Source organism: Bidens hawaiensis, unplaced genomic scaffold (genome assembly GCF_021521415.1).
Source record: "Bidens hawaiensis isolate Kalapana, Puna unplaced genomic scaffold, B.hawaiensis_p1.1 tig00051834_1, whole genome shotgun sequence".
In the NCBI taxonomy this organism is placed as follows: Eukaryota; Viridiplantae; Streptophyta; class Magnoliopsida; order Asterales; family Asteraceae; genus Bidens; species Bidens hawaiensis.
Window position 1 is genome coordinate 1,081 of NW_027499312.1, and position 71,079 is coordinate 72,159.

The 71,079-nt window shown below is 39.4% G+C and overlaps 3 protein-coding genes across 4 annotated transcripts; 1 reads left to right on the top strand and 2 right to left on the bottom strand.

Annotated features, from left to right (window-relative positions):
• Positions 1-25,211: 25,211 nt before the first annotated feature.
• Positions 25,212-30,366, bottom strand: LOC143599317 (GDSL esterase/lipase At5g03610-like). The gene is made up of 5 exons (XM_077077306.1): positions 30,311-30,366; positions 30,012-30,224; positions 27,276-27,547; positions 25,947-26,253; positions 25,212-25,426 (listed from the first exon to the last, which is right to left on the bottom strand). Exons 1-5 carry the CDS (start codon positions 30,354-30,356, stop codon positions 25,212-25,214), a joined length of 1,053 nt encoding a protein of 350 aa, XP_076933421.1. The 5' UTR covers positions 30,357-30,366.
• A 7,104-nt stretch (positions 30,367-37,470) lies between these two features.
• LOC143599315 (kinesin-like protein KIN-10A) lies at positions 37,471-41,302 on the top strand. The gene is made up of 5 exons (XM_077077302.1): positions 37,471-38,124; positions 38,930-39,085; positions 39,158-39,265; positions 39,346-39,456; positions 40,026-41,302. Exons 1-5 carry the CDS (start codon positions 37,471-37,473, stop codon positions 41,208-41,210), a joined length of 2,214 nt encoding a protein of 737 aa, XP_076933417.1. The 3' UTR covers positions 41,211-41,302.
• Positions 41,303-41,583: 281 nt separating this feature from the next.
• LOC143599316 (GDSL esterase/lipase At5g03610-like) lies at positions 41,584-48,620 on the bottom strand. 2 transcript variants are annotated; one of them, XM_077077304.1, is made up of 5 exons: positions 48,539-48,620; positions 48,216-48,455; positions 43,470-43,741; positions 42,536-42,842; positions 41,584-41,898 (listed from the first exon to the last, which is right to left on the bottom strand). In XM_077077304.1, exons 1-5 carry the CDS (start codon positions 48,597-48,599, stop codon positions 41,684-41,686), a joined length of 1,095 nt encoding a protein of 364 aa, XP_076933419.1. In that variant the 5' UTR covers positions 48,600-48,620; the 3' UTR covers positions 41,584-41,683. The 2 variants fall into 2 exon arrangements, with proteins under 2 accessions (XP_076933419.1, XP_076933418.1); XM_077077303.1 differs by having other exon boundaries at positions 48,216-48,475; positions 48,553-48,607.
• Positions 48,621-71,079: the final 22,459 nt, after the last annotated feature.

Consider the following 71,079-nt stretch of genomic DNA (forward strand, 5'->3'; position numbering starts at 1 on the left):
ATGATTTTATATTTATATTTTATGAACTTTGCACATGGAGATGCCGGTATCCGCCGCATCAAGTGAAGAATCGTTGCGCAGGGAAGGCAGCAAAACCCGCACAAACCCAAAAGCATCAAACCTTCACGCAGGTCAGTTAAAGGGGAAAGGTTCAGCCATCCCACTATGTGAAAGTGCCGGTATATCCGCATGAATCCTGGTAGAGGAAGCTGAACACTAACCTATTAACAACCACGCGTTGAACGGTCGATTCGAACACTAATGCCGGTAGTCATCGCATCAAGAAGAGTCATTGCGTGGGGAAGGCGGCAAAACCCGCACAAACCCAAAAAACGACAGAACCTTCACGCAGGTCAGTTAAAGGGGAAAGGTTCAGCCATCCCACTATGTGAAAGTGCCGATATATCCGCATGAATCCTGGTAGAGGAAGCTGAACACTAACCCATTAACTACCGCGCGTTGAACGGTCGATTCGAACACTAATGCCGGTATTCACCGCATCAAGTGAAGAATCGTTGCGTGGGAAGGCGGCAAAACCCGCATAAACCCAGAAAATGACAAGACCTTCATGCAGGACAGTTAAAGGGGAAGAGTTCAGCCATCCCACTATGTGAAAGAGCCGGTATACCCGCATGAATCCTGGTAGCGGAAGCTGAACACTAACTCATTAACAACCGCGCGTCGAACGGTTAAAAGTCATTCTGAAAGGATAAGGAAAAACCTATGCGCAGGTCAGACATAGGTAAAGTTTAGCCATCCTACCAAGTGCAAGTGCCGATCCTATCCGCACACTCACAAAGGGGGAAGCAAAACTTCAACCTACTGTCAACCACATTCAAGGTTAACTTATTCTAAACACTTGGGAAATCGCTAATTTAAACTAAGTATGCAAGTCATATAAGGTTTATAAAGCAATGAACCCAAAGGAAATAACAGTCTTATCCACAAAAAGATTTGTATTTCACAAAGATATATTTCAAAGAGTGGCTGGGTAACTACCCGCCTACAAAACAAAATCTAGTCTATCCTAGCAGCGGGAAGGGATCTTCAGAATCAAGCTTCAGGACCACTTCCACTTGGACCCGCCCCATCAGTGGAGCGTGGCGGTTCAAGGAAAGCCTTGAGGATAGCAAGTCCATCATCAGCAGCAGCGACTTCCTTCACCTTCTCCACCACCGGATGCGGGAAGGCGGCATATTGGTTCACCGCTTGGTCATATGCAGCTTCGGTGTCCACATCGAACAAAGGGAAGTTGGAAGGCGGGACGCCTTTCTCAACGAACCCTAGACCAAGCAGGAAGCCGGCCTTTTCCCCATCCTCATGAGAAGCGTTGAGGGCTGCGCTCATGGCATCATCGTAAGTAGTCTCTGAGAAGACCCGATGCACAACCTACAAAGAAAATACAAGTGTCAAACACCTTTTCTACGAACAAAGGAAAGCGTGAAGACGTAAAGATAAACATACCTGAGACAACGCTTCTCGAAGAAGCCATTCCTTGGCAACCGGAGCTTCTTGAAGGGCGGCTTGAGCTTGGGTGCAGGCGCGTTCGGCTTCGCTTTTGTTAAGATTGGCAAGTAGCACTTCCTTTGCGGCAGCCTCTTCGACGCCCTTAAGCTTCCGCTCGGTATGGTCAAGCACGCCCCTCTGGTCCAAGATCTCCTGGAGCTTCTTGGCATCTTCCATCGCCAAGGCATCATGAGCACGTTGGAGAGCCTCTAATTTGGCCTTGAGCTCCTCATTCTCCACGCGTAAAGGCTCAGCAACGGCTTCAGCCTTGGTGGCCCTCTCGGTTGCGTTCCTCGCAGTCTCCTTAGCCAGCCGAAGCTGTTCGTTAACAGCTTAGGCAGCCTTGGAGCGGGCCTCGAGTCGCGCTTGAACCTCAACCTCGAGGGCCTTGAAGGCCTTCTCCTTCTCCGCAGCAGCTGCGGCCAACTGTTGGTTCTCCTCCCGAAGAGCCCGCGCTTGAGATACTTCCTTGGCGCGAGCTGCTTTCAACTTGTCGTTTTCACGACAAAGCAGCTCGACGCGCGGCTGCATCCGGGCCTGGAGAACCCGAAGCTCGTTGGTTAGCCTACCCTCCTGGTAGCTAGCCATGGCTTCCCCCAACGCACCATGGGGAGCAGCGTGGCGAGCCCATTCCACGCACTCCACAGGGGTACGAAGGGTTGTTCCTCGGCGGATGTTCCATCGCGGAACATACACTTCATTGGAATCCGACACTGCAAAAGAAACAAAGCAGTTAGGAAAAAGATGAAGAGATATATAAGAAAGGCCAAAAGAACCCTACGCACCTGTAGGGTCGATCACAGGCCGATAGCCACCAAACCCATCGCCTGAACCTAAGGGAAATCCATCCAAAAGGTCGGGCAGATGGGAAGGTGACAAAGATTGGCGAGAAGCCCTGCGCGTACCTGATGGGCCGGCCGTCGTTGCCGGTGGCGGAGGCATAGTAGCGGCCGCCGTGGTCGCCGCCGCAGAATCCGCAGCAATCGTAACCGCCGGCTCGGTGAAAGATGCTGTAAAAATCGCACTTACCACCGGCGGTGACGTCATCTCAGCTGGAACAGTCGGCTCAAAGGAGTGAGCAACTGATCCAGCGGAAGCAGGCGCAGGCGCCTGGGTCGACGCCTCGGGTAGGCTGACCGAGCCTACCGTCATTGGCGGAGAGGTACTCCTCTGCGCTCCACCCTGGAATGCGTCAACATCCACGCCTGCACAAGAAGATAAGTGTTTCAATAAATTTATAAAGTGATAAATCGACAAAGATAAGGATGTTTGTACTTACGGGTTTTCTTGAGCCTGAACGTACGGACGGGCGGGGACGAGCCCGATGGAGCCGGTCTCTTGATGCCGGTCACCGTCGTCGTCGTTGGTTCTCCGGAGGTAACAGTCGTAGCCTCCGGAGTAGTGGTCTTCTCACCACCGGGGTTCCCCGCCACCTCTTCACTATCTGACTCGGTGTCAGATAGAAGCACCGGATCAGCTGTGGAGGCCACCTTCTCCTTCCCTTTCCCGCCGGCAGCCCTCTTCTTCCGCACCAGCGGAGGACCATCTGCGGATTCCTCAGAAGAAAGGATGTCAGGAATTCCAGCAGCGGGTACAGCATTGAGGGGTGGAGGATAGAATAACGCCTTACTTGGCAACAGCTGTTGAAAGGACGAGTGAATTTAATTTAGCGGCCACGCGCCCAAAAAATCGCGCCCACGCGCCGTAAAAAGCGTCTGGAATGACCATATAATGTCACGTCGCCATAACTTCCAGCACGTCCTGACACAGTCAGAAGAAACCGTCGCACGACGACTGTTCTTATCCTTTCACCAACTTTTCAAATTTCAAAAATTCAAAAAGATTCGAAAAGTAAGCGGGAAAAACCCCTTACCCTGGCTATCCAGTTGACCGTAAGACGGCTGCGGGTACAGTGTTAAGGCAAAACCCTTCACATACCTAGCACCCGCGGGGAACAGAGGCCAAGAATACCCAACTATGAAGTCGGGTGCGGGTACAGTGTTAAGGCAAAACCCTTCACATACCTAGCACCCGCAGGGCACGGAAAACAGAAAAACCCAATTATGAAGCCGGGTGCGGGTACAGTGTTAAGGCAAAACCCTTCACATACCTAGCACCCGCAGGGAACGGAAACCGGAAAAACCCAATTATAAAGCCGGGTGCGGGTACAGTGTAAAGGCAAAACCCTTCACATACCTAGCACCCACAGGGAATTGAAGCCGAGAAAATCTTGGCATTCCACCCAACTACAAAACGGGCATAGGTACAGTGTTAAGGCAAAACCCTCCACATACCTAACACCCGTAAAAAGTCATACCTCGGCACCCAATTGTAAGTCGGGCGTGGGTACAGTGTAAAGGCAAAACCCTTCACATACCTAGCGCCCGCAGGGGATTAAACGCCAGGAACACCTCGGCAACCATAAGTCAGGTGCGGGTACAGTGTTAAGGCAAAACCCTTCACGCACCTAGCCCTGCAGGGATTTAACGCCAGGGATACCTTGGGAGTAAAGTAACTAATAAGACGAAGTGCGGGTACAGCGTCAAGGCAAAACCCTTCGCATACCGAGCACTCCATGGGAATTGAAACCAAGAAGGATCTTCTGGGCCATGCTTGCAGAAACGGGATTAACATCCCCGCATAGCGGGAACGTCAAGAACTAGATTGTTTGAAACTTCAGGATGGAATTGGTGGTTATAACATGATTGATCACTATGTTCAAAACCACCAAGACCTCATGGAGAATCTACACAAAAGGTTCTAAACGCTCCTGACTTGCGGGGAGGTTACAGACCTATCCGCATCATCCCAGAGATCAAGCAGAACATTGGGAAATTCTGCGTGACATTGGGAAACCCGTGGGTAAGACTTCCCGCGGAAAACCCATAAAACTAAACCCTTTTCAAAAACCCCTTGCTTAAGTCCAAAAGTTCACCTCACTTTATTAAACATTCATGAGCAGAACATTGGACTGGGGGACTTGAAGAGGTAGGTCCCAGCAGAGGTGGTTAGACCCGCAAGACTCCCTTAAAAGGAGACTTCTGCGCAGTTGAACACGCAAGACTCCTTAAACGGACGTCTGCGCAGTTGAACCCGCAGACTTCACCATAGGGACGTCTGCGCCGCGACCTACCAAACCCGCAGGACCCACCACGCTCAGAGTTGTGACGACCTCACATGCGGTACGCAAGCTGGTCCCGCAGGAAATGCCTCCCTATGGTTTCCAAGTATCCGCCTGTTCCCGCAGGTGCGGATACCCGCCATTAGGGACTGGCCACCCGCGCAGCATGGCTACACGCATAAGGCTCGGACTCATAATAATTCAGTAGTCACCTGAAGAAGGAATGAGCAAAGCCGGGAACATTCCCGCATAAAGGCGGGAGGGGGAAAACTCCCGCCTAAATGAGCCAGTCCGTATAATAATGGAGGATCTTTTGTGTGATACCTGACGAGGTATGGACAAAAGATCTGACCAACGATACGACAGCTCACTGACAGCAGCATGGCAGACAACACGCCACAGCACTGTGACCAATAGCCGCCGCCTGCTCACCAACTCCTGCCATACCACGTGCCTAGCCTGTAGTTGGTGGAAAAGGAAAAGTGAACAGCACGCCTGGTCACTGTCAGCCGCTACCTATCCACCAATTACCAGCAGAGCACGTGCGTAGGCCACAGTTGGCAGAGTAGTAGGCCGGCTAAACCTCCTTGGAAACCCACCTTCGGCTATAAAAGACATCAAATGGTAATATCATTTCATCATCTAATATCTTGTATAATTTACCTGATAACTGCTCTAGTATTAATAATATACTTTTATAGTCAAAGAGTAATATAGACTGATTCTCACGCCGGAGGGTGGTCACAAGGAGGAACCCCCCCCCCTTTCTTAGTGACGAGCTCACGGTGTCTGTTTTGCAGGTTATCGGAAGAACCATCTTGCCGGAATTAACCCCTCGTGGGAAACGTCTATCTAACCCTCAGGTTACTCGTAATCTGTCGGGGTTCGACTGGTGTTTCTTCAATACGAATTTTGATTACGATTTTTTTATTATTTTGTTCATGTTAATTTAAATGAAACAATTATAAAACTTGGTTGATGTTTTGTAAATTTTGAATTTCGGTTACAACGTCCTGTTCCAGATTAAATCCAAGGCCATTGTGACAATCCTCGATTTCGGGTTAAATTGTATTTTTATTTTATATTTGTTTTTATGTTGTAAACCGACCCGATTTATATCCCGAACATTTCAAATATATAAAATATTGGATTTTATGTTACTAAAACATTCCCGCTTGTCTAATTTGAAAAACCCCTTTTACGGATTCGAAAACGGAATTAAAACGCTCAAGATACATCAAAAACGAACTTCCGGACGCGAACCGACGTGCTGACCAGCAGCAGATCAGCAGCCCATTTTTTTATTTTTTATTTTTTTGTTGTTTTGTGACTTGTTGTGACATCCGTGGCAAAACCGAGTACATCTTAGTACTTACAAACTCGAATAAGCGTTTAACCGCTTATTGCGTAACGAACAAACGAATAACCAAACGGGTCTGGTTATGACCCAGATATCCTGAGGGGCCATCTATACAAGATATATGTCTATTATAAGCCAACATACTGATATTAAGGCCTTAGTATGATAGCAAACTAGTTAAACGAAAACATGCTCGTTTAACTACCCGCTATGGACTTAAACGCGAAAGATAGTTACAAACCAATCATTGTATCATCCGTTAAGCCGAAAAAGACTTACCAAACACTTATTTGAAATGTTTTAAGCGATCCGTGAAAATATTTTCGATTTATACAAACATATGGTATGTTTTTATAATTTTACACAAAACTAGCCGAAAAATACTCGTTTTCGCTCCGTTTGTCGCACCCGATATATTTTTGTCGCCACAAACCGAACCCGAAATAAATTTGGACTTGGCATTTCACGTTCGGAGCACGTAAATCGAGAAAAGTGGGCCAAATGGGCCCAAAAGGGGGCCCAACAAGCCCAGCCCGCCAAAGAAGACTTTTCCCCCCTTAAACCCTTTTCATATTTAAACAAGTCCAAGATAGTTTTGAAGCCATTTTCTTGTGGAGAAATCTGTAGAACAACCAGGTCCTCTCAAAACCCAGCAAGAACAAGGTAAAAAGCTTCATTTTTTGGCTAAGTTTAACTCGTTTAAACTCGATTAATACCATATAAACATAGCTTGATTGCCAAAAATCATTCCTAACCATGTAAAAATCCTAAAAATGGTCCATAAATATGTTTTGATCATACACATGGTGAGGAACCTGGTTTGATAGTTTTTTTGGCCATAAACACGGATTAAAGGGTTGAAACGACATTTTTACAGTTCAAAAGTTCGTTTTTGTGCACTAGCCGAAACCCTAAGTTAATGGGCTGTTTTATTGATGAAACCTTCTTGGTTTGTGATATAGGACCTGTACCTAGCCTACATAGGAGAACAAGATCTTGAAAAGTTGATTAGAAAGGCGGAAACGAACCAAAACCGCTAAGGTAATGCCGAAACACTCGCTTACGGGCTGTTTAGGTTAAGGTTATGATGTGCATATTTTTAGGCCTTGAAATTTTTTAGGGACATCAGGGACTATGTCATTGAGTCCCTGTTCAAATTTGGTAATTTTTCGACCATCCGAGAATATTTGGCGAATTTATTACCGAATTGGGACGTTTAATGGGGAAAAATAGTTAAAATGCTCCAAAAATTATGAAATTTTTCTGGGAACTCAGATTTGATGTATTTTGATCACATATGAATTTTGATATCATTTGTAGAAGTCTAAAGATGTTTTGTACATATGCGTTCGTGCGAATTTTTATAGCCGAATTTGGGCCGAAAATAATATTGAACAAGCTTTTTACATTCTGGAATTAATACAGGTTGTTTTGGGACATGATTTGAGTATTCAGGAATTTTTGTGGAATTTTTGGAAATTGTTTGGGATAAACGGACGATTTTCAGGCGAAATATAGCTGATAAAATGAATTTTTATAAATTAATAAATCAGTAAATAATTCCAGAAATATTTTTATTAAAATCTACATATTTTAATTGATAAGTGGCTAAATTTTCATAATTTAATGATTAACGGTTAATTAATTATGCTAATTTAAAGATTAAACAAATTCAGTTTTTATAAAAACCGGCAAGTTCGCGACTAACGAACCTGCGGGAATATCAAAACACTAAGAGTGATCAAAAACCATATTTTTGGACTAATTAAGTAAAAACGAACTTTTCTATGAAAAACCTGGACAATCCGGATAGATTGTGCCTTCTTAAATCAAACTGAATAAACGGAAACGAGCCCCGTGGCTAATCCGGAACCCCAGTATGTGATCCTTCTTTATAACTTAATCATTTTATTAACCAATACATTTACCCAAGCTTATTTTCCCATAACTGTTTTCTGAACGCGTAAACGAACAACTTGGCCCAGCTGGGAAAACAGGAATCTGAGCCAAGTTCGGTTTTGAGTATTAGACATTGAACAACATCACAACCTAAGCCTATTGCCACTTTCTGGGCGTTCCAGCTATACCCAGATTAGTTGTACAGCCCAGTTTAGTACTGAGATTATAATATATTAAAATATTAATATTATTATAATATGGATTATAGGGACTAAGTGATAGCAAGGGAAACGAACCCCGAGCTGACCTCGCACTGAGTGCCTACAAAACTGTGAGTTTCATGACCCCACTATTTAAACTATTTTACGAACTTTTGGGGTGGAAAGCATGTTTATACACGTTATCTATCTGAAAATGGATCAGGATATAAAATATATGAACATTTATATATGAAAAGTCCCTACAAACATAATGATTGACTACGTGCTGATGAAAGATGATTATTATTGTTGATTGATATATTGAGTGGAGATAATACGAATTGCAAAACATAATGAAATTACACGTGACAGCGTGTTTATACAAACACGTTATGTAATGTTAAACATAACTAATTTGGGAGACAACGTGGTCTGTAATGGCCATGGAGATAACGTGGTCTGTGATGATTATGAGGCTATTGTGGGCAGAAGGGGGCCACAATAGTAATAAACTAAAGTTGAGTATGGCCTATGAGCCAAGTTCTGCTGCAACTTACTAAACTAAAGTTGAGTATGGCCTATGAGCCAAGTTCTGCTGCAACTTATAAACTAAAGTTGAGTATGGCCTATGAGCCAAGTTCTGCTGCAACTTATAAACTAAAGTTGAGTATGGCCTATGAGCCAAGTTCTGCTGCAACTTATTAAACGAACTAACTTGATTATGACATGAATGTTAAGAAAATAATGTGATTATGCGTATTGTGGGCGGATGGGGAGCCACAGTATTTGGTGATACGTGATAAATACTATATGTGTATATGTGTCTATATACATGATATGTGATTAGCCGTAGGAAATACTATGTGTAGAATATACTAATTATTTGCGTGTACACTATATAATGTTTGAGTTTACGTGGAATCATTGTGGGTGGAAGGGGGACCACAGTGGTTGATGTTAACGCGGAACCGTTGTGGGCGGAAGGGGGGCCACAGTGGTTGAGTTTATGTGGAACCGTTGTGGGAGGAACGGGGTCCACAGTGGTTGGTTAAACACGGAATTGGAAACAGATAGTACGAACAAACAATCACGATTTTACCGAAATTTCGAATTTATATTATAAACTTACATGTGTGCATATGCACACACACAAGGATATGGCTGTACATATTTATACAAACGTAAATACATATTTTTACATACGCGCGTACATACAAACTATGACTGTGTGGTACGCAGAACTGATTTCGTTAAACTTATGAAACTCACCAACTATTCGTGGTTGACCTATTTTAACATGCTTTTCAGGTAATCAGATATGAGAAGTAATTTCCTGTGCGTTACGTGTCTGATTGGTGATTGATGTCATGGGCATTTGAGTTAGAAGTAAAGTAATTAAAGAACCGGTTTGATTGTATCACCTAGTTTGTAAAAGATGTTAGAACAATATAATATATTGTAAATTAGTTAGTAATGTTTCTTTATGAACAATGTATTTGATACCGGTTGTATCTGTTGCATTTCCGTTTTACGCTTCCGCAATTCGCTTAACGGGGTGTGACACTTGTCTTGACCCCTCTTGCATGCAAACCTTGATATCACACCCCATGCTTGACCCTTTCAACCCACTCTATATATACACCCCTATCCCCTTCATTAATCATTGCTCATTCATCTCTTTCTCTTCCAATTCTCAAGCATTCAAAGGTGTTCTTCATATTTTTTTTGGCAGTTTGACTTTCCAAAGTCAAACTGACCATAGTCTTACATTATAATCAACTTGTTAACACTTATTTATACTTGAAGATTGTTATACAACATATATATAATAGCACCCTTTGTACCTTCGGTGGGCATTTCTCCGGTCTCGATCGGTTAAGTGTCCGGCCCATAAGACAAAGCTACATGGAGGACTCGTAGTAGTCCTTGATTATATATATTTACCGCATCTAACAATCAAACTAGTTATACTTGTTTAACTTCTGCTCATCTTAGTTTTATTTTACATTTTGATTTCCATGGTTATGGGTTTGTAGAGACTAGCCTCGGTTATTCCGTAAATAGCTCCAAACCGGAAGCCGAACTCTTGTTTACTAGTTTGTTTAAATAGTTGTATAAACATGTTTTATGTAAGATTTGAGTTTCTAAAATCATTTTAATTAGTTCCATGGTTATGGGTTTGTAGAATCTAACCTCGGTCTTATCCCGAAACAAGATCCGAACCGAAAACCGAACTTTCGTTTAAAGACTTTGTTGTTGACTTTTTGTATGTAAAATGTAAGGCCCCGTTACCGGTAGCCCTACTTTCGTGTTGGATTTACTCATAAACGCAGTTCTAAATATCAGAGTTAATTAAAACATTTGCGGAATATAAAAGCTTTCATAAAACATTTCATAACAAAACACATCTTGTCTTAAAACATCATTTTGTCTTTCAAAATAAACAAACATTAGAATTAAACGTCTTGAGTCTTCGGATGCCAGCCTCTTATTCAGTGCCACGTGTCTCCTCAAGCGAGCTGCCTCATCCTACTCACCTGCGTGCATACTAAAAGTTAGCTACGCTGAGTGAGTTCTAGTTAATCATACACTATACAATACACATAAACTTATATTATTTCATTCATACTTTCATACTTTCTTTTATATTAACTTGCTTTCATATCTTACGTTATAAAGAGCATTACGCCCTACATTCCTCGAGTATTATTAGGGCTCGGTACCCTCCTTCCTCGAGTATTATTAGGGCTCGGTACCCTCCTTCCTCGAGTATTATTAGGGCTCGGTACCCTCTTTCCTCGAGTATTATTAGGGCTCGGTACCCTCTTTCCTCGAATATTAGTAGGGTTCGTGTGACACCCGGTAATTTCCCTATTCTATAAACTAAGTAATCAACCTAATAATTAGGTGATTGTGAATATTATGCGCGCTATATTAGAATCAGCGCGGGCATTTGTTATATGCGCCGTGCGCGAGCGCGCCATGTTAGTCAGCGCGGGCAATTGTTATGTTCGCCCTGCGCGAGCGCACTATGTTAGAATCAGCGCGGGCATTTGTTATATGCGCCGTGCGCGAGCGCGCCATGTTAGTCAGCGCGGGCATATTATGTGCGCCCTGCGCGAGCGCACCATGTTAAGAACCAGCGTGGGTATATGTTATATGCGCCATGCGCGAATGTTTTGGCTTTATGTTTTCATGAAACTTAACGTTATGTTGTCTAATGGGTTGACCATCCCGCATGATGCTAAGGCGGGTGCATCCTAAATCGTTTATGCGCGTGCGAAAGGGAACTAACCTCCCCGCATGGCGGGAACATTGAGAGCTAGTTTGTCTGAAGCTCCAAGATGGAATTGACTTCAACATGACTGATCACTATGTTGAAATACCAAGACCACCTGGAGAATTTACAAATGAAACTCAACGTCCCTAACTGCGAGAAGGTTACGCACCTACCCGCAGCAAAGAAATGTCCTTCACGCAGAAAGCTATGCGCACAAAATGATACGCGCAGAACACTTAGTCTATTCTCCAGATGTTAGGAGATTACTCCCGCCCAAAAGGAAACAGTAGCGTGTTTCAGAGATTTTCCACTTTTTACTGTACACTGACAAAAGTACCTGAAAAAGCATACTGTAACATGAAAAGTCAACTGTCAGCCACCCTACTCCCACCAACCACAGACCTGCATGTCCTGACCAAATCAAATCAAAATCTTTTATCCACTACTCCACTTTTAAATAAACAATAATAATTTCCATACTTTATCATCATTACACCTAGATATGAAAAGATTACAATCCCCTAAAGCAAGGGATTGTGTTCCCTTGAGTTTGCCTATAAATATGTAACCTAAATTATCACCCAAACACACTTCAAACTTCTCTCTTAAGAACTGCAAACTTGCACTAATCATCTCCCAAGCATCCATTGTTTTCATTTCCGATCCTGTTACTAGGTAAGCCGAGATTATAACCTTGAGATCTACTTTCCAACCCTTATATTCTCCTATTTCTTGATCTTAATATATATACTTCTTGTTATTTAATCGTAATCTAGACCTTCAATTCAAAGGCCAACACCAAGAAAACCCGAATCTCGATTAATCCCTTAACAAGAACCACAGGTGAGTCTCACAGCCCCTATTTTCACTATTTTCACTGTTTTTAAACTGTTTTCGGGGCGAGGGACACGTACTTAAATTACGATTTATCATGGTATACTTACAAGTTATGCAAACGATTGTGTTTAAATTATGTTTCATGATGAGCAATGCAAACGGTTATCTATGGTTTACGATGTATGTGCGCCAGAATCCGAGTAAGTGATCACTTTACCATTGGAACTCTAAGGGTAGGGACTGCTGGTTTGATCCGCCCACTCGTAGGGGTCGCACCTCTTACACAGACGAGTGCCTAGTATGGTCATGGGGCAGTACTATGGGTTTGAGCCCGCTCGTAGAGGTCGCTCCTCTTACGCAGACGAGCGCCTTGTTTTCCGGCACAACGTCCGCGCGTAACCCGCGGGACGGTATTACAGTATTATTCGCTCGTAGTGGCAGCGCCACTTACACAGACGAGCACGGTTTTTCAGAAATGTCCACGCGCAACCCGCGGGACGGTATTACTTATTTCGCTCGTAGTGGCAGCGCCACTTACACAGACGAGCACAGTTCCCAGAAATGTTCGCGCGTAACCCGCGGAACGATTTTATCAGAATATGTTGATAGAACTATGTTTTACCAAGCATGTGTTATAATGATGCTATCAGAATTATGTTTCAGAATGATTTTTATCAAAATTATGATGCAATACGATTTATCAAGTTACTAAAACTTGTGAACTCACTCAGTTTATACTGATTCAAATGTTTTACGTGTCTTTCAGGAGATAACTAGGTAGCGCATGGAGTCACACTTAGAGCACCTCACGCTGAACATCTAAAACTAGCTTTTTGGAAGATTTTAGTTCTATCCTTTCGGTGCGCGTGGTTGTTCTCGCCGCGCAAGGGGATATGGCGTGGAAATCTTCAACAGTTTTTATACTTGGATGATTTTATGTAATTTTTAAACAATGTAATGTATTTGTATTAAACATTTCATGCGCAATGAAAATCTTATCTTGAATGTTTGCAATGGCCCGTGCTTAAGTATCAATCCCCACTCGCGCGCGCCCGGCTGTTTCCGCCGTTCAGGGCCGGGTGTGACAGTTCGGTTCCCTAGTTCTCGAATATTAGTAGGGTTCGATTCCCTCTTCGTTACCATACAACCATACATCATACCTCGAGTATTATTAGGGCTCGATACCCTCTTTCCTCGAATATTAGTAGGGTTCGGTTCCCTAGTTCTCGAATATTAGTAGGGTTCGATTCCCTCTTCGTTACCATACAACCATACATCATACCTCGAGTAATATTAGGGCCAGGTACCCTCTTCGTGACCATACAACCATCATTTCCTTCTTTTATTAACTTTATCACATTCATACACATAAGCATACATATCATACTTACCTTATACTTAGCGTTACAACCTGACAGTACGTGCAATATCCGAAGATCGTTCACGTACCATCAAGCAATCATTCATACATTTCACATTATCCACATAAGGCATACACTTATCTCTTAGGATAAGCGTATTAACAAACATATTGAGTATGCACACAGCCCCGAAAACATAACACATAAATGGGGCTAGAAACTCACCTGAATCCTGTTACGCTCTCCGTTAATAGTTATTCCCTTCTTGAGCTGTGCACGGCTAACTGTATAATATTTACACGTATCAATTAACTACTACTACTACTCATGTTGTATTTATATCTTTATATGACCCACAACGAACGGGGGTCCGGGGGCAGCGCCCCTGGCAGCGGGGTCTAGGGGCGGCAGCCCCTAGCAGGGTCCAAGGGGCAGAGCCCCTGGCTGGGGTCGAGCTGCCAGGTCAGCTTGGAAAAATTTTATTTCCATTAACTGTCTTAAAACATTTTCCATTAGGTTTTTAATTTATTTTCTAAGCGAACTTAACTTTAGGCGAAGTTATCAGTTAGGCGAACTTGGCCTCAGGCGAAGTTATCAGTTAGGCGAACTTTGCCGTAGGCGAAGTTATCAATTAGGCGAACTTGGCCTTAGGCGAAGTTACCAGTTAGGCGAACTTGGCCTTAGACGAAGTTACCAGTTAGGCGAACTTGGCCGTAGGCGAAGTTAAGCTTTGAAGGCGAAGTTATCAGTTTGCAGGCGAAGTTGCCCAGTTCGCAGGCGAAGTTGCCCAGTTCAGCTACGGGTTTGGTTTTTATCAAGCATTTTGGCGATTTTAATACCCTTGTTATGGTTCGACATCACCCAGTAACGTTCCCTAACCATTTTCGGTCGTATATATATCCCGTATATACTATAAAGCTTGGATCTTTAAGCTTAAGGACATTCAAAAGGCTAAACGTTCAATAAAACGTAAACTTTAAAGGTCAAGAACATACCTTTTATACGTTCGGTGTGGTCGCGGTTTGCTTGGTTATCTCGTATATAGAAGATCTAATAATGGTTGGCTTGATTTTGGTCTTGGACGTCTCTCTCTCTCTCTCTCTCGGCCGAAATATGGTGTGTGTGTGTGTTTGGAGTGTGTTAGAGAATAAGATGGAAATGAAATGAGGGTTTAGGGTTTTAGCTTGGTTTAGGGGATATTTATATCCCTTAAAGCCCATGGACCTAAGGCCCATTCTCATTTAACCCATCTCAATTAATCTAATTCCATGATCCGTTCTTTACTCGATATTAATTAATTAATAACGCGAAATCACTAAACGTAACTTTCTTTATTTAACTTTAGGATGTTACATAAAACTTTGGTATTATTATTTATAAATTATTTTACAAGTTCTATGATGTTTGGACATGTGGTAACCATTCTTGGCCTTATTCCAAGATAAAAAAAAACCGAACCAAACCGAACTAAACCAAGTTTACTCGCTTAAGACACACAAGTGTGTTTTTAACCATTAAAGCTTATATATTTCTTTAAAAATACTTTATAAACTGATTTTAATTATTTTCACAAAGTACTCGGAATGTTGAATCCAACTTGATCTTATAACAAAGTTTGGACCGACTAAACCGAACACTCGATTAACGGACGTTGTTAGTTCTAAAACAATAGAACTACATACTTGGTTAAGCATCTTTAAGATTTATTGAGTTATCTCATACATTTATTATTTTGGGAAAGTTGACTTTGGGTTTGGTCAAGTCACCAAGACCCGAACCGACCACCCGAACACTCGTTAAAACCCGTTTTAGTATCTATATTATAAAGGGACTTGTTTTCTTGCATTTTACCCACCTTATTACTTAACATAGGTTGAGTAAAATTAAGGGCTAGATACTTTAACCCGGTTTCGAGCAAACTTACATTTTTATAGGATTATTATTATAATTTCTTAAATATTTACATTTTAAACCTTAAACTTTAAATTGTTTATATTTCTTATCATTTATTTTCATTTAAAGATTTCCAAGACAACTTTTCTAATACAAGACTTCTTCTCCTTTAGGCTTCGTTCGTTAAACTCATCGTTCCGGTTAATCTCCAAATCATCAAATCTTTCAAGTTTATTACTTGAATGTGAGTACTTTCATCCCTCGTTTTCACTCTTTTATATTTTGGAGGTGACATTACAAACTTATTCAAATCCAAATGATTTATACTTGAGTCTTAAACCACAAAATTTATTGTATACTTCACTTAAATAAATGCTCGATTTGGTGATTATATGCTTATATGTTTAAGTGCTAATGTGTTTACCGCTTTTGGATGGTTGATTCATAAATTCGAGTATATCTGACATCCCCTTATAGAAAGGTGTCGTTAATGTATTCTTATTAACGATTTCATACAAAATCCGAGTATATTTGGCATCCCCTTATAGAAAGGTGTCGTTAATGTATTCTTATTAACGATTTCATTTATCTAAATTGTTGCTATTATTTATTGTTTTGTATACAAGTTGTGGAATTTCATATTATATATCTATTGTTCAAAAACTATGAAATTGCTCACCAACCTTTGTGTTGACAAAAATCTATTTATGCAATGTTACAGGTTTGACTTTAGGTTGACTCGAGGACTTGAAGAAAAAAAAACGTTATCGAGACTATTAGGATATTAGCAAAACGAACAATATATTATTTACTATGATTTGAATTTGGTTATTGTATGAACAAGTTATGTGACTCTTTGTGTTTTTATGAATTTAAATGAGTTGATTAAATATTGTCACTTAATAGTGTCGTGTGCGATGAACAATCGGTTGCGCCCCGACGTTTCCGTCATGGTCGGGGTGTGACAGCCATGATATGCTATAAGATTCCTTTATGAACTAAAATGTTTAAACATGCCAAACTACATAAAACCAAAAACATAACTTATTCTAATGTTAACTATCTGAGTTAGATCATGACTAATGCATAGCATTTAGCTTGCATTCAGTTTATGTGGATTTAGCATTTAAGGATGGGCTCATGTGATGGCTTTGCATTTGGGAGTGCATTGTAGTGACACCATGTCATCGATAAAAAATAACTTTTGTTTTATTAAATATTTATTTTTATAATCTTTTAATAAAAAAAATGGTGATGAACAGATTTTAGCGTCGACACTTATGGCAACGACCTTTTAGACCTATTGCGTCGATATTCTGGTGATGAACCTATATCGATAGCTTGTGGTCGGGATAGGCCGCCTGGTCAAATAAGAATTGTTGTAATTGTATGTTGGGAGAAGTTTATATAGTTATATTCTAAAACTACCAATTTGTGATCATCCACATCGTTGGATTATGAACTGTTTCCACAGGATACCTATAATGGATCAATTATAAAAGAATAGCATTAACAAGTCAAGTTGCAATCTATATGAACATGTGTTTTGAGTACCCACCCGAGCTAAATAGGTGACGCTTTTTATTTCCCTTCTTTTTCCTTAACGTGTGCCTACTTGAGCAAGATAGGTGAAGCCGGTACGCAATTAAAAGTGATTTATATATCTCATTTAAGTTGGGTTCATTTAATTCAAGCTTTAAGCACGCTATTTCAAATTGGTAATTTACGAGCGGTTCGGCTTATTTATTGGGTTAATTTAAGGATTGGAGATCCAAAAAAAATCTTCTTTACTCTTAAAATAAATTAATGAGGATTCAAATTATGCATAATAGTGTGGTTGGTGTAAATTGGCTAGCTACACCCATGAGACCATATGCCAATTTAATGCACATAATATATATCTTCAAGTAATTTCTTTGTTGAGGTGGGTGGCTCTACTTTTAGCGGACATTTTAGTTGAGTTAGGTACATATTTGTCAAAAACCCTAATTAAGCCATCCACTTATGGTTGTAGTTTTGTTGCACATCTTTCACTTACCACTTACCTACCACTTATTGTATAAAACCACCACACACAAACCATAAACACATAAACCTAAAATGGCTCCTACTCTCCAACACAATGAACATACAATTTGCATCAAAGAGAGTCATGCTACAAACATGAAAAAAGACAGCTTTCAAGTCGAAGATGACGAGGATCTTTTCGAGATAGATTTAGAAGCCGTTGGCAACTTCCCGCCGACATGCAACTGGGAAAGTTGTCTGACTTTAACCACGAACACCCTTTTCGCGAACTGTTTGGTCCCTATAACAGATGCTTCGTCCGCGGTTCCCATGCGTAACACCAAGGATGCAACATGGTTGGGACCGGGGTCGAGGAGGGTTATATGGGTACGAGGAGCGGAGCCGTTTCGAACGTTTGCTGCCTCTTCCGGTGCTTTGAGCAATTTGTTACAGAAGACATTGAATGCTTCATCATCTTTTAATCATGGGAAATGAAGATATGATATGGTGGATGGAACTTAATATTGTGTAATGTCAATCATGAAGTTGTAGAGAAAATATACACATGAATTTGGTTGTAAATTGTGATCAAACTAAACAAGGTATGGCTACATGTATATTGTCACCATGAGTTAGATTCATATGTTTGTTTTTACATAATTTATAAATATAAAATAACGTTTCATTGATAAAAAATATTACAAGACTAAACAAAAACCATTAAAAATTGGTTATTAATTTAAAATATACGATCATCATTTTCTTCTTTGGTTGCACAATTGGTTTCGTGTTAAGGGGATATCACAAAACCTTAATTCGTCCGGACGACATGTTGTATCTATAGGTCTTAAAAGCCTATAGGGACGACATGTTGTTTCCACAAGTGTTGTCACTAGAGGCTCGTACCAACAAGTCCTTAGGTCGTCTCTATAGGCGTTGTCTCCATAGATAAACTTTTAATGACGACATGTCCTCCCAATAGGCATATAATAAGAAAATATATTTTCACTCTGTAAGAACGACATGTCGTCCCAATAGATATGAAATAAATAAAAAATAAAAAATTCTGGAAATCTTGTAGGGAAGATAGTTATCCCTATAAGTTTTATATATAAAAAAATATTTTCACCTATAGAGACTACATGCTGTCTCCATAGGTTTTTCTTTTTAAAAAAACAAAAAATATATTTTTACCTACAGAGACGACATGTTGTCTCTATAGGTCTTAAAACATTAAAAACATATTTTTCCAGTTTTTTAAACCAGAAAATCCCAATAAATCAAACAATTTAAACCTGTTAATAAAACTACAACCCCAAATATAATAAATCACTTCAGCCAAATAACATGTATAATGGAAATAATATAATTTTCACGTCAATAAAACTTCTATGTAACTATATTAGATGCACAATCAATATTCAATATCATTTGTTGTTTATCTACAATGAGAAATAGAAATTTTGAAAAGTCACAAGTACATATATAATGATATAGGTTTCTCACCCTTGAATAGCCATTAGCCAAGTCTTGTATAACACAACCAGAGTGGTGAAAGCTCAACTTCCATCTTCTGTCATTTCGTGAGCAATAACTTACACACGCAGAAAATGAGTTTCTCTTGGCGCAAGTGGGAATAGCATTTGAAGTTCAACATACATCTGTTCAAAACAAACAAAATTCTATAATTCAACCAATATTGAGCAGAACTAACCTCTGTCTAAAAAGCTTCTTTGCAAAACTATAATTAGAGCATTGCAAAACTAACCTCAGCCTACAAAGTTTCTTTGATTTAGCTTATGAGTTGTAAATGCATGGCCTGTAAATGTAGCATTGTTATAATTTCCAACTTCAAATAACTAAGAATAATAATCAAATGAAAAGCTAAAATGAAGTTTCATTCATACTTGAACAAACTAAGAATGAAACAACTTTAGGCAAAATGTGTTTTTCACTACTAAAAAACTGAAACTTTTCCGAAAAAAGTTGGAACCACTGATTAGCAACAAAGTACCGCCAAATAGGATACCTCCTTTGACTGTCGAGCATCCTCAACAACTTGATTGTCCACCCTGGCTTTCTTTTTTGATTCTTTACTTAGTTCATTCATCTTAGTTAACCAATGATCCATAAGAACGTTAACAAACCCCTCAAAAATGTATGGGTCATCTCGTGGATCCCATATCCACCGTGTCTGTAAAAGAATATAAAATTAATAAATTAAAACAAATAATAATAAAATATACAAATAATCTACTAATATTTACCCGAAAGGTATTAAACATCTCCCTTAAGACACTATGTGGAATCATTCTAAATGTGATCCAAACTCCATCAAGTTTTTGATCTAGTAATACGCAAGCACTCCTATGAACACGTCCAGATCCAAACCTAAAACATTAAAATAAACAGTAATTATAATCAACACAGATAAAAATGTTGAAATTAAAAAACATACTTTCTTCCCACGCGTGTGATCCGCCTATCACCACCATCATCCTTACCGCTAGCACCCTTACCACTACCATAATTTTCACCATCATCATCCAGATGACTACCATCTTCCTCATCATAATAGTCCTCATCCACATACATATAAATATACATGCCATCCTAACAATAGATATATACAATAAAACAAGTTAACCATATCTATATACACACACATAGGCCTGTACGTTAACTATTTGTAAGATTATCCTTAAATTTAAAGGCACACTTCATTACAACAATGGATTTTATACTAAAAGGTAGCTGTGCACTAATTTAGTCCTAAGAACAGATGAAGCAAACATATTTTTTAGAGACTAACTTCTGCAAAATGTATGGCATAATCAATCTAATTAATTTGTTCCAAAAAGGAGGCACAAAATCAGCATATCCAAAAGACGCCCCTATAGCATTCAACCTTTAAAAACATATCCACAAGAAAACCTAGAAATCTGATCATACTGATTTTGATCATAGACCTGACTTATCCAGAAAAATCATCATAGAAAGAAACCCACCACTTTAAAAACCATAAGACCCCAAACCTTAACTAATGAACTAACTACTAAAACACTTAGCTAACTTTTGTCAGTAACTAATAAGTAATAACCATAAGCTAATTACATTTTGTAACACTAGATCTTCACCACAAATACTGCAGGAAAAAAAAATTCTCCGGGTCTCTTTATCGTATCATAACAAACCAAATCAATACCGATCATAACAAACCAAACCAATACCGATCGAAGTCCCGGTCACTGCCCCATGGCAGAACGTGGGGGTCGTCTTCGTCCACTTGTTTATAACAAAAGATGTTATTTTGAATCATAAATCACTAACAAACCCCACAATAATAATTTAGTTTGTTGACCACGAAACTTAACTTCGTACCAAACAAACATAACATCCACAAATTTCTAACGTTTGTATCGAATCTTGTTCATGGATTCCAATAACTTCACAAGATCACCTAAACTAAAAAATGGACACATTATGTATACATAAGTGGATTCGGATCTTTAGAATCAGTAAACCAAAAGATGAACATAATAAGTGTAATGGCATGGGCTAGGGGCACTTGATCCACACATAATAAGAAGATACTAAATCATACAGCGAATGCTTTTTACTTACCAAATCTGCTTCACAAACCTTGTTTGGCCATCCCGTCCTTTCCTTGTAATGTGTCTTCTCAAAGATACTAATATGATTCACTTTTCAGCAGTGATCCTGAGATGAACTGCTGCCCACTTGATGGGATCGCCCTCTCTATACACCTTGAGATCAAAGTAATCCTGTAAAAAAGAAGAAATTAGAAAACATGTACTGGTGTGCCCCTTCAACAACCTTAAGGGGTAGTGGATCACCTTGGTTTTGTTCAGTTTTTTTTATTTAATTTTAAATTTCTCCCTCGTCCATGCTTTTTTTTTGGATTGGGCTACATTAATACATGAAATTGAAAAGTTAGAAATTTAAAAGATATTCAATATATGAAAACATACAATTAAATGAAACAGCTTACAAGACTCGTAATGTTTAATCTAAGCAAGCTGAAAGTAATTAAGCACATCTATCATGTCAATTAACAACTATAGTGCAAACTCTCACAACAACAATATGCATAAAAGTGATTACAGTGGCAATATAAAAACTTAAAAAAGTAACCCTGAGTAAGTGTTAAGTGTTGAGTAAGAGATAGTACAACCATTAGGATTCATATTTCTATTAACAATTCTTAATACGTGTGTTGGGTTCACAATTTGCAACTCACAACACACAACACTAATAATGTATTCCTGGGCAATTAAATTTAAACAGGTTAAACAATTATCAGGGCAATTAATTAGAAAAACAAATAAAGATAAAGAATCATCAAAGCCCTAAACTTTTGACAAGGAATAATATATGTTTCTTACACTCAAGTTTCGATTTCGAGGGCAGAGACGGTGGAATCAATCGGTAGTCCTGAACAGCCTCGCAGGGACGAGGGTGATTTGGGGGAAGCAGATTGTGAGAAATTGGGGGGTGGGTTGTAGAGCTTTGACGGCATTGCAGTTATTGAGAGAGGGTTGTGCTTTGCAGGTGGAAGAAGGGTTTGGGAAATCGCAAGAAAGAAATTGTTTTTGTTTTAACTCTCTCCTTTCATAGAGTAAAATGAAAAAATAAATTGATTTTCATTTACTTGGTACTCAATTATTATTATTTTTTAAAGGAAATGTAGTAACCTATAGGGATGACAAGTCGTCTCCACCGCTAAACCCTTTTTTAAGGTCACGAAGAGAAAAAAAACTATATTAACTAAACGTTATAGATTATTACTAACCCTAATCAACTAGTAGTTCCCTAATTAACCAATAGTTGTGGTGGTGGACGGTGGGTGGACGGTGATGGTGCCCGACGGTGGGTGGTGGTGGGCGCTGGCAGACGGTAGTGGTGGCAGACGGTGGTGGTGGTGGCGGACGGTGGGTGGTGGTGATGGACGGTTGTGGTGGGTGGGTGGTGGATGGTGGTGGTGGTGGTGGTGGTAGTGGACGTTGATGGTGGCCGACAGTGGGTGGTGGTGGCAGTGGCGGACCCAGGATTTTTTGCCAATGGGGTCCCATATTTTCGGTGTTCAAATTTTTCGGGTCGGTCGTTGTTCAGGTCGGGTCGAGGCGAAGAACATAATAAAAAACAATATCATAATAAAACTTTCTTTTCAATCATCACTACCTGAACGGGTCAAAATGGGTCGGGTTGACACATAAACACTTTGTTTTCCCTTTCTTAAACATTTTTGAGATAGAACCTAGATCCACCCTTTCATAAGCATGTGTTGAAAACCATTAACTTAAACTAGTGAAAAATAAAACTGATATTTTAAAATGTTTGAATGTTTCTAAAGAAAACCATGCATAAAGTTGAAAACAATGATATGTATTTTAGAGGTGTTTGAATGTTTCCAAAGTTATCATTGCAACATTAGCAATCAAATGATTGATTAACACTAAAAATTAACACAAAAAACCAAAAACTGAGCCTTGTAAGACTTGAACCCATAACCTTTCAAAGATAAAACAAGGGACTTTCCACCAGACCACATCAACATTAATAGTATGGGTTCCAAGTATTAAATCTTATGGGGTCCTCAAAAAATTTAATATACCGCTTCTAATAAATTTTTAAAAAACATTGGTGTCCCGGGACCCCGATCCACACTATGTGGGTCCGCCCCTGGGTGGTGGTGATGGACGGTGGTGGTGGTGGTGGCGGGGGACGGTGGGGGATGGTGCTGGATGGTGGGTGGTGGTGATGGACGGTTGTGGTGGGTGGTGGACGGTGGTGGTGGTAGTGGACGGTGATGGTGGTCGACGGTGGGTGGTGGTGGTGGACGTTGGTGGTGGGTGGTGGTGGCGGCGGACGGTGGGTGGTGGTGATGGACGGTTATGGTGGGTGGTGGTGATAGACGGTTATGGTGGGTGGTGGATGGTGGTGGTGGTAGTGGACGGTGATGGTGGGCGACTGTGGGTGGTGGTGATGGACGGTGGTGGTGGGTGGTGGTGGTGGACGGTGGTGGTGGTGATGGACGGTGGTGGTGGACGGTGGTGACGAATGGTGGGTGGTGGTGATGGACGGATGTGGTGGGTGGTGGACGGTGCTGGTGGTAGTGGACGGTGATGGTGGTCGACGGTGGGTGGTGGTGGTGGTGGACGGTGGTGGTGGTGATGGACGGTGGTGGTGGGTGGTGGTGGTGGACGATGGTGGTGGTGATGGACGGTGGTGGTGGGCGATGGTGGTGGTGGCGGACGGTGGGTGGTGGTGTTGGACGGTTGTGGTGGTGGTAGTGGACGGTGGTGGTGGTCGACGGTGGTGGTGGCGGACGGTTGTGGTGGGTGGTGGACGGTGGTGGTGGTAGTGGCCGATGGTGGGTGGTGGTTGTGATGGACGGGACAGTGGGTGGTGGTAGTGGACGATGGTTGTGGCCGATGGTGGGTGGTGGTGGTGGTGATGGACGGTGGTCCTGGTGGGTGGTGGTGGTGTTGGGTGGTGGACGGTGGTGGTGGTAGTGGACGGTAGTTGTGGCCAACGGTGAGTGGTGGCGGTGATGGACGGTGGTGGTGGTGGTGGTGGCGGACGGTGGGAGGTGGTGGTGGAGCACGGTGGGTGGTGGTGGTGTTGATAGGATGTGAAGAAATGTGATTAAGTGTGAAGAAGTTGAATAAAATTTTATTTTTTAAGACCATAAAAACATTTTCAAATCTTTTTTTCCAAAAAAACAAACAGTATTCAGAAGCTTATGTTTGTGCGCACGCAGACAGACGTAAGACCCTTGCAGACTTTTTAAATAAAACAGAACCTTAAAGACGACATGTGTCCTTGTAGTAAATGATTTTTTAAAAAATATTTTGATCGAATGGTGGGAAATTTGGGTGCATAAACTTTTAGTTTTATAATTTGGTCCGTAGGGACGACATGTCGTCTCTATAAGTTAGATTATTTAAAAAAAAAAGAAAATTCTCAAATGGTGGGAAATATTGCCGCCAAATGAAAAATAAATTTAACACTTGAACTTTGTAGAGACGACATGTCGTCCCTATAAGTTCATATATTTTTTATGTTATTGTTTTTTTAATATTTTGATCATTGATAAAAGAAAATCAAAATATCTATACATATGTTAAAAATTTTAGAGATGACATGTCGTCCCTAAATGCAGAAACATTACATAGGTTTTGTTTTCATCAAATCTGAACAAAACAAAAAACCCAAAAAAAATTATTTTCCCTCTATAGGGACAAATTGTTGTCACTATATGGTTGTCAGGCTTAAAAAGTTAGAAAACACTATAGAGACCACATGTCGTCTCTATATGATGAACTATAGAGACGACTTTTGTTGTCCCTATAGATTTGGTCCCTTCATGGTAATTTTCTTGTAGCGTCCTTTAAGACTATATTGTGTAATGTAATGCGTAATGTATATGATATATCTAATATTGGAAAGATGCATTGCCAGGTTATCGAACTATAGCCCTATGAGTTTTTAAGACACCAAAACTCGTTTCACATTTTTTCTTGTCACATGTAAATATTGGTTCGAATTATTTTCGAGTTTTTAGTCATCAACATAAATACTGAATATTCTGGCTCTTTTATTTCCTTATATAGCTAACATGACATTTGACTTTTACAATACCTACGACCCGCCAAATGGCCAAATTAACAAATCTATAAAAACCACAAAATAAGCTAAAGGAGTAGAGTAAACTAGAAAGAACCTAGTTATACATTTGGTTTAGAGATGATCGAAGAGCTAAATACACAACGCTCCATCCGGCTTGTGTTGGATGAACCGTGTCCCAGAAGAACGCTGAATCGGGTTTTTCACAAACAATATACAACTCCTTTCCATTTTCGTCCAAACCACCACAGTGTACACCACTTCTTGTGCCTATGCAGCAAGGCTTAAAGGGAGTATCAAACTTCAAGTTCCCTGAATTCCACAAATTCATATAAATCCCAAGAACACAAATCTCCGTCCCAAAAACGTCAGGTAGGTTACCACAAGTTAATTAAATTCGGAAAATTTGAAACTGAATTAAAATTTGAACTGAATTGAAATTTAGATACATATTTGATTTGAATTGAATTCACATGAACCAAATTATGATGAAAATAATAATAATAATATATATATATATATATATCAAATACAAATAAATTTATTTATTTTAATAGAAAATTTATATAAATATAATCCAAAGCGGTATGTTTAATAACAAACTAATTTAATTAATAAGATACATTCCTAAAGTACAAGTACAAATTATGTTAATATATATATATTATAAAATTAATAATTCAACTTATAAAAATAGTATAAAGTATTGAAAAATATGCATATAACATGAAAAAAAGAGAGTTTTATGTATTCGGTTCAAGTAATCGGGCCTTTTGGACTGATCGAATATTAGAACCAAATGAAAATGATCAAGAATTAGAGTATTGCATACCTGTAAGATCTCCTTTGTTAGTTAACACCGTGTTGAACGCGCTAAAGTTATCAAGAATGAGAAAGCTAGAAGCTTTGGTGCCATTGTTCAGTCCTGTCACAGCCTGCTGCAACAACTGGTTATGGAACTTGGCTGCTGTGTTCGGGCTCTCCTTGCATTGTTGATATGATGTAGAGACGGTTTCTTGGGGGAGGCATCCTACCGGCTGTAGGTTAGCCACCATCACTCGGTGTACGCCCAGATCATGAATTGCCTTCAAATTGATTGCTATTTGATTGACAACTTTTGAAATGAATGCAGGAAGATCCTGCATATTAAACAACCGTTTCGATAACATTAAACATATTACACATAATCTAGATAATTAGATACATAATCAGGGCCGGCTCAATGTCCTTGGAGACCTAAAACTAACTAAAATGTTGAGACTTTTTTCTTTTATTTTCTTTATGCATATAGCGTTATAGAGTATACAAGAATTATAGAATAGATGATATTCAGTGATAATGGATATGAAACAATTCTTCTTGCTTGTGGTCCATCATGAAATTATTAATTCTAAAATGACTTTACTTTCAAAATTTCATAATACATATCTTCTATTTAAGATTAAGGTCCTATAAAAATGGAGGCTTAAAGCTATTGCCTTATTTAGCTTACCACGAGACGGCCTGATACATATTATGTTTGCAAGGGAATTAGTTCATAGATTTGAACAACTTTAATGAATATGAATGTATTTATTTTCCTTTTTTGAAACTTTGAAGCTTCAAACACTTAAATAATAAACAATTCAACAAAATACAATGAGGAATCTATCAATAGGGTCATTAAACAGGTTATGTTCACAGGATGGCAGGTCGAACTGACATGAACCTGAACACGATAAAAACCCGAAAATCATGTAAGATACGTGTATTCGAACACAACACGTGTTTTATGGGTTGACACAAGTATGACCCGTGCATAAAAGTATTAAGAAGTATAATAACAAAAATATAAATGAAACGATACTATTTTTTCATATTAATTAATACCTTAAAATTATAGATTTAAATCCAAAGACATAATGCTCAATTTTCTTTTTATCTTCTAAATTTTGAGATAAAATGTCCAATCAGTTTAAATGATGACATAATATGTATATATTTTTATTTTATAAAAATAAACCGGTTAAACAGGTTAACCCGCAAACCAGCCAAGCCGACAGATCACGGCCTGTTCGGCTAAGAGGGTTCCCTTTTCGAGCATAAACCAATCCGAACCCATTTAGACATACTTGGGCATGGACTATCTTTTTAATAAAGGAAGTACGTTATGGGAAGTTACCTGCTCTTTGCCACCGGCCAAGTTGTAAGCCCCGTAGTCATTGCCCGAGACCGTGACAAGAGCCAAAGATGATTCTAAATCCCGCTTTGTGTAGACACCCTCTTTAATTAGTCCTTGAAGAAACCCTATCTGGGTGGTCATGTTTGGCTGCAAGTTGCCAGTGTCAAACACCCCGGTTCCACCGCAAGCAAAGTTCACTCCGCCTCGCAACTTGTCCTTAGCATATTTTCTGAATGCATATGGCAATGGAGACTTGATCCCCATAAACCTGGCTGCAAATTTATAGCATATTAGAGCATACCCATGCAATATTTCTTGATGTGTATATTCTTTTAATTTGGCTCACATAGCTTGTTTAAATTTTAAGACATGCACGCACTTAAATGATTAAATAGTGTATTGTAATTACTCTAGTTTAAAATTGTAGAGTAATAATTATAATTGTAGTTATTTATAAATTAGTATGTTAATATTTTGTACTTGATCTCACCCCTATATATTATATATAATTACATCTAAAGTATTGTACTGCCTATTGGTGTATATGAAATAAGATGTCTCTAAGAATGTAGTGTTGAGTTGTAGATCATCAAACATGTGTGTTCTGTAATGTATGTTTTTGTTTTTTGGCTCTTGCTTCTTCCTTGAGTTTCATATCGATATTTTTTTCTATGTAAATTGGCCTTTAAAGAAAAAAAAAACACTATTAGAATTAAACATTTATTCTTACCAATCGACTGGTCATAAATGATACAAAAACTACATTACAACATAAATAATATATATAAATTTAGTCTATATCTTATTTTAATCAATATATGAAAATACTTGGATTGGTAACCTATAAAAAATATGATTGCTTATAATGATTAAAATAATAGGAGATTTTAAAAGAAAGTTTAATCATGTCCAAGCACCCGGTTCACTAGTCAAACCAGTTATTGGTCGGTTCAAATAAAAACGATTCAAACAGACATCACTGAACCGGGGCTATAATCGGCTTGATTGTAAGAACATTGGATAAGACAATATAAAAGCTAAAGAAAGATGAAGATGAATATGATGATCAACAAAAGTTTCAGCGAAAAATTTGTGGCAATATGTCCACGTATCATTATTTTAAAAGATAGGTGGCACCTTCACAACCTAGCAGCGAACATATATCATCCGACACTAAAATGCCACAAATAATTAATAATGCTGAAAGTAAATACAAAGAAAAAAAAAAGAAAAGAAAAGAAAAGAAGAAAAGCAATGATATTTACCCTACCACTTTATAGATGGACACAATGACTAGTTTTTTATCCTGCGTGTTGCGTCGGGCAGGTTGGTTAATCCGAACGTTGGTAAGACACAAGCATTACCGGTCTTAAGTGTTGAGACGGTAACTTAACGTGAATTCGGTTAGTTTCTGTTACATGTGTTATTGTACGGAAACTAAAATAAAAAAAAGTTATAAAAATTGAGATGGAACATTGGGATAGCGTTGGTAGGAGAAACTCGAGCGTCGGTAAAACCCGAGCGTTGTTGGTCCCTGGCGGTGAGTCTATGCAAATTTGGTTGGGTTTTTCACGTTCGTTATAAAACCGGACTAAAAAAAAGAATTGTCATTCGGTCAATTTCGTTACGGTACTATAACTAAACCAAAATGCGCTAAGTCTACGCAAATTATGTCAGTTTTTATCACATTCGTTACGTTATATTGGTATTGGAACTAAACTAATAAAAAACAAACATAACAAAGATAATTAGAAATATAATTATCAAAGTTTAAAACAAAAGACAAAAAAAAATGGTCCAATGTAATCTTGCCAAATTGACCAATCATAGTCCAACGTTGCTAAACTTCTCTTTTACATATATTAGTAATTCATTTTTTACATTTTAAAAAATCTTCATCTAAAATACAAATTTTAAAAGTGTTCATAAATAATTAAAACCAGTCTCGATGTCATAGTTTATGTGTTTAACAACTCGGTGATTCGAGTTTAGAGGTATAGTGTTCAATCGACAACTTGAAATTTTGAACCAACCGTACATTGATTCATTATTATTCTCAATGGGTGGGGCAACCCGAACGACCGGCCGGGCACATATTTTTGGGGGCACAAAAATATTTTATATACATATTTTTATTATTTTTTTTATAAAATAAGTACAAATCTTAATCTTCTTTTTAGATTTTAGGCCCGTCCATAACTCATTTGAGATATTGGGCCTACAGGTCTTTTTATTTCGTTACTCGTTAGGGCCTAGGGGCATTTTATTTTCAGCTCGGCCGAGGCATTTAAAATCTCGAAGACGGCCCTGATTATTCTTCTATTTTTGAAATATGCACTTATTTACAAGTTCAATATATCGATAAATCATATCATTTTAATATGAACTAACGATTTATAAAAGGTAAATATCATCAAATCAGTTCAAAACCCTAAAACCAAATAGTTTTGTCCGACCCATAAACCAGACACAAACGAGCCGATTGCCTCGGTTGCTTATCGCTAATAAAATTTAATAATATTTTGGAAGACACGAAAACCATTATTAAGGATTCAATATCAATCTCAAGAATTAAGCGAAAAATCTTGGTTAGTCAATTGTTAACATAAGTTATGCATTTCATATATTTGTATTTATTATTGTATTCTTAAAGTTTAGCTCTTGTATTTTGCATTTATACATCCCGTTATAATATTCTATTTTTTATAATTATCTAGAACGCAGTATCAAATATACCAACATAATCGGTGAGTACACGGCCGTCGGAAAATCTTCCGGCAGGCTTCCCGGGAAACGTAACACCATAGGGTGGTTTCCAAGAGCTTGCGTGTTCCTTGGGGTTGTTGCCGGTGTCCGCATACGAATCTCCGAATACAAAAAGCTTCAATGGTCGAAACTTAACGTCTGCATGTTTATTATCATCATTTTCATCCGCCAATACCGCTCCTCCTGTATACACATATAATATTTTGTAATTAGAAACCAGGTAGAATATATATATATATATATATTGCGAATTCGGATTAATATTTTACCGGCGAATATGAGGAAAAGGAAAAGGAGGGAGAATGTGAGTTCCATTAGGCCGTACGTACGTCCGGTATGATATTACCGCGGCATCCGACGTGGCAGGGAAAGATGATGAAATTGAGAAGATAATAATATGACCATATATGTATATGTCTATATATATATGCAGGGATGAAGGGGTGGGGTATTCTTTATTTTCAATAAACATCCTTCTAAATTTGGAAGATCTAACTAAAATGTTTTTTTCTAAAAAATAATAAAAAGTAAAGATAATAAAATTTATGTATCTTGTATGTGTAGAAGTATCTTGTATGGTTTGTTTTTCAAAAACAATAATAAAAGTAAAGATAATAAAATTTATGTATCTTGTATGTGTAGAAGTAACAACTAACAAGTCAGCTTGACTTGGTTTGTTTACGGACCTACACATAAGGTTACTTGAGTTTGGTACGTGAAGCTTAAACTTGGATTCACTTAGCAAACGAGTTTATTTGTAAAATCTTCTTAAATATTGAGTTGAAACTTAATTAAATTGGGTTGAAAGCGAGTGTGACGCACCATTTTATAGGTGTAAGTGGGTGCACCTTAAACTGAATTGAAACTGATAGGGCACACCGTAAAAAGATTCTTAAAACATAGTTAGATACTTTCATACATTTGGTTTAAAATGGAAATAAAAAGAAAACATAGATACATTGCTTTCTCATTGTGAAAATTTAAAAATGAAGGCTGTTCAATATTATAACTATCAAATTATGCATTTAAAAGTTTTAGTTGATAAAAATGTTAAAATATATGAAAAGTAAAAAAAGAACGACAAAAATAAATGTTTAATAAACTAACTAAATGAAATAAAAGAATAGCTCAAGCTTCTTAATAAAAAAACAATACAATAAGATATTAATTGGTGGTGGACTGGTGGTAATGTTCATATCGACCACCAAAAATTTCCATAAGATATATAATTAGCACAAATTAGGTGATAGTGTCTTTTCTAAGTTATATTTACATTTGATAATTACATATTTAGAAAACAGTAAAATTAAGTATATTTTATAGGCTCCTTCAAATATTGTGATCTTATAGAAGATAAGAATTACAAAAACGACGTATCCTACCTACAGTTCTCCATTGCTCCACTTGACGTTGACGGTTGACCAAACAATTAAATAAAATTACAAAATTATTTTATTGATAGTTTGGAGTTCGCAACTTCGCATAAACTTTACTATGGATTCAAACTTTTGTGTGTATGTAAACTTCTGTTCATATTGACTCAATTGGTCAATTAGACACGTATGTTATAGTTTGATTTCTGTTTCAATACTTTTTTAGTTAAAATCACAAAGGAATAGAATTAGAATTCTGACTTTTGTTTAAATTTACCTTTTAAGTAATTAAGTGTAGAAATTTAGAACTTAGTTGATTAGTTCAAAAAAAATAATGATGGTTGAAGGAAATATATGCCAAATGAATTCTACAGCCCCAAATAAATACAAGAAAAAAATAGAAAACAAGGAAAGGAATAAAAGAGGGCTAATAATGGGGCTGATAATCCAAACTAAAGTTTGGCAAGGATTTAATTAATAATGGCCTTAGACATATCCCAAAATAAAGATTTGACTAATAATGACCTTAGACATATCCCAAAATAAAGATAATAGCTTAAATTTTAATAACCCCCCCTCCCTCCCCCCAAGTTGGAGCATGTAGGTTTCTAATGCCCAACTTGTCAAGCAACAAGCGAAGTTGCTGTGTGCCCAATCCTTTTGTTAGTAGATTTGCGATGTGCATTCTAGTATCAATGCGTGGGTTGAACTTCTTCGACTCTTTCCCGGACAAAGTAGCAATCCATTTCTATGTGTTTGGTTCGTTCATGAAATACCAGGTTGTTAGCGATGTGCCTAGCCGCTTGGTTGTCACAAAAGAGAGGGGTTGGTTCGGATAAGACTGCATCTAGCTCTTTGAGAAGCCACCACATCCATAAAATTTCACTTACAGTAGAGGCCATAGCCCTATATTCTGCTTCAGCAGAGGAACGCGATACCATTGCCTGTTTTTTTGTTTTCCACGAGATGGGTGCCCCTCAAAGAAGAAGGAGATACCCTGTTCTAGACCTCCGGGTAAATGGGCAGCTAAGCCAATCCGAATCACAATATGGAGACCGATGACATTTATGCTCAGATGACATTACAACCATTGAACTCCGTATGTTCTTCTCTTTTTAGCGTTTAATAAATGTGTCGAAATTTATCTATAACCATTTTAGTTTAATTTAATATTTACTATATTGTTTATCTAGGAAGAGTAAAAGGAGGCGTTTCTTCTGACGGATTTGGGTGCTCCGAACAAACAACTGACAAATTATTTTTGTAAACGGTAACAGCAAGTGACACGAGCACTCATGGTTGATTTTTGGTTCGTCGTCGTGCGGCTGAGAAAGTGTTTCCTCCATAGGTGAGCTAAAAATATGCTTTAAAATAAATAAGTACAAGTAAAATAATATTGGTCCAATACAATGTGTTTCATCAAGCCTAAATTTTGAGATAGGCAACAGTTTAGGTTTTAACCCATTTATCTTTTATTGTGCCGTGTTGGTTGTGAATTATAACTCTTAACAGGTCAATTGGTTGATTAGGGTTATTGTAAAAATAAAATAGCTTAATGAAAGCAGGTTAAATGCATAAAACCTCATGAATCAATTTATTTATAAAAGTAGATTATTATTAAAATAATCATAGTTAACACTTGTTATTTTTAATTTTTTTTGTAAGTTTAGGACAAATTATTTCGGTTCAACTCAATCTGGCCTGGCCCGTACACGAACAATTAAACGAACGGGGTTTTCTTGTTTGTGTACGTTTTTTAAGAAAATTAGTGTGTTTGTGTTCGCTTATATGTTCGTTTGTTAACAATATAACCGAACAGTTCACGATCATAAATGAACGAACATAACTGAGCTAAAACCAATTAAAGGAAATACGAACAACAATATGTTGGGCCAAAATAATTATTAAAAGCAAACTAAATTGTATTGGGCCGTAACATTTAATTGAATACATTAACGAACGTAAATAAACGACCTTAAAAAGGTTTCAAATTGATGAACATAAACAAATGGACATAAAAGAATTTAAATGAACGATCAAGACATGTGCTCATGTTTGTTTGTTTATTAACATAAACGATCTAACAGCTCACTGAATGTTCGTTTACAGGCCTAATTCAGCCTGATTTGAATTGTTATCCGACCCACTCAGTCCACATGATGCTCAGGACATGTACTGTTCAGGTGAGTTGATATATTTAACTCAATGCAATTATTGTTTTTAACTATTTCTTCTTTTTGTTTACTTTTTAACATGGAGGTAAGTGAGTGCATATGATTATTAATAGGTTAATTTGGACTTCTCTTCTGAAGCTGACGTGATAAGAAAATTCCGTGCTGGTCTTGCTTTACAACCCGTGAGAAAATTACTTGCTTTGCCCATTAGGCCCCTATAGAATTTATGATGATATGTGTATCTCATGGTTTAACGTTCATCAGATCGTTATAGCATTGTTTGCTAATTCATCATTTACAGAAAGGAATGGTTGTTAACAATGTGATCAAGAATCTTTGTTGTTTAAACACATGGTCTTATACTGCGTTTTGGACCTATGGCCAGCCAAATTCCATGTAAGGATGTATACATTTAATATTTTTGGATACTTTTTTGCATACCCTTTATTCAAATAGGTTGCAGTTAATTTTTTATAGGTGGGTATTACAAGAAACCTGTAACAAACTTCTCATTTGATCTTAAGGTAATTTCTTTATATTCTTCAAACTTCGACAATAGTATTTTCATAACTAGAAAATGTCATTTGTTACATTATGTAGGATGTGAAGCTTATGCATACCTGCTTAATGTTATTGAACAAGAACACGGGAGCCCAGCCACTCTTAAGGCCAATGATCTTGTTGAAAGGGCCAATTTGGTACTTTCACATGCTGAAAAAATGGACTGCGAAAGATACCCAACTCCAAAGGACATTGATGAAGGCTCAGCAGATCTAAATCTTGCATTTCTTGTACAAATATTCCACCAAAGGTCACTTAGCTTAATTTGTGATGCATTTTATAGGGCGTTTGGAACTTTGGATATGTGTTTTGAATGTGATTATATAAGAGCAAAATCTCATCTAAACACCATCTCCTGTAAAACCTTATATGATTATGATTATCGGGTTGGAAACATGTTGCAAAAATGTTGTATCTGCTGATAGTAACTCCATAGAGCATATTTTATGTTTAATTAGACTATTAGAGTAAATTTGTGTGATAAGTTTATTAAGAAGTATTTTCCTAGATCCATAAGTTTCGTTTAAAAAACCGCAGACCATAATCTAACCCCATAATTTTTATGTATATTTGTTATCTTTCAGTGGATTCTTCATGCTTGTATCAATGTGGTAAGCCATAACGTAATCTCTTATTTTTACAGTCATATGCCAAATAAAAAAATCTAATCCACCTTAACCATCAGTGTTCAATCTAGATTCCGTCTTCACGATATACTTAATATTGGTAAGGATCACTATTTTGTATTTAATCTTGCCTCTAAAGTCTAATGCTATAGATTACCATACATAATTTATTAATTTTCATTGAGGTCTCTCGTCTCCTCATTGCCTTGATAAATTGATATATACTCCAAATAGAAATATTGATATTACTAAAACCGAAATAGAGTGGTTAGCGAATTTGGCAAGTCTCCAATTACAAGAACAAACCAGAAAATAATAATCGACTCCTTTATGCAATACAATAATGAACTGAACCACTGCCGACCAAATTACCGCTGCGTCCCCGCCGCAACGTGCGGGCTATTCTACTAGAGCCGAGTGTTAATGTAATAAAATTATGATTGGTATTGTGTTATAAGTAACATTAATGTTCTGTCGCAATGCGCTGATAATGATAATTTCAATTAGTTTTACTATAACCTACTTTATTAACTAATATTTCACAAAACATGATGCACCCAATATATGCACATGATATTTTAGTGTGTGCCCCTGCACAAAAAAAAATCCAACAATCCATATCACAACCGGCAACGCGCTCGCACCAATACGATATGATGGGATAAATTGTGTGATCCCCCCACCCCTGCAGCAAATCACGGGCACTTATGCTAGTATAGGATTATAAGGGTATGTGTTTCGAGTTCAAATAAAAAAAACTCTGTTACCATGACTAGTTAGTCTAGTTGTATGGTGTCCACACTCACAAATATAAGGTTATGGGTTCAAATATTTGCAATGCAAAGTAATGGTGAAATTTTGTTAAAAAAAAAAAGCATTAGTTAAAATGTATGCACTTAATTTAACACAAATTATAATTGTGTGTAGTATATATACACTAAAACCATTAGCAGGAAATCTATAAATTTATCATTTTTACATAATTAATAACTTAGAACTAGGAGTAACGTATCTTTAATTTCTGTTTGTACCCCTTTTGCTTTTCAAGCATTCTTAAAAAAGGAAAGCTATTAAGAAAATCAATGAATTATTTAAAAACATTAATACGCTATAATAACATGTTAGAGTTTGATACTTTCCGTCCACGTATGGTATTTCAAGTGCAAAGTACATTTAAAGATGACTATTTTAGTATGATACATATGCTCACAAGACACGTCAAGAGCAAGATAAGTTGCTATAAAAAATTCCTAGCCTTCGGACCAACAATTATTCCCCATTTCCGTATCAATCAAACACTCATTTCGTTAAATTAGATAGAAGAAGTGCGCATTCAAACTTCAAAGCTAGAGATAAAAAGAAAAAAATAACAAATAAAAAGAAAACCGGTAAGAGATTGGTAACCGGTTTGGACCTGACCCAACCCGTAGGCTCGTATACTTGTTTGTAGTTGCATTCACTGCCAGTGTAGGCTTAAATAATTTATAACCCGAACCGATTTTGTCTAAACCGGTTTTATTACTTGTTGATCCACCGGTTTTTCAAACAAACCGGTTTGTACACCTGCATTCCAAAGTAGAGGTGCTCAAGAATCTGGTTTAAGACCCATAAACCGTTTACAACCCACCTAATAAAACCTCAAAACTGGTTTGGACCAAACCAACCTAGCCTGTAGGTTCGTATACCAATTCGCACTTTAGAAAATCAAACCGGTTTTATAACCGACCGAATTTGAATAAATATCCCCAGGTTTTTTGCCCCAATATAGTTTTTTTTAGCTCCAAACCGATCTGGGCCTTAATAACATCATCTCATCAAGGGCTGTTCACGAGCCAAGCCGAACCGAACGAAGGCTTGCTCGTTACTTGGATCGTTTACAACCAAACCGAACCGAAGGGCTAAAATTTGAAACGAGCGAAAAACGAAACGAGCCAAAATCGAATCGAGCATTTTTCGATCGAACATCGAGCGATTTCAAGCATTAGTTATTTTTTTTTCACTTTAAAAATTTCAATAAGAAACAAGTCTTAAGGCTGCAAATAATATATTTTGTAAACAAATTAGTAGTTTTTAGACAAACGTATAATAGGCTATAAATTTTTAGGAGAAAGAAGTTTAAAGTAAGATATACAAACTTTTAATATTTTTGAAAATTTGAATCAAACTAATAAAACTATAAAGTTGATGAAATAGTAAAAATTTTAAATGGTTTAAAAATTGTATACTTATATTTTAAGCGTGTTGTCTATATATATGTATATATTGTAGCCGAACTGAACCGAATCGAGCAGACCTTTGCTCGTTGCTTGGCTCGTTTACAAACCAAACCGAGCAAAGCGGCTTGTTTACAATCAAGCAAAAAAACGAGCGAACATTTTCCGACCAGCGATTGACTTGGACGACCCTACCCAATATAGCTTTTTTAGCCCCAAACTGATCTGGGCCTCAGTAACATCATCCAAATTTGGGCCAATAATAATATTGAGCCCAGTTGAGTTGATTTCACGAAGGTCCTTTTGAGTAGATGAATGCCGTTTGAAATCGTAACGGCTACATTTTAATTCAAAATCAAAATCAAAATCAAAATCAAAATCAAAATCAAATCAAAGCCTTTCCTTTCTTACCTTTCATTTCATTCTTTCCATTTCAATTCCAATTCAATTCCATTCTCTGCAATTCTTGATTCTCTGCTTCAATGGCTCCCACACCATCATCCGCTAAACCGAACCAATTCGGCTTCACACCAACTTCAAAACCAACCCAAACCCACCTCAAAACCCCTCAATCCAAACACCGCCTTAACTTCAACTCCACAAAACCGTCACCAAACCCTAATTCCGCTCCACTTCAACCCGCTGACCACCCGGTCGAAGTCATTGGCCGGATTCGAGACTACCCCGACCGCAAAGACAAACCCGTTTCCATTCTCCAGGTTAACCCCGACTCCCGTTCTATTCGGGTCAAAACCGATATCGGGTACCGTGATTTTACACTTGACGGGGTTTCGTTATCCGAGGATCAAGATCTTGATGGGTTTTACAAGAATTTCGTGCAGTCGAGGATTAATGGGGTGAAATTGGGGGAAAAGTGTACTGTTATGATGTACGGCCCGACTGGCGCGGGCAAGAGTCATACGATGTTCGGGTGTGCGAAACAGCAGGGGATTGTGTATAAGTCTTTGAAGGATATTTTGAGAAATGGTGATGAGGATGAGGAGAAAGAACAGAAGGTGGGGTTTGTGCAGGTGACTGTTTTGGAGATATATAATGAGGAGATTTATGATCTGTTGTCGACTAATAGCGGTAATGGTGGGTTCGGCATCGGGTGGTCGAAAGGCAATGCTTCCAAGGTACAAAATCTTTTCTTTAAAATGGAGTTGGATTTTTACACAATATTTATGCATATCATGTGTTTGATATAATGCTTAAATGAGGAGTATATGCATATCGGTACACCTTTTGAAGAGAGGATTGCTAGTAATATGTTGAGTGTTTGAAAATGATGCTTTAAGTTATTACAGAATAAATATGGATTTAGGTTTTTTTAGCCTCTTTGTTATACTTTAAAAACAATTACAGAACATATATGAAATTAAGGCAAAATCAACTGAAATTTAGAAAGAAAAATCGGTCCGTATTCTAAAATTTGAATTTAATTTTAGGTTTTTCAAGCTAATGTATATATGTGTGTACCGTCGGGTGGGCAAAAGTGAAATTACAATTTTGACGTTATTTTACTAATCTCGTGAAAATAACGTTAAAAGTGGTGGAAGGTTAATCAGGCATCATGTGGTGGCGTTGATAGCTGAAAGACAAGGGTACATGAACCAATCGGTCAGTGTCCCGATGATTGAGTGTTATGTGCCTTATGCCCAAGGCTTGATGCAAAACTACTATCGAGCCGGGGGTCTCACCGGAAGCAGCCTCTCTATTCCTACGGGGTAGAGATAAGGCTGTCTACATCTTACCCTCCTCAGACCCTACCATAGCTTTGCTATTGGTGGGATATACTGAGTACGATGATTATATGATGTTTTTAAGCTTCTTTGTCATACTTTAAAAACAGTTTTTTGTTAATACTCTTACACAATGAAGCTTAAGCTTACTCATTTACCGTATTAGTTGGAAGTAACTATGGTTGATTTGATTATGTAGGTGAAGTTGGAAGTTATGGGGAAGAAGGCTAAGAATGCCACTTTCATATCAGGGACTGAAGCAGGAAAGATATCGAAAGAGATTCAAAAGGTCGAGAAGCGAAGAATTATCAAAAGCACATTTTGCAATGAAAGAAGCTCAAGAAGTCACTGCATGGTATGTTTGTTTATTTGGATTATCAACTTTCAAATATGAAAGTGGCTTCGGTTAAGTTAACTCTTTGTGCAGATAATTCTTGATGTTCCAACTGTTGGAGGAAGGTTAATGCTTGTTGATATGGCTGGTTCTGAAAACATTGAGCAAGCTGGTCAAACAGGATTTGAAGCCAAAATGCAGGTAACAAACTAATTAATTATAAAGTTCACAACTTTGAACCCGTGTTGTATGTTTTTGTAATAATTGTTTTGAACTGGCAGACGGCAAAGATCAATCAAGGTAATACAGCATTGAAGAGAGTGGTGGAGTCCATTGCTAATGGTGATTCTCATGTGCCTTTTAGGGATAGCAAGTTAACCATGCTTTTGCAGGTACGTCCTCCGTCTAGACATGCAAAGTTCGTTTATTCGATAAACGAACAAACTTGAACAGATTTTTTTGTTAATTTAGTTAAACAAACTGACATGAACAAATGTCTTGTTCATTTGAATTTGTGTAAGTTCGTTGGCTTATGTTCGTGAATATATTTATTTAAAAGTCTTGGCCCATTACAACTTAGTCTAGTTTTAATAGCATTTTACGCCAAACACGTTGTTTTTCATATAAAATTGTTCGTTGTTTACGTTTGTGTAAGTTCGTTCATTTACGCTCATTAATATACTCATATAATAAAATTTTGGCCCATCACTTTTAAGTTAGTTCACATTACTTTTTACAGTATAAACATTAGTGAACCGTTCATTTTTACTGTTAACGAACAAACATAAACGAATGCGAGCATGTACATTTTTTTAAAGAACAAACAACACGAAAACCCCGTCTGTTTAATTGCTCGCGTTCAATTGTTTGTTTGGTTGAAGTTAAACAAACATGCTTTGTTCGTGTTCGTTTGGTTTGCATGATTATCGGCTAAATGCTATATGTTTGTATGCATCAACAGGATTCGTTTGAAGATGACAAATCAAAGATTCTCATGATATTATGTGCAAGCCCAGATCCCAAGGAAATACACAAAACAATATCAACGTTAGAATACGGTGCAAAAGCCAAATGCATCGTGCGTGGGCCTCACACACCCATCAAGGGAGAAGATTCATCTTCAACCGACTGTTTAAGAATCGCAGCCATGGATCAGTTCATTAGCAAGCTGCAAATGGAGAACAAGATACGCGAGAAAGAAAAGATTGAAGCTGAAAAACAATTACAGAAAAAAGAATCAGAAATAGCAAATCTGAAGGCTAAACTTGCATTTGCAGAAGAGAATATGAACCACGTGTTAAGACGGGAATTGGAGAAGAAGATAGAAGAGTGTCAAAAAATGGCTGATCGGGTCGTTGAGATGGAGAGGAAAAAGATGGAACAAAAGATATTTCAGCAGCAAGAAGAACTTGAAATGTTCAGGCGGCGTTTGGAAGATATTGAATCTGAGTTGACTCAGTCCCGAGAGGTGAAACAAGATGATAATATTGAAGGAAATGGTTTTGTTAAAAAGCTGATGGATATGTATGCTGATGAGGATCCCGGGATGGAGAAGTCGATGGATTTGGATCAGTCACTCGATTTGTCGATGAGTAAAAGAGATTCTCACAAAGTGGTTAACAATAGTATTAACAGCATACAAGCGATCCTCGGGTATCCCGTAATGGAGAATGATGAGGATGTTTATGTCCCGACCGTCACAAGTAAGTCGTTTTTGAGCACTGTGTTTGAGGAGGACGAGGAAGAAGTAGAAGAAGTGCAAAAGGATGTAATTGAAGAAAAGATGGTGTATCCTCCACCTGTCTCTGCTTTTAATTTTGATATCGATTCTTTATCGACAGCAGCCGCAGGACCCGAGTCTGAGTATGTAGACAACCAGGACTCGGCCTCGTCAAGGCAGATGCGTATCCAGAATATTTTTACTCTTTGTGGAAACTACCGGGAGCTTTCACAACACGCTCCGCTCCCTGCCGAAAACAAGAGTATTGTGTGTGATTCAAAGGAAAACTGCAGCCCTTTGAGTAATTCAAATGATGTGAAAGTTATTACTTCAATGGATAAGAAGCTTCTGCTCGGCTCGCTGGAGAAACTTCCCTTCAGTTCCCTCGAAAACAAGCTTCCGTCCGAATCTTTCTCAACTGCTTGACTACATTTTATTTGAATGAACATTCTTGTGTGTTTTCTTGTGACGAGTACATAAAATCGATGTACTCTGTCTTGACTCGTATCATACATTTAGATGTGTACTGCATAGGTGGTGTTTCTGTGTGATGTTTTTTCTAGTTGATTTAATGTTGCAGATTATTTCTTGGATTCATTTCAGATTGTCTGTTGTAATTTGGTGAAGTCTGTCATGGTTGTTTGTGTAGGATAATGCTGAATTGTTGATGCATTTATTTTAAAAAAATAATATCATTTAAGACATGAATACCATTTGAATTGAAAGATAGCGTATCGACGTGGGTTGTTGTAATCGCCATTTTCGTATCCATAATGGATTAAAAAACCTATGTTAACCATTTGTTTGTAACCCTGCACTTTTATTTCAATTGTTTGTAACGCCAAATGGCTACATGTACTAAGCCATAATAATAAGCAAACTAATAATAGAGAAAGAACCTAGTAGTAAATCAGGTTCAAAGAAGACCGAAGTGTTAAATACACAGCACGCCATCCAGCTTGTGTTGGGTGAACCATGTCCCAGAAGAACACGGACTCGGGTTTATTACAAACCGTATACATCTTCTTTCCATTTTCATCCACACTTCCACAGAAAGCATCACTGCGTGTTGCTACACAACAAGGCTTCAACGGAGTACCAAACTTCGAGCTCCCTGAATTCCACAAATTATTTACATAAATCCCAACAAATTTACAAACATTATCGGTCCCATACTCGAATGCGTGTCCCATTACCCGTTCAAAATATTTCAGATTTCGGGTTTTTCTGCTATCCCTGAATAGAGGCGCAAAAGGCCCGGTCCCAAAATGGTTGACTACTTAAAAGATTGTTTAGGCGTGTTCTTAAAAAAATTTGGCATCCTTCACTTGGTTACCGCTTTTATGTTTTTTTTTAAATTTTCGTTTACCCTTAACTATTTTAATCAAGAAAACTATATTTCTAAAATATTAAGTACGATATGTTTTAATAAAATATAAATTATCATGCTTGACAAATAAAATCTTGACTGTTCATTTGTGAAGAATAAAACTATGCTTTTGTAAAAGAAAATAATAAGCCTCAAAGTTGTATTATAATGCATGAAAGTATACTAATTGGCATTCATAAAAGATTATTAATTATATAAAATAACTTTATAACATGAAAAAAAAACAGTTTTACGTATTCGAGTTATAGGATCGGGCATTTAGGGACAGGACGTTCGGGCTTAACAGTTTGTGCATCTCTATGTCTAAAAGTCCACCCGAAAACAAATAAAAGTAATCAAGTGTTAAAAGAATATTGCATACCTGTAAAAACTGTTTTGCTATTTAACACAGTGTTGAACGCGCTAAACGTATCAAGAATGATAAAGCTAGAATCTTTGGTTTTATTGTTCAGTGTCGTCACGGCCTGCTGCAACAACTGGTTATGGAAGTTGGATAATAAATTCACGGTTTCGTTGCATTGTTGGTATGATGAAGAGACAGTTTCTTTCGGGAGGCATCCTATCGGCTCTATGGTAGCCACCAATATGCGACTTATGCCCGTGTCATGAATCAGCTTCAAATCTATTGCCATTTGATCAACAACACGCATAATGAATGCAGGCAAACCCTGTACATAAACAACTGTTTTCAATAACATAATTACATAAACGCATAACTAGGGGTGGCAAATGTGACCCATGGGTTGAATGGGTTGTAATAAAATGTATATAATGGGTCAGAATGGGCCAAACTAAAAAAAAGAAAAGGATTGAAATGGGTCAAAACGGGTTGGCATTTTTTTTTTCATTGAGCGAGAAAAACGGAGGAAACTTTTTAGCTTTTTTACTTTTTTTAGTTTTTGATTTATATTCCGAGTCATGATTTTTTAATTATTTTTTTTTGAATATTTTAGTGAGGAGTTTTTGATATCTCAACCCATTTTGACCCATTTACAGAAACCCCTCGTTAAAAAATTCAAAAAAATCAATTAAAAAATCATAACTCGAAATACAAATCAAAAACTAAAAAATAAAAAAACTAAAAAGTTTCCTTCGTTTTTCTCGTTCCATAAAAACAAAAAGAACTCAATAAATGTCAACCCGTTTTGACCCGTTTCAATCATTTTCTTTTTTTTAGCTTGACCCATTGTGACCCATTATATACATTTTATTACAACTCATTCAACCCATGGGTCACATTTGCCACCCCTACGCATAACGCAGTCGTAAACCAACCTTAAATCCTAAGAGGTTACCTGCGCAGGGCCACCTGCGGAAGTGTAAGCACTGTAGTCATTGCCCGAGATCATGACAAGAGCCAAAGACGATCTTAAATCCCGCTTTGCGTAGACTTTGTCTTTAATTAGCCTTTGAAGAAATCCAATCTGGGTGGTCATGTTTGGCAACAAGTTGCCGGTATTAAACACCCCGGTTCCACCATAAGCAAAGTTGAGTCCACGCCGCAACTTGCTGGGCGCATATTTTCGGACTTTATATGGCAATGGAGACTTGATTCCCATAAACCTGGCTGCAAATTCATAACATATAAGAGAATAATACCACCAATGTGACTTAGAATAAAATGGCATATAATGTTCTTAAGTATTCAGCAATGCATAGATCAAATTCATTGCACAATATCAAATTATTGCAAGAACAAAAATAATAAATCTAAATCGTTTAATTTTTTTAATCAAATGTTGATACTTAAAAATATTTTTACTTTCTAACATATAACTGCGCATGTTTTGTACTTAAAAAAGACCATTAAAACTAATTTGGCTGTTTTCTTTATTGGTTTAACCGTTTAGCTACACATGTGTATGCTATGTGTACATGTACGTAATATGATACGGTAGATTTGAGATTAGGGGCTTTCTTGTAATTAGGTAATATCATAGGGGTCTAGATGTAAATGTGATATCATGTAACTGTGCATTTAAACAATCCGAACCCTAATGAGAGGGCAGCTATGTTTTGATTGGGTTTATACCTTCTTCTTGTGCTTCTCTCTCTAAACTCTCTCTCTACAATCTGTTACGTATCATAATATAACCTAAACCTACACATGTGGGTTTTATACATAAACATAGTTTGTTTTCATACTTTTTTGGATTATATGAAAGATAAATAAATATTTAACTTGTTCCACCTTTTCTCGCAGAGTGTTATGCATCTATAAGCATATACATACATGTATTTATATCGTTCTTTATTTAAAACTGTTTATAAATTTAATGGCCTTTATATATGCTTATCAAGGCCGACCCTGGGGAGGGCGAGCGTTCCTGTCCCGATCTCCCATGTAGTCCCGAAAATTATGTGTGTGTGTATATATTAAAAAAGACTGTATGCTTAATGTTAATCTCAATTACCCAATTCATTTTAAGCCGATTTCTATTAAAATAAAATAAAATAAAAATTGCATAGCCTAAACCATAACCAAGTAAACCCATTTAAAAATTTAATTATTTAAATCCAATAAAAAAAGCTTTTTACTTAAGGCCCAAATTTTTTGTCACCGGCACAAAAAATTTAACAATTCTCAGGGCCGTGACGGCCCTATACTAATCGGGGACGGCCCAAATTAGTAATCATACAAACAGTGCTATGATTCAACACTAGTTAATAATTAAAACCACTTTAAATTCCCCACTTCCCCACTTAAGGATTTTACTTGGGAAAAAATAATGATTTTTGAGTATAGAAGATGGAAGACATAATGATAAGTGATAACAGATCAAAAGTTTGATTTGAAGGAGCTGGCAAAGGGGCATTGTGGCACCACACAAAGGTAAAGTTACACACTTACCCCACAAGCATTCAGTAGTCTCCTTACTTTGTGCATTTTTTACTTTATATAATGAAGGATTAATCTTATGTTCATATAAAAGGTACTAATCTATTAGGTTATTTTTTTACATTTTAGTCTCTTGAATTTATAAGAATGTATACCGTGGACCCTCACACGTCCAAGTGCACTATATAGCACTATATGTTTTAAGTGCTTCCATTCGACAATGTTTGTGTTTTAAGTACTTCCATTCGACTATGTTGTGTAGGTCTTCGGGTGCAACAAATCAGATATTTTAACGGGTTTTAGGTGAATATTCAACAAATCAACGAAAATTTCATAATCTTTAAGAACGTTAGGCCTTTTATATGATGAAGCGCGTGAAGACGCAACAGACAAGGCCTACTTGGAGTTTAACATGGGTTGAAACAAATATAGATTTATGCCGCAACGAAACTATTTCTAAAAGTATAAAAATACTATAAATTCAAAGTTAACTTATTATTCAGTATTTTCTTATTCAACTTTAAAAATAAATATATTTACTAAACTTTTATAACAAATCATATTTTTATGTAGTAGGACAAACTATTTGTTTTCATCTAACATTGGTCGGTGGAAGTTATCTCATGCTTTCTATCCTCTATACTAACTTAGCTCGCCACCGGCCCTTCCTTTTTCATTTAACGTGGGCACAAAAACTCACTTATGGGCTCTATTATGCAATATTGTTTCGCTAGTTTGGTTTTTTGGTTTATAAACTAATGTAAGCTGATTTGTATCGAAAATTCTTTATAAACTAGCTTACCGGCTAGGCAACACCCATACCATCTAAAAGATTCCATTTTGAAAAGTGTTCTCCCTTGCTAAATATGTAACATGTATATGTGTTGGATGTATGATATGTATGAACACGAGTAAATATGTGGCAACATGTTGATAAAAGCTAAAAGGGATAACATTAAATGGTTATAAATTTTCAGGCAAATATGTAATGGCACTTTGTCCATATGTAATAATTTAAAAAGGTAGACGGCTCCATGCCTCCATCACAAGCTAGCAACAAGCATATATCACAAAAACTAAGGACAAAAGTTTATGTATATAAACAAATGGGTGAACAAAAGTAAAAGTATAAACGTAAGGTGGGACAAGGAATCATGGCTTTCTGATGACTCGGCTGGGGCATCTTATCATATCACACACACTCTTTAAAGTGATCAAATTCTTTTTATAACGGAACCATTTAAACAGGTGTATGTCGTTTTGACGGTCAGATAATTGGGTTTGCAGTTTGCTTTTGATGGTTTAATTATTCGGTAAATGCTTGCGAATTTAATACAAGTTGAGTAATTTTTTCTTTTTCTTTTCTTTTTTATTTTTTTGGCAATTTTGGAAGTCGAACATTGATTATGTATGGAGTACTACTGTTTTAAGAAGTTTAATACAAACTAATTAATGATCTTGAATTAAAAAAACGGGTTGAATCGTCAAAACTAATTAATAGTTATTGCAAGTTTAGCTAGCCCAACCACCCCGGCCGGCTTAGTTCGTCGTTTTCAAAACTATGGAGTCAAAAACCAGTCGCATTGAATGATAGCACCCATGATCTTAACAAGTACATGCCTAGCTAGTTATTAGTTTTGGTAAACTTTTAAAAAGAATAATCAACAAAAGAGTTGCAACTGGACTAGTATTTGCCAGCATGTCAAACATACAAGTCCACACAAGGTTTAACTTTAGGCGGACGTAAATCATATATGCAATGCGGTTTCTTACACTATCAAACGGATTTGTACCTGATAACAATTGGTTGATTGTTTCATTTGTAAAATATATATTTGTTATGCTACTTTAGATGAAATATCAATTTCTTAAAATCAATGTGTTTGATTTTGATTGTTGGAATCTTTAATGGTACAAAGGGAGTTCTTCATTATTGGTGGAGTTGGAAGTTTGGAACGATAACGGCTTGTTAAAGAAAAAAAACAAAAATAAATAAATAAATAAATAATAATAATAATAATAATAATAATAATAATAATAATAATAATAATAATAATAATGTGTACATGATCATAATTCATAAGTAGTATAGGATTATAGTTAAACATAGGGTTTTTGATTTTGTCAAAATTAGGTAATTAAATATTGTGTATTAACGTTACTTAACACTTTTGATGGTATAAAGCCAAGATTATAGTTACGTGCCAAATTAGGAATGATCTTTTTAAATATTGTTCCTAAGTTAAAAGTAAAGTAAAGTAAGCATTTATAGCAAAATTCATTTAATTATATATTATACTGAAATGACAAGCATAAAACTCTTCTCAAAATGCATATTAATAAATTTCTTATTGTTACCATAAAACTCACGAACTCACTATTGCTAACATTAGCATTAAGAGAAAATAAACGTTGTGTTAACCACAAGACCCAGTAGTAGGAGGCAAAGCTTTTTCTAAATCGATTCAAGTTCAATGTACAAACCTCCACAATGTATACAATACGATATTTAAGTACACACTAGCTTATGACCTACATCAATTGTAGATATGCATATATAATTCTTTGACAGTATTTTAATTAAAATGACAACTTTATAAAAAATACAATCGTGTTTATATAATACACCTTATCATAACAATAGCGAATAATAAACGGTTAAAACTTAAAAAGGGAAGATGGTAACAATAAGTAAAATAATATGAATGCATTATAATCTTCAAAAAAATCAATAATAATTACATAAAATGTGGGTAAAACATTATTTTACTATGCTCAGTGGCGAAGCTTGGACTAAAACACCGGGGGTGAACAAAAATGTATACAAAATTTCACAAACGAAGGGGGCTCGTGCTCAAATTTTCGGCCGAAAACAGCTAAATTTACACTACGTATAAAAAATTTTGACCGAAAATAGCTATATTTTACACTACGTACGTATGAAAATTTTCATCCGAAAAAAGCTAAATTTTATACTACGTACAAAATTTTCGGCCAAAAACGGCTAAATTTTCGCTACGTATAAAAAATTTAGGACGAAAGCAAGTAAATTTAGATTACTGCATGAAAAAACCAGTGGGGTCGGAGCCACCCGGGCCCTATGCCACCTTCGCCATTGACTATGGCTATCGTTTCCATAAAGAAGATAATTATATGACACGTGGAATTATAAAAGTTAAAAAGTATGAATGAGCATACTTACCGAGGTAATCGGTGAGTACACGGCCGTCGGAAAATCTTCCCGTGGGCTTTCCGGGGAAAGTAAGACCATAGGGGGCTTTCCAGGAGTTAGCCAGTGACTTGGGGTTGTTTCCGGTGTCAGAATACGAGTCTCCGAACACAAAAAGCTTGCTTGGTCGGAGTCCGCCGTGTGCATGATGATGATGATGGTGGTTTGGTTTCTTGGTAAGCTGATCATGTTCATTCGCACGTACAGATTCTCCTGCACATACGAAAACATGGGTTGTGGTTAGAAAAGAGCAGGTGAATGTTGATGTTAAATGATTCAGGCGAGTGTAAAGTTACCGGCGAAGTGGAAGAGGAAAATGAGGAAGAGTGTGTAAGAGAGGACACCGTGGAGTTCCATTAATTAGAGACAAGAGAAAAGTAAATCCAAATAGATTGTGACAACTATATTTTATATGAAAGAATATTGGTTTGGGTTGGGTGGGTTGGGGATGGGGTAGTAGAGGGGCACAAAATTTCCGGTTTCAGACGGATCTGGAATCAGGGGTAGGATCTGGTATAGGATTTATTTTCAAACCTGTTTTTGAAACGGAACCGGAAATACCCGGTTAAAACCCGACCTGACCCTACCCGAAACCTGAAAAAAACCCAGTCAAATACCCGACTATACCAGGAACCGGTTCCTACCCTAGCCCGGTTTTGACTTTTGTTGACCACACCGGTTCCGATTTCCTGAAAATACCCGGTTTGGGCACATCTAGGGGGGTAGGGCGGTGTTGGTGGTTTTCTAAGAGCAAGGTTAATTGGACCGAACTTTAATGTATAATTTTTAGTTTTATACTTATATACACACACACACACATTTTTATATGTAATTTTCATTTTTATATATACATGTACACACTTTGGCCGAAATCTCGTTAGAAACCGTCGATTTTGGCTTGAACCTCATACAACTAAGTTCAATTAATCTCGATTTTAGTCGGATTTGACCATAGACTAATTAATTGAACAACTAGCCATAATTAATCAGTGGGGTGGGGACTAACAATTAATCAACACCTAGTCGGTATTTTTACAATAGTGTCTAGTGGTGAGCATAATGGGTAAGACCCGAACTAATCAGTAGGTCTGGTATGGTGGATAAGACCCATTTGCTCCTATAGGGATGAGCATACATCGGGTAAGGCCTGCAAAATCTGAACCAATCAGACATGGTTATTTGCAATAGGGTCGGTTCCCATATCTTAAGAACACCATTAACCTGGTCTGGGTCAGGTGTTGCGCGCAAGAGTTATTTGCATACCCCTATGTTTTCACGTTCACTTGAAATTAGCCTGTTTATAATTTTATAAATAAATTAAGCTGAGCTGGCCTGTAATATCAATGAGGTGAACTCAAGCAAAAGTAAGACAGACCAGTAGGCAACATGATCAACTCGTTTATTTAAGTTAAAACTGAGTTTTAATTTTGATAAGTTATAATCTTATGTTATTTATCAGGTAGCCCACATAAAATATGATACGAACCATAAACTCAATTGAGACTATCCTAACTAATATTTATTATACTATATATTTTATTTAAAATACAAAAAAAATATTTAATTTTAATTTATGCGAGTTATCTCGAGCTTATTTTGGAGAGCAATTTGAATAGCTTGAGAGTAAACTTAAAAGCCTTACATCGGACGTAGTTCGAAAACCTTGTGGCTCGCTTGAAGCTCATTCATAAATAGTTTGCTCATAATTAGCTTGCTTATAAAAAAGTCGAACCGAGTCAGCTTGTTTACAAAAATGCTATTTTGTAAATCGTTTTACAAACCACTCGGCTCGGCTTAACTCTTTTATAAACAAGCTGATTTTCATCAAGCTAACGAGCTTCCAGCAAGCCACAAGGTTTTCGAACCACCTCTAATTTTATTTTACCTTTTTCTTTTACTCTTAAGCTATTAAGTATTAACTATCCAAATTGCTCTCCAATAACCGCTAACTCAGTTTTTATCAAATTCTTATTGGGCCAAACATACGACATATTTATTGTGCTGCCTATCATCAAGATTACCCATGAGGCATATTTCGTTTATTAGAACTTAAATATTTCCTATTCGGCCCAACACCTGGAACAAATTGGGAAAAGGAGCCCACTGATTATTCACGAAGTCCCATTACATTTTGTCACAAACATAGAATCTCAACTCCATTATCCCAAATCAAAAATGTTTTTATCCAAATACATACCAACAGAAAATCATCAAATACACAACAAATAACTTAAACACAGAAAGAATTCAGATCATCATTATGACCATATGACACAAAAACTTCGTTCAAAAAATACGTAGAAAACAATATAATCTAGACAATTTTGTGAAATCCTAAACTGAGGGACACGAAGTTCTAACATAAGCGATAAAAGTTAACCAAACATTCTCTTAAACGGGTCAACCACACAAAATATATAAGCTCAACTTCCAAGCCCACTGGCCATCAAAGCTTATCAGCTACAAGGTCAGCTCCAAACCCATTCTTCAATTAACCAACTCTCGTTAACAATACAAGAACAAAGTATCATAACTAAAAACATACGATATTAGACAATATTTTTTTATTATTCGACTTCAACTTTGACACCTTTCAACAAATTTTACTTTATATAATAATTGTAAACAATAAACGTCAAAATATCTTTCTAAAATAAATGTTCCCAGAACTGTCATACAAATAACTAGTCTTACATCAAAATTCAATTTATTTCCAGAAGAAAAATTGATTTGTGCTAAAAGAATAAAAGTAGCATTTATCTAGTTCAATTCAACTGTGACTTCTTGTTGATTAAAATAGTGTTGTTTAGGTTGTTGACGGTGTTGATAATGATTTTTGCCTCACTCAACAACCCTGATCACGTATTATTATCATCTTCCGTGTGCATGTTCATCTTTCATCTTCATTAACACCTTGAAGTTTGAGGTTAGTAGTGTAATTTGAGCGTTTTAAGTTCTTGCATTAGTTAAATATATCTAGATAAGTTATTGGAGAGTTTTGTTCTTTGAAATGCATCTGTTACTATTCTCAGTTCATACATTTTATAATCTTGTAGTTAATCAACTTTCAAGGAACTAGTTAACAAGGTTTGATATGGTATCAAAGCCTTAGGTGCTCTAAATCCGCATGATTAACAAGTTTAACATGGACTCATAGGTTGACTCGCTGACACATTAGAGCAGATACATGACTAGTTTATTAAACGGATTAGACAATTCATAAAATAAAAATCCGACTTATTTTAATAAATGCAGTTAAACTGGCTAACCAATGATGTGATTACTTTTCTTCTACATATAGCGTGTGATAAATAATTTAGTTAATTCAAAACAGAATGAGCAATAAGCACTAGTGGTCTAATGGTAGAATAGTACCCTGGCATGGTATAGAGTCGGGTTCGATTCCCTGCTGGTGCATTTATTGAAGTTTTTTTTTTCTTTTTTTTTTGGTTTGTAATCACAGATTGGATCGATAAATGAACTAAGCACTATTTTTATTGTAAAAAAATAACAATAGGGGTTCTGTATTCATTTATTTTTAGTTAGTTTACTTCTGATTTAAGTTAAGCTCAATTAATAATCCAGTTTGTTTATAATTTATATACTTTCAAAGAGGGTTTATAATCTTGTTGTATTTTATTTTTATTATTGTATCTACATCAGGTGTGTTAACAATCAAGATTAATATTCATTAATTCAATTGATTTGAATTAATGGTGTAGAAACATGAAATGAATCTGACCTGATCCATGACGATGTTCTCGGGTCTTCGAGATGAACGAACCGCGACTCGATCTTCTTCTCCGGTAGCTTGAGATCTGCAATGATTTTTGGGGGTGTGGAGGTGACTGCTAAGAAATCTCGAGGATCTCTTGTTTACAGACACAAAAATGGTTATGGTGATGGCTCTTATTGAGAACAACAACCCTTAATAAGGAGGTGGAGACCTCCTTATATAGGGAGCCTCATGGCCACCATCATGGTACCCTAATGGGCCTAGCCCAATTAGGGTTACCTCCACAAAACCCCCTCAGCCCAATAATATTGTATTAGTCCATATAATAAAATAAGCCAGACATAATAAATTAAGGTCGTAAGCCGGGTTTAGTACCATACCCCTACAAGCCCCCCAAGTCCAGTGTTGCTCCTAGGCGTGCAAGAGTTTAGGTGGAGCGCTGGACTTCATAAGGTGTGTTAGGATATGAGGCGGTTTTTTCCTCTTTCTTCAGCCTTGTCTTTATTGTCTTTGAGTTTTGAGAGGTTTCCTCCATGATGGTGACATGTTGTGATCCTTATGATAATAATGGTGCACTGGCATGAATAAGATATAGCACGCATCATAACAGTAGTGGCGCGGGGCCTGATAAAAGATAGAGTGCGCATCTCGATTATAATGTAATGCAACTTGCGCGCGAGGCAGCTTACGAGCTATAAAAATAATGAAGCTTGCGCGCGAGGCGACTTACGAGCTATAAAATAACGAAGCATGCGCGAGTTGCGGCTTATGAGCTATAATATGATGATAATGACTGGCCCACAAGGGCCTCTTCTATGCAGGATGACTATCCCGGCTTGTCTTCAAAATAATAATGGAGGCACAAACGGCCAGATAATAATAATAATGTCATAGGTGCTTGTGCGACTCGTAGCCGAACCTGCAAAAACATATCAACTAAAACTGGATGTATTACAAGGTTCCCATCCTCGGGCAAATTATGAGGTGTGCCCAACCTACGTTGGCGCGTGGCCGTTTGGGATATTATTAGGCTCCCGACCTTTATGTTTGGCTCGTGGCCATGTGGGATATTATTAGGCTCCCGACCTTTATGTTTGGCGCGTGGCCGTTTGGGATATTATTAGGCTCCCGACCTTTATGTTTGGCGCGTGGCCGTTTGGGATATTATTAGGCTCCCGACCTTTATGTTTGGCGCGTGGCCGTTTGGGATATTATTAGGCTCCCGACCTTTATGTTTGGCGCGTGGCCGTTTGGGATATTATTAGGCTCCCGACCTTTATGTTTGGCGCGTTGCCGTTTGGGATATTATTAGGCTCCCGTCCTTGGGCAAATTATGAGGTGTGCCCAACCTAATATTTGGACGTCTTCCATCCAAAGATGTAGTGGTGATATACCATGGTAGTCCCCCAGTTCATTGCTTATTAAGGTTCTGACTTTGGATACCATAGCTTTGGCGTGTGGATAACGCAACACTAATTTATGGACACCATGGTTGCACGTGTTCACAAAGCCAAAAATAAATAAGCACACCAAGTTGAAGGGACTGTTGTGAAACTTGGTTATCAAATTCTTCTCTGAAAATTTCATCCTTTCACGTGATGTTATAAAGTCACTTGCTTCCCATCTTTTTTTTGTTGTTGTTGAAATGTGAGTTTTTCACAAAAGTGAGAGTGAATATTAAAGGACAGAGCTGTGGAGGAAAGCACATTAAAGAGCATCTATGTAACAGGGGTGGCTTGCTAAGAGCGTTGTTGGCTCGCGGTTGTTCGGAGTTCATTCCTCTCGAACATGTAAGTGATCCGCGGTTTGCCTGCAAGGGCTTTCGATTGACCTGCAAATGTTCCGGTTAAGTTTTATACTTGACCCGCGTGGCGGAAGTGACCCGCCGGAATTTGCACGAAACATTTTAGCTGATCCGCGGAAGCTGGAAGATATGACCGCGGAAGCCATAAATTACCCGCCATTGTTTTGATTGGAGCTTTTCACGGGTCTGCGGAAGCTATGGCGCGGAAGCTGAAAACGACCTGCCATTGTCTTCCTCGGAGTTTTTTAGGTGATCCGCGGAAGCTAGAAGATATGACCGCGGAAGCCATTATGGGTCTTCATTACGGGGACGTCACCCAAGTTCACGACTTTAACTCGCAGATGATCCGCACGGGTTTTCTTTAGATGAGGTGATAATTTTGATAAAACATTCCTTTGAGTGATGTTCTTGAAATAAATAAGGATGGAAGTTGGAGGGGTTTAATGAAAATTCTTTCTATTTTCAAAACCATATCTCTGCCATCCCACATACAACTACTGTGCATTTTGTTATCCCAAGAAAGCTTTGTCGTGGTGAGAGTAGCAAGCACAAAATGTTTCATTGGTGAATATTTTTCATAAACTGGAGCGTTATGCGAGACATTCTTTGGCTAACATACGTTATGCGAGAGCTTTCGGTGCATGTATGGTGTTAAAGGTTGGTGTTGACCGGATGCTGTGTTTAGCCAACGTCTACCGGATTGACACGGGGAAGAAAGAATTTTCATGCGAGACCTTCGCTTGCAAGCGGCAGAAGTTTGAAATGACCTGCAGGAGCTATACTCGTGGTCGCGGAAGCCTAAATTGACCTTCCAATGTCATGCTCGGAACTTTTTAGGTGCTCCGCGGAAGCCGGGATTGGTCCGTCTGAAGCACACTTGTGACCCGCGGAGGTCGAATTTGATCCGCATGGAGCAATTTCGGTCCGCCGGTGAGTACTTTTGGTCCGCGAGAGTGCGTAAGTGATCCGCGGCATTCATAGGTGACCTTCACTGGAAGGAATTGGCCCGCGGGTGAGACCCGCTGTTATTTTGAGTTGATCCGCGGAACACGCATGTGACCCGCGAAAGCTTGCTTGAAGCTTTAAGTGATCCGCGGAAGTCGTGTGTGATCCACCAAAGCTTGCTTGAAGCTTTTTAAGTGATATGGGAAGCCGTATGTGATCCGCCAAAGCTTTTTTGCTACCCGCAGAAGCCAAAAATTGGTCCAAGTGTATGCTTGCGGTCCGCGGCAAACGAAAATGACTTGTGAGAGAGCTTTGCTGGGTGCGGAAGATGTTAAAAGATTACATGGAAGCCAAAAATCGACCCGCATGAGATTATAATTGATCCGCGGGAGCGATTTCGATCTGCGGTTGATTGAAGTTGACCTGCGGGTGCGTGCATGCATGGAGGCGGAGTGGTGATCCAAGGTCGCGTATGCATTGCGGCGGAGTAGTGATCCGCGGGCGTGCATGCATAGCGGCTGAAAGTTGAGCGCGCATGCATGGCGGCGAGTTGCGCACAAGCATGGTAGAGTTGAGCGCGCATGCATGGCGAAGGGTTGAGCGCGCATGCACGGCGGGGAGTTGAGCGCGCGTGCATGGCGGGAGTTGAGCGCGCGTGCATGGCGGGAGTTGAGCGCGCGTGCATGGAGAAGAGTTGAGCGCGCGTGCATGGCGAATGGTTGAGCGCGCATGCGTGGCGGGGTTGAGCGCGCATGCATGGCGGGAGTTGAGCGCGCATGCATGGCGAGAGTGGACAACTCAGCAAAACCCATGTGCCACCACGTGATGGCACATGGGTCAGGTAAAATACCTTGGTCAGAGAATAATCAATGAAAAAGCACCAGGTGTCCTAAGTACACGTGGCGCGAAGCAATAGGATGAGGCCAAAAAGGCCCTAATTGGGTCTGAGCCCAATCATTGGAAACCCTAATACTATAAATACCACACCACCTCCACAGTTGGAAAGGGCAAGAAATACATTCTGAATCCTTTACTCATTTTCACATTCTTATCTTCTCCTGCAATATCTTATTCTCACACCGGAGGGTTACCCCAAAGAGGACCCCTCTGTCCCTTTCTGAGGGGTAAGCTCACGGTGCTGTTCATTTTGTAGGTGGAAGAACTCGTATCTCGGAAAACCATCGGTGATATAGCACACTCATACCCGAGGGACGTAGATCGAATACAAGTAAGTCGATCCACGCTTCTTCAAATGGCAAGCTTATTTTATGCCTTGACATCCGATGACATCTTTGGAGTTATTATTAGTTATTGAAATATTTATTGCATACAAATCTGTTTCTTGATTTGTGCATTGTATTGTTAGTATATATTGTAATCTTTCTAGTGAATAAAATAACTCTTTTGATATTCCAATTACTATTCCATTATCAATATGGTATCGCAGCTCTCGATTCACAAATTCATCACTGACATCTAAATTTTCCCCCTAGTGCCCTTTACCACACAGCCGCTACCACGTTCCTTTTCCTCCATAATCTAGTTTCACAAAACTCTAAGTTCATCATGCCTAACACAAACACAAATCCATCATCTAATGGTAACCATCCCTTTTTTGGCAAATGCCAATGGTGTCACACTAAAGGGCATACCCTCACCACTTGCCCAATCTTCAAGAAATTAATGCCACATGTTCCGTACCTCCCTTTATTCACAACCCATCACAAAAGTAACACCCCAAGTCAACATGATGACCATGCAAACCAACCCCACTACAAAATGATTAATGGATAGTGGAGCTACACATCATGTTACCAATGACTTAAACATGTTGGCCAACCATGTACCATACGATGGCACCAATGAAATTATAATTGGTGACGGTTCATCTCTTCAAATTACTCATATTGGTTCTCTTCTTATTCACACACAAACCACTACTCTCGTACTAAAAAATGTTCTTTGTGTTCCAACCATATCTAGAAATATCATTTCAATATCTCGTCTATGTTATGATTATCATGTTCTAATCCAATTCTTTCAATGTACTTTTCTTATCAAAGACCCAAGTTCCAATCTCCTACTCCTTAAAGGACAAGCTAGCCATGGGATTTATGAACTTACTTCTACATCCTCCCATCCTCTGTCTACATTTACAATTCAAAAGAGTACTTCAAAGTTTGGCACCATAGATTAGGGCATCCAAACACTAAGATTTTAAAATTTTTGTCTTCCTTTGTCAATTGTATTTCACACTCAAATAATAATTGTAACTCTTGTCACATAAACAAGAGTCACAAATTACCCTTCAATAAATCTACTTTATCTTCCAATGCACCTTTACAACTAATATTTTCCGATGTTTGGTCTTCACCAATTACTTCAATCGATGGTTATAAATACTATATTATCATTGTAGACCATTTCACAAAATACATATGGTTATATCCAATCAAAAATAAATCTGATTCTTTATCTATATTCATTCGTTTTCAAAACCTTGTTGAAAACTATTTCCAAACAACCATTAAACAATTATTCTCCGACAATGACTGCGAATACATTAAACTTTCTTCTCATCTTCAATCTCGAGGCATCTCTCACCTCACCTCACCACCACATACACCTGATTATAATGGATATGCTGAGCGACGTCATCGTCATATCGTTGAAACCGGCTTATCCCTACTTACACATGCCAAAATACCCACCACCTATTGGCCCTTTGCCATGACAACCGCCGCTTATCTTATTAATCGGTTACCTACACCCACTCTCCAAAACATGTCACCATATCACAAGTTATTCAACAAACAACCAAATTATGAAAAAAATAAAAAGTTTTGGTTGTCTTTGTTTTCCTTGGTTAAGACCATACTCGCCTTATAAATTAAATCCAAAGTCCAAACCTTGTATTTTTGTAGGCTACTCCCCTTCTCAAAGTGCATACTATGCACTCGATCCTACTTCTAATAAAATACATACTTCTAGACATGTCAAGTTTATTGAAAATCATTTTCCATATGAAGACCTAACAAGCACTCAAGTCTCACCACCAAATACTCTAGCATGACTTCCTCTCACTATACAAATAATCTCCACACAAGCTCCTTCTCAACCTATAAATTCTTCTACTGTTAACGTTCACACAAATATATCTTCCACTCCTTCCTCCGGCCCATCTATCCATTCTACACCCACTACTACCTCCAGCCCATCAACCAACATGCCTACACCTAATCCCTCACCCACTTTCGTTTCCCAACCACTCACCCAAGTCCAAATTATTACACCCCCACCACCTGCTTCTGAAAATAATACCCAAAACCTACCATCCCTACTTCAGAAAATGCTACCCAAAATTTACCACCTTCCGCTTCTGAACCACAAAACCAACCTCGTATCCGCAAACCAAATCCCAAATATCATAATCCTAATTTTCAGTTATACACCGCAATAAATGGTCCAATTACTGAACCTTCGACCATAACACAAGCTCTAAAACACCTCTTTGGAGAAATTCAATGGCCGAAGAATATGATGCCTTAATAAAAAATAATACTTGGACCCTTGTTCCATCAGATCATGCTTCCAATCTTGTGGGATCTAAATGGGTGTTTCATACTAAGTCAAACCTGATGGTTCAGTTTGACCGACTAAAGGCTCGTTTAGTTGCTAAAGGTTTTCATCAACGGCCTGACATTGACTATGCCGAAACCTTTAGCCCGGTTGTCAAACCCGCCACACTACGTCTAATCCTCTCCTTAGCCGTATCACAAAATTGGAATCTTCGTCAACTTGATATCAATAACGCTTTTTCTACAAGGCACTCTAACGGAAAATGTTTTACATGGCTCAACCACCCGGCTTTATAAACCCATCATTTCCGTCTCACATTTGCAAGCTTTATTGCAAGCTAAATAAAGCTATCTATGGTCTTCGTCAAGCATCACGGGCTTGGTACGAAGAACTAAAATCTCATCTTACCCTCAACGTATTTCAGCCGAGCATATCCAATTCTTCCTTATTCATACATACTTATAGCTCTTCCCCCATCTATATTCTTGTCTATGTTGATGATATTATCATCACCGGACCTAACTCTCAAACTATCAACACAGTCATCTCCTCCCTTTCAAACAAATTCTCATTAAAGGATCTAGGAAATCTATCATACTTTCTTGGTGTTTAAGTCATTCCACATTCCTCTGGTTTATTATTGTCTCAAACCAAATATATCCAAGATATTCTCCAACGTGCCAATATGAGTGATTGTAAGCCCATGCCTACACCAATTACATGCTCCGAGTCCATCACCTTACATGGAGGCACCTTTATCTCCTCACCGACGGAATACCGAGCCTTAGTTGGTGCCTTACAATACCTCTCCCTCACACGGCCCGATGTTGCCTTTACAGTTAACAAGTTATCCAATTTATGCATGCTCCTACCACTGTTCATAGGAATGCCCTTAAACGTCTACTTCGATATCTTCACGGGTCCATAAATAAAGGTATTTTACTTCGTTATAAGTCTCCATTGCAACTGCATGCTTTTACCGATGCAGATTGGGCAGGAGACAAAGATAGTTATCAAAGCACCACGGGTTATATTGTTTATCTCAGTCCAATCCAATCGCATGGAGCTCTAAACGTCAACCTACCATAGCCCGATCAACGACAGAGGCTGAGTTTCGCGCCGTAGCTTCATCAACAACTGAAATACTTTGGGTTAACTCCCTACTACATGAGCTTGGTTTCACCTCTACCACCATTCCAACAATTTTTGTGACAATTTAAGTGCCACACAATATTCAGTCAACCCCGTCTTCCACTCACGTATGAAACATCTAGCACTAGACTTCCACTTTGTTCGGGGAAAAAGTACATGATCACTCCATTCGAGCGACACACATTGCCGGAGATGATCAGTTGGCGGATGTTCTCACAAAACCCACTCCACGATCAAGATTTAATCTTCTTATTTCCAAGATCGGACTCACTACTAGACCGTCGATCTTGCGGGGGCATGTTAATAATCAAGATTAATATTCATTAATTCAATTGATTTGAATTAATGGCAAGCTTATTTTATGCCTTGACATCCGATGACATCTTTGGAGTTATTATTAGTTATTGAAATATTTATTGCATACAAATCTGTTCCTTGATTTGTGTATTGTATTGTTAATATATATTGTAATCTTTCTAGTAAATAAAATAACTATTTTGATATTCCAATTACTTTTCCATTATCAATAAGGTGTTGGGTCGAATACTAGAATATCAGGGCCTTAAGTAACCTGATCTAGAATTTCCTAACTTTACCTAAATTGCACATAAAATAACATGTTAGAAGGGTGTTGAGTGGGACTTGAGTCACAAGTTGAGTAGGAAAAAACGTTGTTCAGAAAAAGAATGAGGGGTCTAGCCTTTCTGTCACAAGTTGGGTAGGAAAAAACGTTGTTCATGAAAAGAATGAGGGGTCTAGGTCTAGCCTCAAGGACCACCCTCGGTGTATTTATGTATGTGAGCTGTGTAAGCAATCAAGTCAACTATGTTGAGCTGTGTAAATATTATTATAAATAATAATATGTATAAACCGTCGGTATATAGCACATATGGAGGAGTATGAGAGAAAAGAACATTAATAGAGTCCTTATATTGGGTGAGTTTTGGGTTGGGTTCAGCCCATAGAGGTGGAAGCTAAGCTCATATACATATTACAGTACATAACATGTAAAACTGTAAAAGATTTCAAATGCAATGTGTTCTATATATTTTTGGTTTGCATAAAAGAAATATAAAACATAGTATTTACAAAAAAATATTAGCCATTAGAAAAGTTAGAAAAACATGCATGCCTTTAGCTTGTTCCACGTTCATGCAAACAGTTAGATAAAACTTGTGATTTCTTGAAATTAATTTAGACTAGACTTGCAAACTTACAAACCACTAGCGATCATCTGTGTAATTAATTCTTTGGATTGTTTGGCTAATCTTTTATTGAATAAACTTAATTTCAATTTCAGACAATAATAAAGAGTTATATTGTGGAGGTAGGGTCATAGGCCACCCCATAGCACAATAAGAGTTCCAAAGATAACAGTCGAAGCCGACTGACCGTGGAACACAGAAGGCCATCTGCAGGGAATGTGATAAGATCACCTGCGGGAAAGGTCCTTATCAAAATATAACCCAACGAGCCAAGGCAGAAGACGTGTCGTACATAAGAGATAACGCAACGCATGACAAATAACGTAGAAGCCAATCACAGTCCAATATTCCCCCAAGGACCATGATTAACGCACACTAGACTAATCACAGGACGCCAGCTGTACGGTCAGACGACACCTGTCTTCGTACGCTAGCTGGTACACCGAATCACAAACCTTAAACGTGCCCTGCCATGGTAATAGAAGGTTCGATAGAGGATGGCAGCTGAAACAATCCTTCTTAACCTCCCCGACTATAAATGCTCAGGCGAAACCAACAGTAAAGGGATTTGCACTATGTTTCCTAAACAATTACTTATACCATCCATACCGATTACGCTGGAGAGTGGTTACTAGAAGAGCCCCCCCCCCCCCCCCCCCCCCAAAATCCTCTTCTCGTAACAAGCTCACAATGTTCGGTTTTGCAGGTTGAATCGGCAACAGTTCATAAGGACCGACCAATCCCTACCGTCCTCGGTTGAGATACTAGCCTAACCCTCTTGGGGTTATGAAGAGGTAGGTCCCAGCAGAGCCCAGTTGGACCCGCAAGACTCACCTTAAACAGGGACGTCTGCGCAGAGACCAACTGGCTCCGCAGGACCAACCATGCTCAGAGACGTGACGTCCTTACGCGCAGTACGCAAGCTGGTCCCGCAGGAAAAGCCTCCCAATGGTGAAGGACTCCGCCTGTCCCCGCAGCCTCGGATACAAGCCATTAGGGAAGGCCACCAGCGCAGCATGGCTACACGCACAAGGCACTTAGCTCTCGATCAGTGTCACCTGAAGGAATGAGCAAAGCCGGGAGCAATCCCGCACAGAGGCGGGAGGGGGAATACTCCCGCCCAAATAAGCCAGTCTGTATACTGAAGGATCTTTTACTGTACCTGACGAGGTATGGGCGAAAGATCTGATCAGAGATACGACAGCTCACTGATACAGTATGGCGAGCAGCATGCTCCTGTACTGTATCACTATTAGCCGCTGCCTACTCACCAACTACTGTCATACCACGTGCGTAGCCGGCAGTTGGTGGAAAGGGAATAGTATACAGCAGGCCTGGTCACTATCAGCCGCTGCCTACTCACCAACTACCAGCAAGGCACGTGCGTAGGCTACTGTTGATGAACAGGAACACTGTTGCAGCTGGCCATAGCTCCTTGGAAACCTACCTTCGGCTATAAATACCCCAAATGGTATGATCATCTAAACACATTACATTATCTTATATCATCATAATATACCTGATATCTGCTCTAGCAATCTCTTAATATACTTTTATATTTAAAGAGCAATCTAGTCTGATTCTCACGCCGGAGGGTGGTCACAAGGAGGAACCCCCCCCCTTCTCAGTGACGAGCTCACGGTGTCTGTTTTGCAGGTTATCAGAAGAACCATCTTCCAAGGGTCTAACCCCTCGTGGGAAACAGCTATCCAACCCCCAGGTTACCAGTAATCTGTCCGGGGTCCGGTTAGTGTTTCTTCATTGGCGCCATCCGTGCATAAAGCTAGAACTTTATTTTTCTCCAGTTTTTTCAAACTTCTACAAAGATGGTTAGAGAAATTCCGGTAACCACAACCCCAGCTACTGGGGGGAATACCGGCAACACAGTTTTTAGGAACACTACCCCGGCTACCGAAGCCGGGGCAAGTGAAGTAAATTTTACGAACACTACCCCACTTACCAAAGCTGGAGCAAGTGCAGTAAATGATCGCCTACTGGGATCCACCGATACCCAGTTTGAGAAACGAAGACTCCCCCGCCAGACTCTCGATGAAGTTAAGGCATGGGCGGAGGCACGACAAAAGGAATTCCAGGCTGAGTTGGACGAACGCTTGCGTTCCGTGCAACAGGCCGACGAATTCGAATACTGGGAGGATGACTCGGAGGAATCCGACTCCGACGCGAACCCTCGCCATAGGGCAAAAGGGAAGCGTAAGGAAACGGAATCCCAACCGAAAAGGCATTTTGGACAAGCCTTCAAACCAAAAAGCACAGGTGGAAGTCCACGAGACTTCTCCAAAACGTTCAGACCAAACGTTGCAAATGCAGGAACGTCCAAGTTTGCAAGGGACATTGCGGAAGCAATCGCCCCAAAGAGTGCCAAACAAATGCCTAACATAGGCACATATGACGGTTTATCTGATCCAGACGATCATTTGAACAGGTTCATAGCGGGGGCAACCGTCAGCAATTGGACGGAACCCACGTGGTGCTACATGTTTCAAATGACGCTTGTTGGGGCTGCTAGAGCTTGGTTTGATCGTCTACCGGTCAACCACATCTACGACTGGGCAGCAACGGAAGTATACCGAGGAGCAATGGACAATCCTCAAATGCATACGAGAGGAAGATGAATCTCTGCCAAACTTCATCACTCGCTTCAACTCAAAGAAGCTAAGTTTGGGCAATATCAGCGAAGATCTTGTTCACGCTGCCTTCATCCAGGGCGCACATGACCCAGAGCTCATCCGCACCCTAACGGGTAAAGATGGCATGCCATCCACATGGGATGGCATCATGACAGCAGCAAAACGCTATGCGGAAACGGAGAAGCAACTGGGTAAAGATCTCCCACAGAGCACAAACCTCTACACCCAGAGGACGAGAGAGGACAACGTCCTCACAGCCCGACTAAATAAAAAACGAAAGCTAGGCATTTGACAGTCAAGGGTAAACTTTGACACCTCATCCGGCTTGCAACATCGGTTGGGCGGAAGGGATAATGTACAGCCGCACCGAAACTCCAGATGGACGCCACTCACCAAAAGCGTCACTGAGATATTCGCCACTGAAGAGCTCCCGTGGCCAAAACCTCCGATAATCCAACATCGTCACGATGCTGATCGGAGCAAATACCGTGACTTTCACAAGACAAAGGGCCACAACACTGAAGAATGCATAGATGTAAAAGACATGGTCGAAGCATTTGTCAGAGATGGGACGCTCGCGCACCTCGTGGCGCAATAAAGGCTGAGCAGGCGGATGCGTGTAGAACCCCAGCTGGGGAAAACGAATAAAAATTCCAGCTTCAACATTGAGACTACATGCTACGTAAAGAACGAGATCCCGAACCAGGTGCGTATCGGCTCGATGGCGCTCCCATCCCAACAGGGAAGGGAGCTCATTTACACAGTTTGCATGTAAATCAATTCCAATTTGTAAAGAAAAGGCCAAGAGCCACTTCTAATGGAAATGATTCTCTTTAGAACATCGAAGCTGATGATTTTACATTTATACTTTTCTGAACATTGGTAATGGCATTCACATTATGTGAAGTCGTTGCGTGGGAAGGCGGTTCTACCCGCACAAACCCAATAATGAAAAAAAAAAAAAAAAAAAAAAAACCTTCACGCAGGTCAGTTGAAGGAGAGGTTCAGCACCCAAAAATGAAAGTGCAGGTCTATCCGCACGAATCATAATGGGGAAACTGAACAATAACCTATTGACAACCGCGCGTCGAACGGTTCAAAACAAAATTCTCAAAAGGATGAGGAAAACCTACACGCAGGTCAGATATGGGTAAAGTTTTGCCATCCTACTAAGTGCAAGTGACGGTTCTACCCGCACAATCACGAAAGAGGAAGCAAAACTTCACACCTATTATCAACCACGTTCAAAGGTTAACTTATCCTCAAAGGATGAGGAAAACCTACACGCAGGTCAGATATGGGTAAAGTTTTGCCATCCTACTAAGTGCAAGTGACGGTTCTACCCGCACAATCACGAAAGAGGAAGCAAAACTTCACACCTATTATCAACCACGTTCAAAGGTTCACTTATCCTCAAAAGATGAGGAAAACCTACACGCAGGTCAGATATAGGTTTAAAGTTAAGCCATCCTACTAAGTGCAAGTGACGGTCCTATCCGCACAATCACGAAAGAGGAAGCGAAACTTTAATCCATTATCAACCACGTTCAAAGGTTAACTTATTCTAAACACTTGGAAAATTGCTAATTTAAACTAAGTATGCAAGTCATAAGTTTATAAAGCAAGGAACCCAGAGAAGGAAATAACAATCTTAGCAAAAAGATTAATATTCCAAATAATATATTACAAGAATGGCCGGGTAACTACCCGCCTAAAAGAATAAAACTATACAAGTCTATCTCAGCAATGGGAAGGGATCTTCAGGATCAAGCTTCAGGGCCGCTTCCACTTGGACCCGCTCCGTCAGAAGAACGGGGTGGTTCGAGGAACGCTTTGAGGACAGCTAACCCATCATCAGCAACAGCTACTTCGTCCACCTTTTCCACCACTGGATGCGGGAAGGCGGCGTATTGGTTCAATGCTTGGTCATAAATGGCTTCGGTATCCACATCGAACAAAGGGAAGTTGGAAGGCGGGACGCCTTTCTCAACAAACCCTAGACCAAGCAGGAAGCCGGCCTTTTCCCCATCCTCATGAGAAGCATTGAGGGCTGCGCTCATAGCATCATCGTAAGAGGTCTCTGAAAAGACCCGACGCACAACCTACAAAGAAAAAATACAAGTATTAGAACCTTTTCTTACAAAAGAAAAGCGTGAAGATAAAGCTAAACATACCTGAGGCAACGCTTCTCGAAGAAGCCATTGGAGGGCAGCTTGAGCTTCGTTATGGGCGCGTTCGGCTTCGCTCTTGTTAAGGTTGGCAAGTAAAACTTCCTTTGCGGCAGCCTCTTCGACGCCCTTAAGCTTCCGCTCGGTGTGGTCAAGCACCCCCCTCTGGTCCAAGATTTCCTGGAGTTTCTTGGCATCTTCCATTGCCAAGGCATCATGAGCGCGTTGGAGAGCCTCTAATTTGGCCTTGAGCTCCTCATTCTCCACACGCAAAGGCTCAGCAACGGCTTCAGCCTTGGCAGCCCTCTCGGTTGCGTTTCGCGCAGTCTCCCTGGCCAGCCGAAGCTGTTCATTCACAGCTTGGGCAGCCTTGGAACGGGCCTCGAGTCGCGCCTGAACTTCAACCTCGAGGGCCTTGAAGGCCTTCTCCTTGTCGGCGGCAGCTGCCGCCAGCTGTTGGTTCTCCTCCCGAAGAGCACGCGCCTCAGATATGTCCTTGGCGCGAGCTGCTTTCAACTTGTCATTTTCACGACAAAGCAGCTCGACGCGCGGCTGCATCCGGGCCTGGAGAACCCGAAGCTCATTGGTTAGCCTACCCTCCTGGTAGCTAGCCATGGCTTCCCCCAACGCACCATGAGGAGCAGCGTGGCGAGCCCAGTCCACGCACTCCACAGGGGTACGAAGGGTTGTTCCTCGGCGTATGTTCCATCGCGGAACATACACTTCATTGGAATCCGACACTGCAAAAGAAACAAAGGCAGTAAGGAAAAGATGATAAAAAACAAGGGAAAAAGAAAGGAACCCTACGCACCTGTAGGGTCAATGACAGGCCGATAGCCGCCAAACCCATCACCTGAACCTAAAGGAAATCCATCCAACAGGTCAGGCAGACGGGAAGGTGGCAAAGATCGGCGGGAAGCCCTGCGCGTACCTGATGGTCCGGCCGTCGGTGCCGGTGGCGCGGGCATGGTGGCAGCCGCCGTGGTCGCCGTTGTGGTCGCCGCCTCGTCAGCAGCAGCAGTAACCGCCGGCTCCGTGAAGGATGCCGTAAATATCGCACTCACGGCCGGCGATGACGTCATCTCGGCTGGAACAGTCTGCTCAGAGGGAGCAACTGAACCAGCGGAAGCAGGCGCAGGCACCTGGGTCGACGCCTCAGGTAGGCTGACCAAGCCTATCGTCATTGGCGGAAGGGTACCCCTCTGCGCTTCACCCCGGAATGCGTCAACATCCACGCCTGCACAAAGAAGAAAGTGTTAAATTTATGAAGTGATAAATTTACAAAGACATTATGATTGTACTTACGGGTTTTCTTGACCCTGAACGTACGGACGGGCGGGGAGGAACCCGATGGAGCCGGCCTCTTGGTACCGGTCACCGTCGTCGTCGCTGGTTCTCCGGAGGTAACAGTCGTAGCCTCCGGAGCAGTGGTCTTCTCACCACCGGGGTTCCCCGCCACCTCTTCATTATCTGACTCGGAGTCAGATAGAACCACCGGATCAGCTGTGGAGGCCTTCTCCTTCCCTTTCCCGCCGGCAACCCTCTTCTTCAGCACCAACGGAGGAGCATCTGAGGATTCCTCAGAAGAAGACAGGTCAGGAATTCCAGCAGCGGGTACAGCATTGAGGGATTGAGGAAAGAATATCGCCTTACCTGGCCGCCGGTGGCTCAGTATCTCGTGGCCCAGCGGATAGACCTCCACAAACCGATCCGCCGTTTGCTCCAAGATGGGCAACTCGCCCTCGTCCAGAGCACGAGTACCCATCCGCGCGGGACCGTCGGTTTCCCGCGGGTACAGAAGCGACTCTAAATCATTTCCCTCTGAAAGAAAAGAAACAGTTAGAAGACAAACTCGTATCAAAAAGAAAAGACAAGACATACCATAGGGAATAGAGTTCAAACCGTATTCGAGAAGGATGGGAACCTGAGACGCATCCTTCCACACCCGGCTCATCCCTAACATGACCATCCCGGACTCCGCAAACCGGTAAACCGGAGATTGGACCCGGGATATCTTCGAAAACCATTCCGCCTCCTGGTAATTGGGGGCGTGAAGGCTCGGTATCGCTTGGCCATTTTTAAACTTCATGGCAAGGGGGATGGCGCGGGCAGAAATGTAGAAGAATTCCTGCTTCCACGCGCGAAGACTGCGCTCGGTGTCGCAAATCTTCAGACCCTTAATACGGGTCGTCAGGGTGTACCACCCCTGGATGCACCTCCAGGTATAGAAGGTCATCAGGCGGTCCACATGGGGCTCGATGCCCAAAATCCGGCACACCCACTCAAAATGGCGAATCTTGGCGATCGCCATGGGGTGCAGCTCGGTCAAATGAACACCGTGCCTCTCAAGGACACGGTAAACAAATTTTGTCAATGGGAATCTAAGATTCCCATAGACAAAAAATGCAGCATAAACCCCGATCTTGCCTCTGGGGGCATCGTACACGGTCTGGTGGGATTCAGGAAACTCAGGCTCTAGATGATCGAGCATGAACTTCCTGACAACATACCGGTACTGATCGCCGGGCAGAGCACACTGGCACTCGCCAGCAGTACCCCTGTCGTCAGCTATAGCTTCAGCATCACGAGAAGACATCTTGCAGAGGAAGAAAAGAACGATTTCGAGAGAATGCTCGATTGAATAAAGGAGTATTCGCCGGAAATCGCCTTAAAGATGAAGAGAAGAGTGAAAAGTATGGATTACAAATAACCCTCTCCCCCTTTATATAGTAATCGCAATTAATGCGGTGAATTTAATGCGGAGGAGAGAGAAATCGAAGGTGCAATGAAACTATGACACGTGGCAAAAAGCAAGCTGGCAACAGCTGTTGACAGGACGCGTGCCAGTAATTTCGCGGCCACGCGCCCGAAAAATCGTGCCCACGCGCCAGAAAAAGCGACTGGAATGACCATGTTCTGTCACGTCACCATAACTTCCTGCACGTCCTGACAGTCAGAAGAAACCGTCGCACGACGTTTCAGAGGTTTGGACTGTTCTTATCTTTTCACCAACTCTTCGAATTTCAAAATTCAAAATTCGAAAATATTAAAAAGTAAGCGGGAAAATACCCCTTACACCTTGGCAAATAAGTAACCGTAAGACGGATGCGGGTACAGTGTAAAGGCAAAACCCTTCACATACCTAGCACCCGCAGGGAATTGACGCCAAGTAAACCTTGGTGAACAAGTAACCGAAAGACGGATGCGGGTACAGTGTTAAGGCAAAACCCTTCACATACCTAGCACCCGCAGGGAATTGAAGCCAAGTACCTCGGCAACCAAGTAACTATAAGACGGCTGCGGGTACAATGTTAAGGCAAAACCCTTCACATACCTAGCACCCGCAGGGAATTGACGCCAGGAATACCTTGGAAGTAAAGTAACCGTAAGACGAGCGCTGGTACAGTGTTAAGGCAAAACCCTTCACATACCTAGCGCTCCGCTGGGAATTGAAACCAGGAAGGATCTTCTGGGCAATGCTTGCGGAAACGGAAATAACATCCCCGCATAGCAGGAACGTCGAGAACTACGTTGTTTGAAGCTCCAGAATGGAATTGGTGGTTTTAACATAATTGATCACTATGTTCAAAACTACCAAAACCTCATGGAAAATACATACAACTGGGACTCAATGCTCCTGACTTGCGAGGAGGTTACAGACCTACCCGCATCATACCCAGAGACCAAGCAGGAAACTCGGGCATTTCTGCAAGTGACAAGGACTTCCGCGGAAAGAATCCCCATGGAAAACCTTACAAAACTCTTTTCAAAACCCTTTGCTTAAGTCCAAAAGTTCACCTCACTTTATTAAACACGCATGAGAAGAACATTGGACTGGGGGGACTTGAAGAGGTAGGTCCCAGCAGAGCCCAGTTGGACCCGCAAGACTCACCTTAAACAGGGACGTCTGCGCAGAGACCAACTGGATCCGCAGGACCAACCATGCTCAGAGACGTGACGTCCTTACGCGCAGTACGCAAGCTGGTCCCGCAGGAAAAGCCTCCCAATGGTGAAGGACTCCGCCTGTCCCCGCAGCCTCGGATACAAGCCATTAGGGAAGGCCACCCGCGCAGCATGGCTACACGCACAAGGCACTTAGCTCTCGATCAGTGTCACCTGAAGGAATGAGCAAAGCCGGGAGCAATCCCGCACAGAGGCGGGAGGGGGAATACTCCCGCCCAAATAAGCCAGTCTGTATACTGAAGGATCTTTTACTGTACCTGACGAGGTATGGGCGAAAGATTTGATCAGAGATACGACAGCTCACTGATACAGTATGGCGAGCAGCATGCTCCTGTACTGTATCACTATTAGCCGCTTCCTACTCACCAACTACTGTCATACCACGTGCGTAGCCGGCAGTTGGTGGAAAGGGAATAGTATACAGCAGGCCTGGTCACTATCAGCCGCTGCCTACTCACCAACTACCAGCAAGGCACGTGCGTAGGCTACTGTTGATGAACAGGAACACTGTTGCAACTGGCCATACCTCCTTGGAAACCTACCTTCGGCTATAAATACCCCAAATGGTATGATCATCTAAACACATTACATTATCTTATATCATCATAATATACCTGATATCTGCTCTAGCAATCTCTTAATATACTTTTATATTTAAAGAGCAATCTAGTCTGATTCTCACGCCGGAGGGTGGTCACAAGGAGGAACCCCCCCCTTCTCAGTGACGAGCTCACGGTGTCTGTTTTGCAGGTTATCAGAAGAACCATCTTCCAAGGGTCTAACCCCTCGTGGGAAACAGCTATCCAACCCCCAGGTTACCAGTAATCTGTCCGGGGTCCGGTTAGTGTTTCTTCAGGTTAGATTGGTGTTTCTCCATATATGTTTCGTAGTTTATACGAATTGGTTGGTGGATATGTTTAACTAAAGAGTTTGAACAGATTCACACTAACATACCTGTTTAATTAAATAAAATAAGTATATCCATTCACATCAATTTTTATTAAATGGGTTATACTTTACAACACAAAACCAAATCTAAGTTGATCAATCTTCTCTTTTCTTTTCTTTTCTTTTTTTGCATAAATATTAATATTTTGTTTTATTATATATGATTTTTTTGCTTAAGTATTGATGTTCTAAATTGAAAATTCACGGGTTTTCACCTTTTTCAAGTAATTGTCAATAAAGCTCCTGTCTGTGGGATCTTTAAAGTTTAAAGTCTTCAATTATGAGCGGCTTTTTCGTGAGTACACCATGAACCAACTTTACAGTTTACACCCACTATGTTTTATGCAATGACAATCTAACCTCTCTAAATATCAAATAATGCAAAAACTCACCAGACTAATATTTCAAAAAGGTCAATATAATTAAACTTATGTGACTAGTCTACATTCGTTTGATAATGCTAGAATTGTACTACAAAAGTTCAAATTGATATGTTTATGAACAAAGCGAACGTTCACAGAATTGTTTGATTGAAACATGTTTGTTTATTAAATAAACTAAAACGAGTAACTTTTAAGCATCAAAGCATGCAAATATGATGAATACATATCTTATTCGTTTCTTTACATACTTTATGTTTTTACATGTGAGTTCATTTATATTCATTTATTTATGTTAACTTATATTCA

Excerpts from the sequence above, each read along its gene's own strand:
- LOC143599317 (XM_077077306.1), bottom strand. The coding sequence starts at position 30,356 with ATGGAACTCACATTCTCCCTCCTTTTCCTTTTCCTCATATTCGCCG. Across the intron at positions 26,254-27,275 it reads TGGCCGGTGGCAAAGAGCAG|GATCTTCCTGCATTCATTTC; the intron begins GTAACTTCCCAT and ends TTTAATATGCAG. Across the intron at positions 25,427-25,946 it reads TAACAAAGGAGATCTTACAG|GGAACTTGAAGTTTGATACT; the intron begins GTATGCAATACT and ends TGTGGAATTCAG.
- LOC143599315 (XM_077077302.1), top strand. The coding sequence starts at position 37,471 with ATGGCTCCCACACCATCATCCGCTAAACCGAACCAATTCGGCTTCACA. Across the intron at positions 39,086-39,157 it reads GCTCAAGAAGTCACTGCATG|ATAATTCTTGATGTTCCAAC; the intron begins GTATGTTTGTTT and ends CTCTTTGTGCAG. Across the intron at positions 39,457-40,025 it reads AGTTAACCATGCTTTTGCAG|GATTCGTTTGAAGATGACAA; the intron begins GTACGTCCTCCG and ends ATGCATCAACAG.
- LOC143599316 (XM_077077303.1), bottom strand. The coding sequence starts at position 48,599 with ATGGAACTCCACGGTGTCCTCTCTTACACACTCTTCCTCATTTTCCT. Across the intron at positions 42,843-43,469 it reads CCGCAGGTGGCCCTGCGCAG|GGTTTGCCTGCATTCATTAT; the intron begins GTAACCTCTTAG and ends GTTTATGTACAG. Across the intron at positions 41,899-42,535 it reads TAGCAAAACAGTTTTTACAG|GGAGCTCGAAGTTTGGTACT; the intron begins GTATGCAATATT and ends TGTGGAATTCAG.